Genomic DNA, 72089 nt, shown 5'->3' with positions numbered 1-72089 from the left:
AAATCTCCTTAAAATCCATTTGTTGTACTGTGATGAACCATGATAACATTTAGAGTGGCAATGAGCAAACATGACTTCATTTTGAGATGTAAAATGTCCTGTTCACTGAATAGAATATAATCATCTTAAAGTGGTGGGAAAGTATTATAGGATAAAATTAAAAAATTGACTTGAATTAGGAAATAATCTTAAATATGCATTATTCTAAATACCCCTTTATTCCATTAAATATTTAAGTTCATTATAATGTGGCACAGAGAAAGAAAATTGTATTTGATTGACAGAGAAAATGTAAACTACATAGTACAATGCTACACACAAAAAATTCCTGGCTCATTGTGGTGGCACCTGCTTATAAACTCAGGTATTCTGGAGGCCAAGGCAACCTGAATTCTAAGAGCAAAGGTAGCTGGGAGTATACACTAAGTATGAGACCAGTTTGGGTTACCTAAGGGATACACTGTCAAAAACAAATCAGATACAAATGTTGAGGAAAAGCTATCTATTCCCAAACCAAAAGATTCCAGTTGTTCTTTCAGCCTAACATTTTTAACAATATATCATGGTATCACTGCATGCCAACAGTAAAGGACTAGAGCAAAAACTGGAACAAATAGGGAAAACTTTAGGAAATACAAGTAAGATAAAATAAATACAGAAGAAAATTAAATCCCATTTCTTCTTGATTTATTTCATATAAAAATATTAGTTAAAATAGATACTCGAGCCTATACACTCTAGAATAAAATGTGAGTATATGGAGTTACCTAGAGAAAGTCTCGTTTGGGTTCTCAGAACTGTATGTTACTGTGATCACTAGCCAATGCCAAACATCACTGTTTTCTGTTTCCATGAATGGATGGAAAGTTCTGCATTCAGTTTATTTAGAGAAAGGATCTTTCTAAATGATTATTTTGGGAGTTGGAGGTGTAGACATTGGGGCTAATTGTCCTGATATTGTCAGAGATTTTAATCTGCACAGTTGTAAACACTAAGCTACTAAAATTTCCATTATGGTCTGCTTACGACATTTGAAAGATGATTCTTTCCTTTTGTATGCCAGCTTCTCATGACAATTTTAATGGTAAATTTGTACTATATTATCTTTATGTAGCAGCTAGTAATGATAATAAATACTCTTATAATTATTTGAGATTTACCAGGAATTTTTTTGTATAAGTTATACATATTCTTCTATAATAAACTGTGCAACAATTTTAAAACATTTTAAAATTTGTGATATTAAAATTAATAATCACAGTATGAATTAAACATATCTTCACAGAAAATTATTTTTACAACCAACTACAGATATAAAAAGTTAAGTCAGATGCATTTCTAAGCCAGCTGAAGGTATTTTATCCTATGAATTATGTACTAAATTTAACTTTCTTCATAAAATTTTTCGGAAGTCTATGAGCTTTATTTTTGATGTTCTACTTTCCATTTGTTTTTTTTCTCAAATTTAAAATTATCCCAACTTATTCAAATTCTATAAAATAAGTACATTAGCTTGTAGGATTTGTAAATATTTTTGAGCTTTTAATGTCTTATATTTGTTTTTTAACTCAATTTTGCTGAATATTCAGATAAGTCAAACTTTACACTTTTCTAAATCATTGAAGATAATCATCTGGGTATACTTTCAATAACAAAAATTCTAATACTGTTAATGGATGCATTTCCATTTTTTTACATGTAGATATCCTGTTAGACCAGCACTATTTGTTGATTATGCTATCTTTTTTTTCCATTGTATGATTTTGGTATCTAAAATCAGGTGTTCAGAGTTGTGTGGATTTATTTGTGAATCCTCTATTCAATTCCATTGATTCACCAGTCTGTTTCACAGCCTGCACTATGCAGGTTTTATTGCTGTTGTTCTATAGGACAGCTTGAAATCAGGGATGAAGATATCTCCAGAAGATCTTTTGTTGCAGAGCAGAGGATTATTCTAGCTATTCTGTTTTTTTGTTTGTTTTGTTTGTTTGTTTGTTTGTTTGTTTTTTGTTTTTGTTTTTTCCTATTCTTTATGAAGTTGAGAATTTTCCTTTTAAGTTTTGTAAAGAATTCTGTTGTTATTTTGAAGGGAATTTCATTGAATGTGTAGATTGCTTTTGGTAAGATGGTCATTTTTACTGTTTATCCTGCCAAGCCATGAGCATGGGAGATCTTTCCATCTTCTAATAACTTCTTCTGTTTCTTTCCTAAAGACTTGAAGTGTTTTTCATACAAGTCTTTGACTCGATTGGTTGGAGTTACACAAAGGTACTGTTTGTTATTTGTGGCTATTGTGAAAGGCGTTGCTTCCCTAATTTCTTTCTCAGTCCATTTGTCGTATGTATGCAGGAGGGTTACTGTACTTTTATTTCGAGTTAATTTTGTATCCAAACACTTTGCTGAATGTGTTTATCAGCTGTAGGAGTTCCCTGGTAGAATCTCTGGGGACACTCATGTATACTTTCATATCATCTGCAAAGAATGATACTTTGACTTCTTCCTTTCTGTATTGAATCCCCTTAATCTCTTTTAATTATCTTATTGCTCTAGCAAGGATTTCATGAACTATGTTGGAAATATGAAGAGAGAGGGCAGCTCTCTGTTGTCCCTGATTTCAGTTGGAATGATTTAAGTTACTCTCCATTTAGTTTTATATTTGTTATAAGCTTGCTGTATATTGTCTTTACTGTGTTTAGGTAAGTGTCTTGTATCCCTGATCTCTCCAGACTTTAAACAGAAATGGGTGTTAGATTTATCAAATGCTTTTTCAGTATTGAAGGAGATGATCTTGTGTTTTTTTTTTTTTTCTTTCGTTTTTTATATGGTAGATTACATTGATGGATTTCCATTTATTGAATCATCCCTGCATGCCTGAGATGAAGCTTACTTGGTCATAATTGATGATATCTTTGATGTGTTCTTAGATTCAGGCTGCAAGGATTTTGTTGAGTATTTTTTGTATCAGTGTTCACAAGAGAAACTGGCCTAAAATTCTCTTTCTCTCTCCAGTTTTTTTAAGGTTTAAATTTCAAGGTGACTATGGCTTCAAAGAATGAGATGGTAACATTTTTTCTGATTCTCTTTTGTGGATTACTTTGAAGAGTATTGGTGTTAGCTCTTCTTCAAAGGTCTGGTAAAATTCTGTGCTGAAACCATCTGGCCTTGGGCTTTCGTTTTGCATGGGAGACTTTTGATGAAAAGTTCTATTTCCTTAGGGGATGTATGATTATTTAGTTTATTTATGTGAACTTGATTCATCTTTTGTAAGTGGAATCACTCAAGAAAATTGTCCATTTAATTGAGATTTTTTCACTTTGTGGGATATAGGCTTTTGAAGAAAGACCTAGTGATTGTTTGGATTTCTTCCATGTCCGTTGATATGTCCCCTTTTCATTTCAGATTTTGTTGATTTGGATAGTGTCTCTCTGTCCTTTTGTTAGTTTATATAAAGGTTTGTCTATCTTGTTGATTTTCTCAAGGAAATAGCTCTTGGTTTCCTTGATTGTTTGAATTGTTCTCTTTGTTTGTAGTTTATTGATTTCCTTGGTTGAGTTTGATTATTATCAGCTGTCTACTCCTCTTGGGTGTGTCTGTTTCTTTGTTCCTAGAACTTTCAGGTGAGCCATTAAGTTGCTTCTATGGGATGCTTCAAATTTCTTCTTGAAGGCACTTAGTGCTATGACCTTTCCTCTTAGTACTGTTTTCATCATATCCTATAAGTTTGGGTATGTTATATCTTCATTTTCATTACATTCCAGGAAGACTTTTATTTCTTTCTTTGTTTCTTCCCTGACCCAGCTGTCATTGAGTAGCGAGTTGTTCAGTTTCCATGTGTTTGTAGGCTTTTTGCTATTTCTGTTGTTGGTGAGATCCAGCTTTAGTTCATGGTAGTCTGATAGGAGACAAGGGATTATTTCAATCTTCCTGTATCTGTTGAGGTTTTCTTTGTGCCCAATTATATGGTCTATTTTGGAGAAGGTTCCATGAGGTGCTGAGGAGGTAATTCTTTTTGTGATAGGGTGAAAAGCTCTGTAGATGATAGGTCCATTTGATTCATGGCATCTATTTGAGTCATCGTTTCTTTGTTTAATTTCGGTTTGTTCACCTGTCCTTTGTTGAGAGTGGAGTGTTGAAGTCTCCCACTATTAATGTGTGTGGATCTATGTGTGGTTTCAGTGTTATTAATCTTTCTTTTACTATTGTGGGTGCTCTCCTATTTGGAGCATAAATGTTCAGAATTGTGATGTCTTCTTGGTCGATTTTTTTTTTTTGATGAGTATTAAGTAACTTTCCCGGTCTCTTATGTTTAATTTTGGTTGAATATCTATTTTATTAGATACTGGAATGACAACTGCAGCTTGCTTCTTGGGTCCATTTGCTTGGAAAACCATCTTCTAACCCTTTATTCTCAGTTAATATCTATCTTTGTGGCTTAAGTGTGTTTCTTGTATGCATCAAATTTTTGGGTCTTGCTTGCACATCCATTCTCTTTTAGTTTGTGAGTTCATTGATGTTAAGAGAGATTAATAACTAGTAGCTGTTAGATCCTTTGATTTTGCTGCTGGTTGTGGTTTGTGTGCTTAGCTACTTTTAGTTTTGCTGCACTGAGGTTATTTATTTCCTGTGTTTTCCTAATGTTGTTATTTTTCTTCGGCTGTATTTTTCCTTCTAATGTTTTCTGTAATGCTGTATTTGTGTCTAGGTATTGTTTAAATTTGTTTTTGTCGTTGAATATCTTGTTTCCTCCATCTATGATGATTGAGAGTTTTGCTGTGTAAAGTAGCCTGGGCTGATATCTATGTTCTCTTAGGGTTTGTACTATAGCCATCCAGGCCCTTCTGGCTTTCATAGCTTCTGTTGAGTAGTCAGATGTGATTCTGATAGTTTGCCATTATGTGTTACTTGATACTTGGCCTTTTTCCTTTGCTGCTTTTAGTATTTTTTCTTTGTTCTGTTTTGAATATTATGTGGCAGGAGGATTTTTTTTTCTGGTTTAATTTATTAGGTGTTCTGTAGGTCTGTTGTATATTTATAGGCCTCTTTTTTAAGTTGGGAGATTTTCTTCTATTATTTTTTGAAAATATTTTCTGGGCATTGTAGACAGGAATCTTCTTTTTTCTCTATTCCTATTACTCAGTTTTTTTTAATTTTATTTTTTTCTTATCAGTTACATTTTATTAACCCTGTATCCCAGCCGTATCCTGCTCCCTCATTCCCTCCCAATCCCAGCCTCCTTCCCTCATCTCCACCATGCCCCTTTCCAAGTCCACTGATAGGGGGACCTCATCCCCATTCATCTGATCATGTTTTAACAGGTATCTTCAGGACTGGCTGCAAAGCCCTCCTCTGTGCCCTAACAGGACTGCTTCTCCCTTGGGGGGTGGGGAGGTCAAAGAGCCAGTCATTGAGTTCCTGTTAGAAATAGTCCTTTTTTCCCTCACTATGGGAAACTACTTGGTTACTGAGCTAACACAGGGTACATCTGAGTAGAGGTTCTAGGTTATATCTATACATGGTCCTTCATTAAATATCAGTCTCAGAAAAGACCCTGTGCCCAGATATATTTTGTCCTTGTGGAGCTCCTATCCTTTCCCATCATACTAACTCCCCTTTTTTCATATGATTCCCTCTACTCTGCCGAAGGTTTGGTCATGAGTCTTTGTATCTGCTTTGAAAACACTGCTTGTTAGAGTCTTTCACATGCCCTCAGTAGACTCCTATCAGACATTCAATGCACATCCCATCTGTCTTTCTAAGTGAGGATTGATCGTCTTACCCCATGTCCACTCTCTTGATTATCTTTTTTAGGTGTATAGAATTCATTCTGTTTATCATATCTTATAGGTCTATATAAGTGAATATATACCATGTTTGACTTTCTCCTTCTGGGATATTTCACTCAGAATGATCTTTTCTAGATCCCACCATTTGCCTGCAAATTTCATGATTTCCTCCTTTTTGATTGCTGAGTAGTATTCCATTGTGTAAAAATACCACAACTTCTGTACCCAATCCTCTATTGATGGACATCTGGGTTGTTTCCAGGTTCTGCCTATTACAAATAAAGCTGCTATAGACATGGTTGAACAATATCCCTTTTGTGTACTTGAGCAAAGTTTGGGTATATACCTAGCAGTGGTATAGCTGGGTCTTGAGGAAGCGCTATTCCTAATTGTCTGAGAAAGCGCCAGATAGTTTTCCAGAGTGGTTGTACCAGTTTACATTCCCACCAGCAGTGGAGGAGGGTTCCCCTTTCTCCACAACCTCTCCATCATGTGTTGTCACTTGAGTTTTTCATCTTGGCCATTCTGATGGGTGTAAGGTGAAATCTCAGGGTCGTTTTGATTTGCATTTCTCTGATGGCTAATGAGGTTGAGCATTTCTTTAAGTGTTTCTCTGCCATTCGATATTCCTCTGTCAAGAATTCTCTGTTGCGCTCTGTTCCCCATTTTTTAATTGGATTAATTGGTTTGCTGCTTTTCAGCTTCTTTAGTTCTTTGTATATACTGGATATTAGTCCTCTGTCAGATAATGGGATAGTGAATATTCCTTCCCAATCTGTAGGCAGTCATTTTGTTTTGATGACGGTGTCCTTTGCTTTACAGAAGCTTTTTTTGTTTCATGAGGTCCCATTTACTGATTGTTGCTCTTAGAGCCTGTGCTGTTGGTGTTTATGAAGTTGTCTCCTGTGCCAATGAGTTCTAGGCTGTTCCCCACTTTTTCTTCTAAGAGATTTAGAGTATCTGGTTTTATGTTGAGGTCTTTGATCCACTTGGGCTTTAGTTTTGTGCAGGGTGATAAATATGGATCTATTGTCATTTTTCTGCATGTAGACATCCATTTGGTTCAGCACCATTTGTTGAAGATGCTTTCTTTTTTCCATTGAATGGTTTTGGCTTCTTTGTAAAAAGTCAAGTATTCATAGGTGTATGCGTTTATTTCTGGGTCTTCTGTGCAGTTCCTTTGATCCTCCTTTCTGTTTTTATGCCAATACCATGCAGTTTTTATTACTATTGCTCTGTAGTACAAATTGAGATCAGGGATGGAGATACCTCCACATGATCTGTTGCTGCACAGGATTGTTCTGGAGATTCCTGTTTTTTTGTTTCTTTGTATGAAGCTGAGAATTTTCTTTTCAAGGTCTGTAAAATATTGAGTTGGTATTTTGATGGGAATTGCATTGAATCTGTTGATTACTTTTGACAGGGTGGCCATTTTCACAATGTTAATCCTACCAATCCATGATCACGGGAGATCTTTCCATCTTCTGATGTCTTATTCAATTTCTTTCTTCAGAGACTTGAAGTTTTTCTCAAACAGGTCTTTCACTTGCTTGGTTAGTGTGTTTCTTGGATGCAACAGAAGGTTGGATCCTGTTTCCACAACTATTCTGTTAGTCTGTGTCTTTTTATTGGGGAGTTGAGTCAGTTGATGTTGATAGATACTAGTGACCAACAATTGTTGCTTACTTTTGATATGGGGTTGGTGGTGTCACTGAGTTTCATTGCTTGTATTCTTTTTTTTGTGTGTGTGTTGTGTGTGTGTAGTTATCTATTTCCTCTGTTTCCTTAGATGTAGTTGTTTTCTTTGGTTTGGAGTTTCCCTTCTAGTACCTTCTGTAGAGCTGGGTTACTATGTAGATATTGTTTAAATTTGGTTTTGTCATGGAATATTCTGAATTTCTGTCTATGTTGATTGAAAGTTTTGCTGGGTATAGTAGTCTGGGTTGGAATCTGTGGTCCCTTAAGGACAGTATGATTTCTGTCCAGGCTCTTCTGGCCTTCATAGTTTCATAGTTTCTGTTGAGAAATCTTGTGTGATTCTGATAGGTCTACCTTCATATGTTACTTGGCCTTTTTTCCATGCTGCTTTTAGAATTTTTTCTTTGTTCTGTAGGTTCAGTGTTTTGACTATGATGTGACGTGAAGAATTTCTTTTCTGGTCTAGTCTACTTGGTGTTCTGTAGGCATCTTGTATGTTTATGGCCATCTCCTTCTTTAAGTTGGGAAAGTTTTCTTCTATAATTTTCTTGAAAATATTTTCCGGACCTTTGAGCCTGATGTCTTCTTTTCCTTCTACTCTTATTATTCTTAGGTTTTGTCTTTTCATGGTGTCCTTGAGTTCTTGGATGTTTTGTGTTTGGAACTTTTCTGATTTTATTTTTTCTTTGAGAGACGTGTCAATTCCTGGAAGTGTATCTTCGGCGCCTGAGATTCTTTCTTCCATCTCTTGTATTCTGTTGGTGATGCTTACCTTTGGAGTTCCCGATCTTTTCTCTATGTTCTACAGCTCCTAGTTTTTCTCTATTTGTATTTTCTTTTTTTTAATTTTAATTCTGTTTTCATGACTTGCACCATTTCCTTCATCTGTTTGAATGTGGAGTCCTGCTTTTCAATGACAGCTTCTATTGTTTTTTTCCATTTCTTCTCTATGCATCACTAATTGTGCCTCTATTTCTTTGGGTATAATTGCCTGTATTTCTATGAGAGTTTGTTTATTTCTTCTTCATTTGCCTTCATTTGTGTGGACGTTTCTTTGAAAGCTTTGTTCATTTCTTCTTTGTTTGCCTCAATATTCATGGTCATTTCTCTGAGAGCTCAATTTGTTTCCTCTTGATTCATCTCGATTTCTTTGGCTATTTCTCTGAGGGCTTTGTTCATTTCACCTATATGGGCTCTAATAGCTGGAGAAACATAGTTTTGAGGTTGTTTTCTTGTATATCTAGTGAATTGAAGTGTCCATTTTTTTGTGGGGTTGCTGGTGAGGTCATTATGTCCTGATTTGTGTTGGGTGTGTTCTTAAGTCTGCCTCTAGCCATCTGGTTATTTATAACCCTCACTGTTTGTTCCTCGAGTTTGTAGTTCAGACAATGATCATCTCTTCCTGTTTTCTGGACGTTTTTTTCAGGAAGATGAGAGAGGTTCACTGGTTTGGGAGTGTGCCTTGTGGTTTCAGTTTTGCCTAAGTAAGGAATGTGACGCTGGCACTATTTGCATGCACTTTTAGCAGGCGTAGTGTACATGTGGGGATTCTGTGACTATTGCAGTGGCCTGCAGGCCACTATTATGAAGTATTATGTCTGAGATCCAGGGACTGTTTGCCTGGATTAAACTGGTGGACCCACAAGGCAGAGGCTTCAACGTTGGGGTCGCTATCCCAAGAATCCCTATGATGCCCACATTAGGGGTCTGGGTGGCAGGGATCTCATCTGGTTGCTTCTGTGGAGAGGCCCTGGGTCTGGGGCAAACTCTCCCTAGAAGGCTCACTCACTCTCTTGCAGGACCACTTGGAATGCACTGGGGTTTCCCTTGCTCTCTACTCTCTGATTTGGTCCTGCTGCGGGAAATGTGCGAGTAGGCTAACAGTCAACTCTGTGACACTGTGGCCGCAGGACACGATTTCCAACTCTCCTGTGTGCTGCCTCTCTGTCCTTTCCCTCTGCCAGGAGGGGTTATGTTGATTTGTCCTGGGGTAACTCGGGAAAGAGTTAGGTTGAGTGTTCTCAATATCCTGGGCCCAGAACTCTCTGCCAGAAGCAGCCTGGTGGTAGAACCTATGTTTGCTGATCCTGAGAGAGTACCAGGTAGGGTTGAGTGTCCTCAGATCCAGAGCTTGGGTTTCTCTGCCAGGGGCCACTGGGTGAGCTGGAGAGGGGGTACTGTGTCCTGTGGCAGGCTGCCTCTCTGTCCTTCCCCTCTGATCTTCCCCTCCGCTAGGGCAAGCTTATGGCAGTGTTCTCAGGGGAGTGCCAGAAGGGGTTGGGACTTCTCAGTCCAGATTCTGAGCCGGGTTTTCTCTGCCAGGAGTCGGGGGGGGGTCGCCAGTGATAGGACTTGGTGATAGACCTTATTGTGCTGGAACTGGGAGCGTCTCAGGACGTGTTGAATGATCACAGTCCCAGATCCTGAGCTGAAGTTTATTTGCAAGGAGCAGCGGCCAGCACGGTGAAGCCCCTGTGCGCCTCTTTGTCCTTCTGCTCCACTGCGGCAGGGTTATGGCAGCGTTTGGGGGAGTGCCCGAAAGGATTGGGTTTTCTCAGCTCCGATCTCAGGTTGGGGTACAGACAATGTGGTCTGTGGCAGATTCTGCTAGACACCACCTGCCTCCTCTGAAGAGGGAGTAGGGATTTTGAGCTGGGCTCGCAGCTGCTCTCTGAGCATGGCTGGAGCTCAGTTGTGATGGAGGCGGGTACCCGCAGTCAGCGAGAACTTCCAGGGAAAGACTGGGTGACCCATAATCAGCCTCGCAACTTTGCTTCCCCGTGGGGTTTTCTTGCGAATGGGACTCCCTTTGTGCCCACCAATCAGCCTGGGAAAGTGATCGGTACGTGCAGGTGTGCAGCTCCAGCACAGAGACCCAAAGCCCATGTTACCAGGGATCTCTTCCGGGTTCTGGCTGGCCGCCTCAGAGTGGACCTGACTGATTCCCATGCTGTGGGAGCCTCCCCTCACCTGGGAAACACGCTTTAGTTTTAGGGCCCAGAGTTCAGTCTCCTGGTCGCTGCACGGAGAGTGTTTTCCCACTTCTCAGACACAGTATTCTCCCAGTGCTGCCATCTTGGCCCCTCCACCCTTAAGTCTACTCTTAGGTTTTGTCTTTTCATGTTTTCTTGGATTTCATGGATGGTTTGTGTCAGGAATTTTTGGGATTTAGTATTTTCTTTAACGGCTACATGCATTTATTTCATTGTATCTTCCATATCTGAGATTCTTTCTTCCATCTATTGTAGTCTGTTGGTTATGGTTACCTCTGTAGTTCCTGTGTTCTTTTCTTTGTTATTTCTCAGCATGGTTTCCTCTGTTTGTGTTTTCTTTAATTTTTCCAATTCTATTTTCAGATCCTGAACCATTTTTTTATTTCCTTTACCTGTCTGACTGTATCTTCCTTCAATTCCTTCACCTGTTTGTTTGAACATTCCTCTGTTTCTTTTATTTCTTTCAGTGATTTAATCATTTTCTTTCTGAAAGCAACAAGCTGTTTTACTACAGTTTCCTGCATTTCTTTACTGATGGTCGTAATCTGTTTGACTTTATCTCCCTCTAAATCTTCAAACATTTTATTTGTTTCCTCCATTATTTTCTTCTTAAGCATTGATGTAAAGTCATCTTCTTAAATTCTACTTATGTTAGGATGTCCAGGGCTGGTTGTCCCTGGATAATTGGGTTCTGGGAATAGCATATTGCTTTGCCTTTTGTTGGTTGTGCTTTAACAGTAGCCTCTACCCATCTTGGTGTCTCAGGTATGGGCTGTTAATTTCTGGTACCTGCTGGAATCCTGGGGTGGAGGGAATCCCCTTGGTAGGGTTCTGAAGGGAGCGTCCTCAGCTCTTTGAGTGTGATCAATGGATTGGTGGTGCTTTTCCAAAATTGGCACAATTCAACCCAGTTGAAGGACCTGTGTGGTAACTATGGTTCTTGGTAGTCAGGAAGGCTCTCCTCTTTCCAAGAGAAGTCCTGGAGACAGCTGCCTCTCTGTGTTTCTTGCTTAGAACACATTGAGCTGCTACCTTTGCTCCTTTATTTTGTTTTCTGAGCATAGTCCACTTGAAGAACCAGGAAGTGCAGTGGTTTCTTCAGTTTAGCTAGAGATAACTGGTTGCACTTTGGAGCAGTATCTGGGGGCTGATCCAATGGTCTCAGGCTTCTGTAGGTCTGAGGTTGGAGCTGTGTGCCCCAGTACCTTAGTGGTAAAACATGGCAGTTGAGTACAGTGCTCATGTGGGCAGCCAGAGGCCAGAGCTTGGAGCCTGTGGGAACCCAGCAAGAACCCAGCAGGACCTCAGCAAGAACCCAGAAAGAACCCAGGGGGAACCCAGCGGGAACCCAGAAACTCTTCTGGAAGTGGTTTTCCTGAGGTCGGTCCAGTTGTATCTACCACTGTGTGTTCCTCCCAACAAAAAGACCTAGTGTGCAGTGTTTTGGCATCCACAGTTTCATCTGGGATGGCAAGTAGAGTGCAGGCAGAGTGACTCTGCCTTGTTATGGACTGGGCTCCCAGAGGAACCTGGCTGGGTTGGGGGTGGGTGGATGGGAGTTGTGGTGCCCTGAGTTTGGGCCTGCTCTTTCCCACACTGTCGGTTTTCCTTCTGACAGAAAATGACAGTCTCTGTTGCCCTGGGGCCCACATTTCTGTCTGGGACAGAATTCTGTCTGGGACAATGAGTCAGGTGCACAGCAGTTCTCTAGGCTGGCAGCTGATTATCAGCTGGACCCCAGTACCTTTTGCAAGGGTTGTCTGAGTGTCCTGGGGTTGGTTCCTGATCGCTTCCTTCACCGTGGGGTTTTCTCCAGACTGGAAATCCCAGTCTCAGGTGTTGTGGGGCCCACAGTTCAGGCATGCAGGCATGCGCCTCTGGGCTGGTGACCAAGTGCCAGCTGGGACTGGGTACTCTTCCAGGAGTTTAGCTGGGTGAACTGAACCAAATTGATTCCCACAACATGGGCTTTCCTCTCAGCTGGCAAGCACAATTTTGGTGTGTTAAGGCCAAGAGTTCTGTGTGTTGGTCACTCTCTGTCCCTGCTGTGCTGCTGGTCAGAAACAGTGTCCTCCTGGTGCTGTTATCTTGGATGCTCATTATGACTATTTTAATAATTCTCATTAAAATCTTTGCCAATATTAATTTTACTTTGTTTATTAAAATATTTAAGCTAATTTTCTACTGCTCTGCACATGTTTTCCTCCTACTCTTGTAACTAATTAATGAAGATACTTTTATGATAATGGGCTAATAAGTCCTAAGAATGAATGCATAGATAGGAAATCTGTGTATGTGAGGTTCTTTGTCATGGTTACCAAACCATTTAATAAATAGTTAAGCTTTTAAAGCACAAGATTCATTTATCCAGTGTTATGGATTAGAATCATTGTCTAACTTTCTGAATACATTTTAGTATGATTAATATTACATAGTTTCTGTCTTCATGCTTTTACATTCTTATACATATTCACTGATGGAAATCTACTGTTGGTACAGGAATAGAGTCCCTCCCTATCTTGGAGCTTATCATAGAGCTTGCCAAGAGGAACAAGATGGCTGAGGAGGAGAAGGAAAAATGGACAAATAGAAACTGAAAATTTGTTTACATGACTTGCTTTATTACAAAGCCCTTGGATATTCTATTAGTTCCTTGTTTCACTGATGTGACAAAATAACTAATAAGAGCAACTTAATGTGAGGACAGTAAATTCTGGTTCACAGTTTGAAGGGAGCTAATGCATCATGGCCAAGAGGAGGTTGGGGGAAAAGCATGCTCAGCCTGTTTTCGAGCTTTAGTATATCTAGAACCTCAACCCATGTAATGAAGCCAACCATTGCTAAAGTGCTACACTTAGACTATTTCAGAAGTTTTTCCATCTCAGTTGATCTAATTGAGGCTCATCCCATAGGCATCTGGTGAGGTTTATCTTTTGGAGATTCTAGATCATATCAAGTGGGCAGACAATTTAAACCAATTCACAGGGTAAGCAGTGCAATCTCATGAAAGCAGTAGCTCATTCTCAAGAGATAATGAGTTTCTCCTAAGAACTCTTAAGTTTCTCCTAAGAGTTCATCCTAAAATACCTGTTTAAGCTTTTCTTACATGTTACCATGTTTTCACTCTTCAAAGCGAGTTAGAAGAGGACAAAACATAATCTACCAGTGTAATTTATATCTGTTTAAATTCTCTTATCAGAACCTTCTCTAAATATCATTGTCTTTATGTAATTTTAAAATAATGTTCATAAACAATCCAAGTGACAAATTGATTTCTCTGTTTTCTTTTTATTCTTAGACTAGATTTTTCTTCACCTTTAGAATAACATGTATTGATTTTCATCAATGGTATTTGATGGTACTTATTCATTTGTATTTATTATATTTCTTTTTATACAATGACAATTATATGTGTAGTCTAATTTGTATTCTCTCTCACTAGATTTAACCTTTTTCCTGAAAATATTTTTATTTAATATAATTTTAAATGTGCAAATGTGTTTTACATAAATTAGAAATATTTATATAACAATCCTCCTATCAGAAATTTATTTTCTCTGCTAGAAAAAATAGAGTCTTTCAGAGACCCTTTATGGTAGGCTCCTGTCGTGTTTCTTTTTTTCTCCTACTTCCAATGTCTATCCCATTTGTCTTTCTAGATGAGGACTGATTATCTTACCCTGGGTCCTGCTTCTTGCTTAGCTTCTTTAAGTATATAGGTTTTAGTATGTAGATCCTATCTTTTAGGTCTAGTATCCACTTATATGTGAATATATACCATGTGTTTCTTTCTGCTTCTGGGATACCCTATTTATGATGATCTTTTCTAGACCACACCATTTGCCTGCAAATTTCATGATTTCCTTGTTTTTAATTGCTGAGTAGTATTCCATTGTGTAAATGTACCACAATTTCTGTAACCATTTCTCCATAGAGGGCCATACAAGGTTGTTTCCAGGTTCCAGCTATTACAAGTACAAAGCAGATGCTGACATTCATAACCAAACCTTGGGCAGAGTACAGGAAATCATATGAAAGAAGGGTGAGTTAGTAAGACCTGGAGAGGAAAGGAGCTCCACAAGGATCAAACATATCTGGGCACAGAAGTCTTTTCTAAAAATGATTCTCTAACAAGGGATCATGCATGGATGTAACCTAAAACCCCTGCTCAGACATAGCCCAAGGCAGCTCAGTATCTAAGTTGGATACCCCAGTAAGTTAAACAGGGATTGAAACTGATATGAACTCAGTGGCTGGACCTTTAACCTCCCCCCAACCCCAAGGGAGGAGCAGCCTTGATAGGCCACAGAGGAGGCCATTGCAGCTAGTCCTGAGGAGACCTGATAAGCTAGGGTCAGAGGAAGGGGAGGAGGAACTCTCTATCAGTGGACTTAGAGAAGGGCAGGGAGGAAATGAGGAAGGAACAGTAGGATTGGGAGGGAATGTGGGAGGGGGCTACAGCTGGGATACAATGTAAATAAACTGTAATTAATATAAAAAACAAAAACTTAATTAAAAATTTTATTGTCTTTTTGTTTTAACTAATTAAGTAATAAAGGATCTACTTAAAATTTAGTTTGTTTCTAATGAATGAACATATTAAATTCCTGTATGAAATTCCATTGAATTTTAAATTGTTGTAAATTATTTATGCTTATTGAGTAATTTATAACTTTTTCATTCTGAATTACTTTTAGATATGTCAAATATTTCAGGTAATTTAATTATATTTGTGTTATTTTTATATTATAATTTTCAGGCTGTTTTGTTTTGGAAAATATTTTTTACTCCCAAATTGATTCTTATGTACTTTGCAATATGCTCCTTTTCTTTTGTTTGTTTTTACCAAAATACTGAGGAATACACAATCAAAGTTATCCACTGGAAGAAGCTCCAGGTTTTATGAAGGAAGGGTTCTATGAAACCACTGTCACATCCAGACAGCCTCTTGCTGAATAAAGGCTCGCAGAAGTATGTCCTTGGAGAGAATGTGATTTTAACTCCTAACTAGCAACTGCTGGTATCTCTTCGTGGGCTAAACACTACATGACTGTGCTACGCAGGGTCTCCTTCATGATTATGGTATAACATAACCATGGTGCTCATGCCCTTTGTCTTGTTTTCCTGAAGGGAAACTGATTGCCATTTTATGATTTCTGAGTAAAACTGTAATTAACTTCTTACTTCTTGACTCTGTTCTAAAAGTCTTCCGTCCTCATTTGTGACCTTGGTAGACATTATTGACTTCTCTCATGCTATAAACCAAACATTCACTTTGGTTTATGTAAAGTAGATTAATCTCAAACCATGTGTGTTATCTTTTCTCATTGACATTTGCAATGAACCAACTGAAGGAAGAAATTACGTAAATGAATCACTCAGAATTCTAATTTCTGTTCTGTTTTCACTGAATCACTATACCCATGATCATGCCTTCTATTTCTAATTGGTGTACATGGACACAGTGTCCCCTTGGAATAACCTCTTGTAAATGTCTATCCTTAGTGATTGGGTTCATGATCTCCAGTACTTCAAGAAGCACGCCTGAGAACAGAGAGAATGAAAAATCTTCTATAGTATGTGTAGGATACCTCTTATTTCAAATTCTATCTGAGTGGTTTGTGGTTGGAGTCATGATCTCCAGTTCTGTGAGAGCACAGAAAATAAAAAAAAAAAAATCTTATAGATATGTGTAGGACACCCCTATTTCCAATTTTTGTTCCTGGTATTCACAAGGAATAATATAATATAATATATAATATATTATATATTATATATTATATAATAATATTTTTATATAATATATTATATAATAATATAATATATAATACAATAACTAAGATACACTATGTCATAGACACTCCTTTCTCTGAAGCTTTATTTCTAAAACAAATTTTTAATAATTTTTTATTAAATTGATTACAGTTTATTCAATTGTATCCCAGGTGTAGCCACCAATTTTTAGTTTTTATATTAATTATAGTTTTGAAGATCAGTACTCACGTCAGCTACAAAGTTTGTATCTTAGTTGCTTTAGATATTGAGCCACCTTTTCAGGCCATTGTGCACATTCTTACAATTGGAATCTACTTTTAACTTTGTCATGTGTGATGCTTAATTTTGATTGTTAATGGTATTTTATCTGGAACCATCTATGATACAGTTCCCTAAGCACAACTCTGCAGGATTATTTCAATTATGTTACCTTCTGTCCATGCTTCTGAGCAATTAATTGGATTAGGTAATCACGGTGAGAAAACTATATCAACTATTATTGGGCTGTGAAATTACAAACATGATTTCCAGAATGCATAAACAGGAGAAAGCTCAGTGAGTATGAGCCGTCATTGTCCTCTGCTTCTTTGTTATTATTTATTTTTTCTTTATTTCACTTTATTCACTTTGTATCCTCCCATAAACACTTCCCTCCTTCCCTTCTAATCCCACCTTCCCTCCCCCTTCTTCATGTATGCCCATCCACAAGTCCACTGATAGGGGAGGTCTCCCTCTCCTTCCTTCTGAAATTAGTCTATCAGATCTCATCAGGAGTGGCTGCATTGTCATCTTCTGCGTCCTCTGTTTCTTAACTAAGTCAGCCACTTCACTTGCTGTGACCTCCTGACATCAGTCCTGCCCTATAGCGCTACCATAAGCCTACAAACACTGAGCCAAATGTATTTCTAATGTAAATAATATCCTAAAGCTCTTTTTCACACCAAGAGGGAAATAACTTACAAATAAAAATGTTCTTATAATGCCCAGGTTGAGTCAGGTTTTGTGGTATACCCCCTTAGTTGATTCTTTGCCTTTGGGACTTTTTGGCGGCTAGAGTCTGAAAGAATTTGGTCAGAGAAATGTCCCGTTTTCATTTTTTAAGCAGAACTTAACATGTCTTTCTGATGGGAGTTTGTAATATTTAATAAATTGATTCTTGTGGCTCTATCACATGAAAGCAGCTTCCTAAGTAACTGAGAGGGAGGAGAAGACTGCCAAATGGCATTTTACAAAGATGACATTGATTACAACAATAAAAGTATTTAATATACAACATAAATGTAATAGAAGTGAAACATTGTAAATAATAATAAAGTAAAATAGAGAACATTAGGGATGTATTATAATGAGCTATAAAAGGAAGGAAGGATGTAGGCAAATGGAATTGTGGGATTCCATGATTCAGTTTAATAAGAAACTGAAGGGAAGTAAGGTTGCTTGGACAATCCAAAAGCTTCTTCAGTTATCATCCTCCACAGGATGATCAATTGTACTGGAGAAGAAAATTGTTCCAATATTCACTGTCAAATAAAACAAAAAAAAATCATGATAAAAAACATTCTCAGAAGACAGACTCCACTCAACTCAGACAAAATGAGTCTTTCAGTCTATTTTTATAACTCTACACAGAAAATTTCATGTGTTTACAACATATCTGATTTTGAGAGGTCCTATTATTGATTCAGATATGTTTTTCCTATTTATCATTCTTCATGTATTTGTTGTAGTTGATCCTGTGAATCCAGTAGTTACATAATGCTAAGCATTTGATAAGATTTATCTCTCATAAGAAATCCAACCAACATTACTGTTTTTGCAGGAGGATTGCACAGTTTGTTGACAGTGGCACAGGGCTTAATCTTCCAGAATATTTGAGGGGTTTTTGAATCCAAACGTTGTCTCTAAGTGATCTTTCCAAAAGTAATACTTTGGTAACCAAGATATCCTACATTGACTCAGGGACCAGGAGAAGGAAAGGTGAGAAACACAGCAGGTAATATTCTAGAATCCTTTCAGGGGCTGAATTAGGAGGACATCTGTCATACATACATGCATGCATATATGTGAGTATAAACATGCATGTGTATATGTGTTCAAGGTCAATATGTATGTATGATTATATTTATATTTTTTAATTATGCTGTTTAATTATATTTAAGTGAAAAAGACTTTTTCCATGCTAAAATATCAAGATGTGTGCCAATACTGCTGTGATGTTAATTACAGTTTTGTGAAATCAGGAGAGGATGTCATCCTTCCATTCATCTGATTGCTACTTTAAATCTTCCTGTTACCTGTCAGAAAGTCCTCCTGAGAAGGAACAGATGTAAGATTTAATTCTTCAGTATTATCATTTGGAAAGTTATTGTCACTTTGGTTATGGGCATCAGCCTTATCACAAGACTTCTCAACAGCAGTTTATAAACCAGAGGAGTTCTTGATGTCCTCCACACTCCTTTGCATGTCTTTATACAATGTAGTAGTATCCTCTTCAAAGATCTTTGGAAAATATTCTGTGAGAATTTTTATAAGAGAAACCTGTAAATCAACAGTACAGAAACTAGATTCTGTCATTTCACATTGTTTACAAATTTGATACCAGAGTCTTGAAATGACAAAAAAATTAGGAGTTACTACATGCAGGTATCAACCCACGAAAAGAGTAAGAATAGTATGGGCACATATTTAATGTATAGTCAGTAAAATAAGGAAAAGTTTCAGTAGCCTCACAACAATGACTGTTTTTGTTTAACTTTTATGTTTCTTCCCATGATACACCTCATTTTATATTTGACCAGGCTTTTAAAAATTATTCATTTATTACAATTTATTCAAATTTCCCTACTGCAGTCCACGCCCTGGTCTCCTCTTAGAACCACACACCCTCCCTCTTCTCCTTCTTTGCCCCTTCCCTAAGTCCTGTGACAGGTGAGAACCTCCTGCCAGCTCAGCAGGTAAAGTCTAGGCTCACAACCAAAAATAATTTACCAGTCTTAAACAAGGTAGCAAAGAAATAATTTTCAGGAATATCACACTTAGATGATATTCTTTTTTTTTTGTATTCTCTCTTTTTTTAATTTTTTATTTAACTTTTATTAATTACACTTTATTCCTTTTATGTCCCACCATAGGCACCTCCCTCCTCCCATCCTGGTCCCACCCTCCCCCCCTTTCTACATGCATGCCTCTCCCCAAGTCCACTGATAGGGGAGGTCCTTCTTTCTGATTTTTTTTTTGTTGTTGTTGTTGTTCTCAATGTAGTTTATTCAGGAACCTTGAACAATCTTCTGACCCTGGTTAAAGCCAGCCCACAGCTTAAAATAACCTCTTTGTAGCCAACCCCAGAGTGCCTCGTGGGCAATGCAGATAGGTCCACATACACGGAAGCAAGCCTGATCCTCAGCCTTAGCCAAATATGGAGTTGTTTGTGACAGAGAGCACTCACCATCGGGAAGGTGGAAGGCAGAAACCAGCTCCATCTTTAAGTCGTGGCATTACACAGCTCTCTACAGTTCCCCCTTTTTGTTTTAGACACATCAGGCAAGAGTAGAGGTCTGATCTCTGATATTAGGAATAAATTGGGACTTTGTACCAATGTTCCTTTAGGTGTCATCCACCCAAAGAGCATCAGACCCGTCTGATACCTTTTTCTCAGAGGCGGGACCTGGGGCATCAACCCGCATGCAATCAGACATGCTCTTCTCTGGGTCGAAAGCAGCTGACCCTGAGTGCAGTGCTTAGCTTTGCATCCTGAGCGTAACATTTTAGCTTTTTATGGTAGCCAACCATGTTTGGAGAGACTGTCCTGCTTCAATGGCTGTAAAGGCCTGAATGATCATGGCTGCATTACGCTGTTGTGAGACTCTAATCTTGCATATACACCACAGGCAAACCAAGGAGACCAACCTCAGAAGGCCTGCTAACACTCCCATGCCCGCCCATTCCTTCAGATGATTCATGGCTGCAGCAATCCATGATGATAATCCTCTGGCTAGTCCTGCGTCCACTCTGGTAGAATTTGCCGTAACAATGGCCACTCTCAGCTGCTCCACCATAGTATCGAATTTTTTAGTCCAATTACCTAAAATATAGCTAGACAATTGTTTAGACAGATTTAAAGCACGGAAAAAAAATCTTATATTGTATGCTAGTGACACAAAGTCCAGCATACTTCCATTGACAGCCAAGTTGAGCGATTTGCCATAGGGTATCAATTTGCTCCTGCATGAGGTCAATCCTCTGATTGAACACCATCAAGTATCCTTTTTTTTGAGCATTAATTTCTTTTTGTACATCTAAAGCATGAGCTACATTGGCTAAAATATTATTTAGGGTCTGAGCAGTCTGCATAGTATGACTCATGGCTAATGCAGCAGTGGTATCTCCAACAGCCGCCAATGAGATGGCAGTAACAATGGCGGCTGTAATTTTCTTGTTTCATACACAAATAGTTCAGAATAGTGATCCTTCTTTGTTTTCTTCTCTGACCGCATAAAGGAATATATATGAATAGAACTGTTTAGAAAAGAAAATCATTAATAGCACTTAAGAGTGAAAATTATATTTCATTGTTCTTTTTGTACTGAACGTGAATTTTTATTAAGACTTGGATTTTAGGTTGCCAGTTGCTTGGTAGCTGAATAGAGCCAAGAAGAGTCCTGGATGCGAGTGTCATAACTTGTGTTTAACTACTGCAATGTATCATGACTTCTGTTTTGTGCCCCTGATTCCTGAAAGGTGCTAGTTAAATATACCCCTTCCTTTCTTTTTATTTCTTTTCCTTCTTTTTTAACATATGATTTTATTGATTCTTTGTGAATTTTCCATCATGTACCCCAAACCCACAAATTTCCCAATCCTTCCATTACTGCTTACCACCCTTTAAATCCCACAAAAGAAAACAAAAAAATATTATATATATATATATATAATTTTTATTATCGTGTGTGTGTGTGTATAAATCACTAAATTATTCCATGTAAGCTGTGTTGTGCCACTGTGTGTCACACTAATATCCTTTTGCTCAAACAGCTCCGTTTGCAGATGTTCACTAAAATGAGTCAATACTCTGGTGCAGAGCCTAATGGTTTTGTGCTACACCATCAATAATAGATCCTCTCAGAGACTCTCTCAGATATTCTGGATATCCTCCTGTTGTACCTAGCCATGGATTTCCAGCAGCTTTGGGTGTTCAGGACCAGCCTCTTCACATGTTCCAAAAGTTCATAGATGGAGATGTTGGGATGGGCCAGCTCAAAGTCTTGGATCTGGGTCTTGGCTTAGTCAGCTTGCCAACTCTCCTGCAAATCATGCCACCAGGGCCAGCTCTTCTGCACCTTTTTTTTGCAAGAAGGCACCCCCCATACTTTCTTAAAAGGTTTTTGTCTCTCATTTTGAGAAAAAACACAAAAAGGGTCTTATCAGACTGCATCTGCACATTATGGCATTATATTTTTAAATTTTATTCAGTTTTAAAATTCAGTCCTATTCCTACTGAACTTTGTACCCTTTCTGTTTGCAAATCTATCATGTCCAACTTCTTAGTGGCTGCTATCCTCAGGAGACATATATGCTAATCATAAAATCTTTAAGGATTTTACTTGGGAATTATGCTTTAAGAAGTAAGCCCCACTGTGAAGCAACTGGTATGCAGCTCTGGTATTAGAGGGAATGCAGGTGTCCTATCTTTCTCTGCCTGTGTCTCAATTGGCTTTCTTCTTAACAAGTGAAAATATATTTTCTTCTTAGGAATTTTCTCGCACCACCTGAAATTTTACTCTGAGGCTTTTAATGAAAAAAATAAACTTATCAATACTAAATTTGAAACAATCAGTAAAACAATTTAAAGTAAATTCCTTGGTGAAACAAGGTTAAGGTAAACTATTATGTGAAGTGGTGTGTCAGATGTCAGAAGTTATATTCATTGGCAGCTATCTCAGAAGACTCAGCATCTGTAATTTCACAAGCATGTGTAATTTCAGTTTTATGAGATCCATTGCATTCTTCTTGTTTCCAAGGACACCACAATGCAAGCAGTGTGCAACTTCCATGCAGGCAACATATAAAATGAATAAAAGTTTCAATTGTGCTTTACATGAAATAAAATAAATATTTTGGTGTTAGATTTATGGCTCACTGATAAGTGCACTAGTTTGTACTCGAAAGCATTCAGTTGAGTTCTCAGCACATCATGGTTGCTTTGAGTATTATGTAAGTCTAATTCCATGGAGTTCAAAGATTTCTTTGGGCATGCAAGGAACTAAGAAAAGTTGTTAAATGCAAAATTACATGAAAGCAGAACGTAAGCACACACAGTTATTTAGTAAAATAAATGTTTCCTTATTATAAGCGTAGTTCTACAGATCTGTTGTTGTACAAATGAAAAGCTGCCTGACATGGGAGCTGTATTGTTTCATCTGTGCTCAATTCAAAAAGGAAGTGTGACTAAGTGAATAGAAGCTGGGAACAAGTGCCACTCCCAGGGATGAGAAAACTACTTGAGGAATATATCCAATTCTATTTTATTCTATTTCTCCGTGATGGTCCACAGTCCTAAATTTTAGTTTGTTGAACCTCATCATCTCTTTCTGTCATCTTTAGCATCTGTGCTTCAAGTTTATTTGGTTTTCAAAGGCAGTTAAAGACGGATGAGACATAACTTCTAATGACATTAAGAAGGACGATTCCCAACCTCCGTGAAATAGATCAATACCTCTTCTAAACCAAAAGAATGCAATCCTAGGGTGTCCTTAAACACCAATGACCTTTCCAACTCCACTGGTGCAGATATCAAAAGGTCACCCAGAACTTTTCATTTCAATTCTGATCCTTGGCAACTGGGTCTTGGTTTTCTTGGTTGCAAATTGATCCCTTTTTCGCTCTGGTTTATTTCTCAGTGTGCTCTCTCTTTCTCTCTCTCTCTCTCTTTCTCTCTCTCTCTCCTCTCTCTCTCTCTCTCTCTCTTACATACATACACACACACACTTGCACACATAGGCACACTTACACAGAGGCTATCAATGTCCATGCCTATGAATGACTCTCTTTCCAAACATATCTATATACACACAAATGTTTATTCATGAACATCTGTGTATACAAAGGACAGAAATGAACACAATATTCATTAGTGCTGAAGTTAACACACCTGACAGTTATCCTAAACAGTTCTCCCCCAGGCAGTTGTGTACCTTGGCATGGGCGGAGCCCTAAAGTGTGGAAAACTAACTCTGGATAGAAGATTTGTGCAAGCACTGGAGAACTAGCAATGGGAAGTGAGGTCAATGATTTTTGAGGCACAGCCACCCAGAAGAGCAGGTGAGAATTCCAGGAAATCCATCCTTCCCTTCCAATTCATGCAGGTGTGCATCAGGAAGTGGCAGGAGTGGGCATGTCTGGCAGTGAGTCCCTTGGGGAGGTGAAGGCCTAGGTGTGAGTTGAGGTGTGTGTGCTGGTCTTTCTTCCTGAAGCCTAGACCTTGAACCTTCGCCAGAGTCATTGGGTAGTGGGTGTCTGGTGGGCCGATGCAGGAGAGAGTGCTTGCTCTGGGAAGATGGCTGCAGCTTAGGCTCTCACGGGTGGGTGGAACCCGCCCAAAGGGTGTGGAGATCAGACAGAGAGGCCTCCAGAGAGTGTCTCCAGAGCTCCAAGTACGATCCCAGGTGCAAGCTCTGGAAGGCCTGGGTTTTCCGTGAGGGAAGAGTGGGTGTGTCCAGTCCCGTGCCATCCAAAGATATGCCTGAGCAGAGCGTGTCCTTCTGGGGTTCACCTGCGAGAGAACCGGTTGCGATATTCCCAGAGAGCCTTGGCCATGAGGGGGGCAGGTCTCTTCTTAGCCTGGATCTTGATGCAGAGAGCCCGCTGGGATAGGCTGTGTCCAGAGGCCTCCTGGAGGAGGTGCCTTTCAGAGGTGGTCCCCTGCGCCGGGGGTCTGGGCTCCTAATACTGGCCTGGGCTCCTGGCCTGGGGGAAAAACATGACTGTCTGAGTTCGTTCGAGGCCTTGCAGCTTCTTGGCCTGTGTCCTCCGGATGCGGGCTGTGAGGGCTTGCAGCTTCACCTCTTGGTCTGCCTCCTCCATCTACTGCTCTGTCTTGGTCTCAGTCTGACTGTGGGTCTCAGTCTGGTCCCCTGCGTGACGAGGTTCCTCCTCTTGGGCTGCTTAGGCTGTGTTGGCTTGGAAGGCGTCCTTGGCTTGGGAGATTCCTTGGAGAGCAGTTTGTTCGGCTGTATCAGCTTCATGGGCTGCAATGGTCTCCATGGCTATAGCCAAAGTTTGAGGTCTTGTTGCTGGTCTTTCTTCCTGAAGCCTAGACCTTGAACCTTTGCTAGATTCCTTGGGTATCGCCTGTCTGGTTGGACAATGCAAGATGGAGTACTTGCTCTGGAAAGATGTCTGCAGCCTAGGCTCTCACGGGTGGGGGGAACACATCCAATGGTGTTGAGATCAGGCAGAGAGGCTTCCAGATAGTTTCTCTAGAAAGGTCACCCGTGAACAGGAAGTGGAATCTCAGGTGAAATTGCTGGAAAGCCGTGTCTCCTCCATAGCTCAGGAAGCCTGTTTCAGATCTCAGAGCCAACTCTAGCTGACTCCATGGGGTTCACAGCCCTTCCTTGCCTCCAAACGTTCTCTGGTCAAATGTGTTTTTCTGTATGATCTTTTTGGTACTCTTGGGTTAACCTGCCCACATCTGTGGGTCTCCAACTTTGGAGTCATGAGAGAACCTGGTCTCTTCTTACCCTGCTTCATGCTTTTGTGGCCTTCCCTATAGGGCAGACAGGGATCCATCTGGCATGTGCTGTGTGTAGAGGCTTCATGGAGGAATTGCTTGTCAGAAGAGTCCCCACCTCTCGCCTGAGGTTCACTCTCCTCCTTCTGGATGGGTCTTTTTGCCTGTATTTGGAAAGTGACCATCTTGTTTTGTCTACATCCTTGCAGCTTCTACACTTGTGTGCTCTGTTTGAAGGCTCTCAGGGTTTGCAGCCTCAGCTCTTGTAACTACTTCATTTGCATGTGTGTTGCTCTCAATCTGGCTCTGGGTTAGTTTCCCAGGCTAGGACTCCTCTTCTGCGTGCCCAGGTTCAGGCTTATCAAACATATATATATATGTATAAATAAATATATACATATATATATATATATATATATGTGTGTGTGTGTGTGTGTGTGTGTGTGTGTGTGTGTGTGGTCATATCTGGGTGATGGGTACTGTAAAATCCACCATATTGTGACCAGCATGTGATGGCCACAATGTGATGACCAGTTTGTGGTAGTCATTGTGATGAACAGCTGTGAGTAATTCACTGAGTGATCATCATTTTGTGATGGACATAGTGTGATGGTCACTGTGCGATGGCCACCTTGGAGTGGAAAGTATGTAATGGTCTCTGTTTATCATCACTATGTGATGGCTTCTATGTAGAGGTCACTAGGAATAAACATAATGTGTTGACCAATGTTTTATATCCTCTGTGTGATGGTCAAATAGCATAACTCCTAGGGATGCCCCCTGTGCTATAGACACAATGAAATAGTCTACTCTATGATGGTGACTCTTCATGTCTTGGGTCCATGAACCAGGCAGTCAAGAATCTGTTTAAAAAACTGAATGTATTTCTAGAAAACAAATTATTGTAGTTACACTACTTCAACTAAAACAGGAGATTTGGACAAACTGATGTGGCACTGTATGACAGGATTGTTATTTTTTCTGGCTAAAAATGTACATCCTGAGAGAAAAGCTGTGAGTATTCTGTGGTGTGCTTCTCTATAGACTGCTTGTTCCTGGGGCATATAGGGCCATAAAGCAGGTTTCAGCTTTTGTTTTGGTTTGCTTTGTTTTTTTTTTGTTTGTTTGTTTGTTTGTTTTGTTTTGATTTTTGTTTTGTTTTGTTTTTTGAGACAGAGTTTCTCTGTGTTACCTTGGCTGTCCTGGACTCATTCTGTAGAGAAGGCTGGCATTGATCTCACAGAAATCCATGTGCCTCTGTCCCCTGGAGTGCTGAGATTACAGGTGTCACCACTGCCACAGCTTGGTTTCAACTTTAAAATATAAATTTTTATACTTTTATTAATTAAACCTTACTCACTTTGAATCTCCCCATAAGCCCCTCACCCATCCCTCCCAATCCCACCTTCGTTCCCCCTTCTTCACGCATGCCCCTCCCTGAGTCCACTGATAGGGGAGGTCTTCCTCTACTTCCTTTTGATCTTAGTCTATCATATCTCATCAGGAGTGGCTGCACTGTAATTTTCTGTGGCCTGGTAAGGCTGCTTCCCTCTCAGGGGGAGGTGATCAAAGAGCAGGCCAATCAGATTATGTCAGAGGTAGTCCCACTTCCCATTAGTATGTAACCCACTTGAACACTAAACTGCCATGGACTACATCAGTGCAGGGGTTCTAGGTTATCTCCATACCTGGTACTTGGTTGGAGTATGCATCTCTGGAAAGACCCCTGTGTTCAAATTTTCTGGTTCTGTTGCTCTCCTTGTGGAGTTCTTGTCCTCTCCAGATCTTACTTTTTACCACTTCTTTGATAAGATTCCATGCACTCTGCCCAACAGTTGGCCATAAGTCTCAGCATCTGCTTTCATAGCCTGCAGGGCAGAGCCTTTCAGAGACCCTTTACTGTTTTCTTCTTCTTCTGATGTCCATACTCTTTGCCTTTCAGGATGGGGATTGAGCATTTTAGTCAGGGTTGACTCCCTCTTGATTAGTTAGGACATCAACATAAAATCAGAAACATTAAGTCAGTTATAAGAAAAAGTAGGAAAGACCCTAGAACTCACTGGTACAGGAGAAAACTCCCTAAGCAGAATACGAACAACACAGGCTCTAAGAGCAACAATCAATAAATGGGACCTCATGAAACTAAAAAGCTTCTGTAAAGCAAAGGACACTGTCATCAAAACAAAATGAATGCCTACAGATTGGGAAAAAATCTTCACCAACCATTTATCTGACAGAGGGCTAATACCCAGTATTTATAAAGAACTAAAGAAACTGAAAAGCAACAAACCAAGTAATCCAATTAAAAAATGGGGAACAGAGCTAAACAGAGAATTCTCTGTAGAGGAATATCGAGTGGCAGAGAAAAACTTAAAGAAAGGCTCAAAGTCACTAGCCATTAGGGAAATGCAAATCAAAACCACCCTGAGATTTCACCTTACAACCATAGAATGGCCAAGATCAAAAACTCAAGTGACAACACATGATGGAGAGGTTGTGGAGAAAGGAGAACCCTCCTCCACTGCTTGTGGTAATGTAAACTTGTACAACCACTGTGGAAAGCAATCTGGTGCTTTCTCAGACAACTAGGAATAGTGCTTTCTCAAGATCCATCCATACCGCTCCTAGGCATATTTCAAAAAGAGGCTCAAGTACACAATAAAGACATTTGTTCAGCCATGTTTGTAGCAGCTTTATTTGTAATAGCCAGAAGCTGGAAACATCCCAGATGTCCCTCAGTGGAGGAATGGATACAGAAATTGTGGTACATCTACACAATGGAATATTACTCAGCAAAGAAAAATAAGGAAATCATGAAATTTCCAAGTAAATGGTGGGACCTGGAAAGGATCATCCTGAGTGAGCTGTCCCAGCAGCAGGAAGACACACACGGTATATTCTCACTCATATAGACATATAATATAGGATAATCCTTCTAAAATCTGTACATCTAGAATATAATTTTTGTAATTTTAATTACGTTATTTCCAAATTCATTTTTCTCCCTCACATATACTGCTCCTTGCCTTCAATTTCATGGCCTTTTGGTTAAATTATTGTTACTGGTTGAATTTTACTTAAATTTTGCTCAAGGATTTCCCAGATAGTAAGCCAAGAAATGGCTCCCTTGGACATTGAATATGAAATGAAATGTCACACAAGGACCCATGTCCTGGAACAGGAACTGCTTTGGGACATTGGAAGAATTTCTATTAAAATAGATTTTTCCAGACTAAAATCTTGTCTGCTCCAAGGGTACAAGGGCAGAGCTAGGAAGGCCTGTGCTGTCTGAGTCATTTGCTTTCTATTCACCCAGTAAGGGAAACACTATTCCCCAAACCCCACCTTGGTGGTCCTTGCTTAGGAAAGACTCTGGAAAGGCCTAGCCAACAGAAGCTCTAATCGACGTTAGCTTGCAGGTTCCTTCCTCGATTCGTCCCTGGTTCTGCTCTAGGGATCTGTGCAGGAGACCACAAGCCACACCATGGTGATTGTGGTCATTCTTTTCTTAGGTCAGGAGGAGCAGGCCCGTTGAACTGTCAGAGCAGCTGGTACTGGGATGGACTGTGAAACAGACTGTGGGTTTGTTCATGTGGTGACCTGAGCAGTGGCCCTTGGCCTCTGAGCTTCGCTGATTGTGGATTCTTTGGAAGAAGGAGGCTCTCTGCATCCATGGCTGTGGGACCCTGTGGTGCTTGTACATACATCACTACATAGTACATAAACAATCATTGCTTTTGGTGTATTATAGGAAGAAGACATTATAAAATTGAAGGTCTTTTTTATAGAAGTTCTGAATTTTTCATTCTGCTTTTAGGTTTGTGTTACAAGTTTTGTGAAGGGTTTAGAAACTGGTAGTAAATAGGTGACAGGGGTTACCCTTCAACAATACAGCAATGCTTGGTTAGAATACTATGGCTAAAGAGATGGCTAAGTGGTTAAGAGCACTTATGGATAAGACCAGAGTTAATATCCCATGATATATAGCATGTGGCTCACAACTACCTGCAACCACACCTCCAGGGGACCTTATGATCTACTCTTACTTCACTGGGTATATACACACACACACACACACACACACACACACAAATGCACACATACACAATTCTTCATATACACAAGAATTTAAAATATTTGAAAAGCTAGGTGTTGCTGACATATGCATTTCATTTCAACACTCAAGAGGCAGAGGCAGCTGGAGCTCGGAGTTCAAGACCACTCTGGTCTACACAGTCATTTCTAGGATAGCTCAAGTTGCATGCAGAAACCTTGTCTCAACAACCAAATCACAGATAAAATAAAATAAAATAAAATAAAATAAAATAAAATAAAATAAAATAAAATAAAATAAAATATAAAATAAAAATCCTTTTATGTTTCTGTGATTCAGAGAAATTCATTTCCAAGGACAAAAGGAGTTTCTGAGCTGCAGAGGTTTCCCAGGTGTTCATGGGGTTGGGTGGCTAAGGCAAATTCCACATCTTGTGACATAGATTTTGTGGCAAAAAATAGACATTAAAATATTTAATGTCATTTTGTCTGTGAGTTTCAGTGGGTCTGGGTTTGCATGAATCCACAAGGGGACATGTGGTGCTACCAATCCATGGCAGAGCTTTTGATCTTATCCATTCGAGAGAGAGCTCTAGAGCATGGTCACTCTCTCTCACTATAGGAAATATCAGTAGGTGTTGGGTCAAAACCAACAATTTAGGAGTCACTTTGAGTTAATTTTGTGGTAGTTGTGGAGTTTGTCTATAATTTTTTTCTTTATTCTTTTCTTACATATCCTGACTGAATGGTCCCCTTCCTGCTCTTTTTTTAAACCCCCAATCTTCTCAATCATGTCCATTGCTCCTCTATTTCCCTTAAGAAAAGAGCACACCTCCAGTGATATCAGCTGAACAAAGCATAACAAGATGCTATAAGAGTATGCATAAACCATCATATCAAGGCTGGACAAAGCACCAAAGTTGGAGGAAAAGAGTTCCATGAGCAGCCAAGAGTCAGAGATACTATCACCCCAACTCTTAGGAGTTCCACAAAAACACTCAAATCAAACAACCACAGGATGTACACACAGGGCCAAGCTCAGACCCATGCAGGTTCCATGATTGTTGCTTCAGTCTGTGTGAGCCCTTATGAGCCCTCCTTAGCTGACTCAGTGGTCCATGTTTTTATGGTGTCCTTGACCTTTCTGGCTTCAACAATCCTCCCTTCTCCTCTTTTCCCCGGGTTCCTGAGTTAGTCTAATGTTTGGGTGGATGACTGTGTCTGCTCCTTTCACTTCTGGGGCATCCACCTCTGATAACTATTGGGCTAGGCAGCATCTATGAATACAGCAGGATATCATAAGATACTATTTCATTGACTTTTTTATTAATGTTAGTCTTATGTGGTTCAACCCTAGGTCTTTGAGGTATCCACCTTTAGGTTCCTGGTGATACAAGAAGTGTGAGGCATGGGCTCTCTCTCTCATGGTTTGGGCCTCAAGCTAGGCCAGTTTTTTTGTGGATTTAGGCCAGCTTGTTGGTTTTTCATACCCACAAGCTATGAGTCACCACTGCTGCAGCAGATCTTGCAGAGGACAGGTTGAAGGTAGAAGGCTTTGTGGCTGAGTTGGTGTCCCAGTACCACCACTGGGAGCATAGCCTGTTTACAGAAGATAGTCTGTTCAGGTTCCATATCCTCTGTTGCTAGGAGACTTTGTTAGAGTCACCCTGATAGGTTCCCAGAAATTTCCCCTGCACCAGGATTCCATATCATCCTCTAAATGCTCAGCAACTCAAGTTGTTTCTGGTCATATTCTCTCTCTCTGCCTCTCCCTCCTCTATTTGGTTCACCCTATTCCTTTCCATTCTCTGTACCCTGCCACCTGTCTACTCCCCCCAAATTTATTTTATTTTCAATTTCCAGGGAGATCTTGCTATCCCACCTAAAACCCTTCTTTTTACTTACCTTCTCTGGTTTTGTGGATTGTAGTGTGATTATCCTACACTAAACAGCTAATGTCTTCTTGCAAGAGAGTACATACAATGTTTGCTTTTCTGGGTCTGGGTTGCAACAATCAGGAAGATTTTTTCAGTTACATACATTTGCCTGAGAATTTCAGAATTTTTTTCTAACACCTGAGTAATACTCCATCTTAAAATATACATTGTATTTATCTGTTCTTCCACTGAGTGACATCCTGGTTGTTTCCAGATTCTGGCCATTATGAACAAAGATGTTATGAATATGGTTGAGCAAGTGTCCTTGTGATAAGATGGAGTGTCTTTTGGGCATATGCCGAATAGTGGTATAGCTGGCAGTTGAGTTCTCCATTCCCAACTTTCTGAGGAACCAGCAAATTGATTTACATTGTGGCTGTAAAATTTATGCTCCCAACAAGAGCAAATTTCCTGTCACTTATTTTGTTGATCTTTTTTATTCTGACATTTGCGAGACAGAATTTCAAACTAGTTTTGATGTGCATTTCCCTGTTGGCTAAGGATATTCCACATTTCTTTAAGTGTTTCCTGGCCATTTGAGATTCACATACTGAGAATTATGTATTTCTGTGCCTCATTTTTTAATTGTTGGATTGTTTAGTTTGTGGATGACTAATTTGTTAAGTTCTTTTTTTGTTTGTTTGGCTTTTTTTAATTTTGAATGTTAACACTCTATTGGATGGGGATTTCATGAAAATCTTTTTCTTTGTTGTAGGCTGATATTTTGTCTTTTGATGATGTTTGTTATATTTCACTATGCTGAGGTCCCATTTATTAACTGTTGTTATTAGTGCCTGCATGAATCATATTCTGCTTAGGAAGTTGTCTCCTATGTCAGTGTGTTCAATAGTGTTCCCTGTTTTTCTCTTCTGTAAGGTTCAGAGTTCTATGTTGAGATCTTTGACCCACTTGAACATAAGTGTGGAGCAGGATTGTAAATATTGGTGTGTTTGCATTCTTCTGCATTCATATATCCATAGCATTTCTTTTTTTATTCAACTTCAAAATGTTTATTTTCCTAAATTTAAACATATTTAATATGCACAGGCAATTAAATCTTTAATATTATTTTTTCATAGGATGATTGTAATGAGTTTATTCTGTAGGAAAACAAATGGAAACATTACAAACCTGTTCATTTCTGTTTATATGGCCTATAAAAAAGATTTATTTTCTGGGGTTATCAATCTGGCGCTTTCTCAGACAACTAGGAATAGCGCTTCCCCAAGATCCAGCCATACCACTCCTGGGCATATATCCAAAAGAGGCTCAAATACACAAAAAGGACATTTGCTCAACCATGTTTGTAGCAGCTTTATTTGTAATAGCCAGAAGTTGGAAACAACCCAGAAGCCCCTCAACTGAAGAATGGATGTAGAAATTGTGGTACATCTACACAATGGAATATTACTGAGCAATGAAAAATAAGGAAATCATGAAATTTGCAGGTAAATGGTGGGATCTGGAAAGGATCATCCTGAGTGAGTTGTCCCAGAAGCAAAAAGACACACATGGTATATACTCACTCATATAGACATACAACATAGGACAAACCCACTAAAACCTATGGCTCTAAAGAAACTAAGCAAGAGAGAGGACCCTAACTAAAATGTCCAATCCCCATCCGGAAAGGCAAAGAGGATGGACATCAGAAGAAGAAGAAGACAGGAAACAACCTAGGAACCCACCACAGAGGGCCTCTGAAAGCCTCTGCCCTAAAGACTATCAAAGCAGATGCTGAGCCTGATGGGCAACTGTTGGGCAGATTGAATGGAATTTTATGTAAGAACTGGGAAATAGTCAGAGCTGGAGAGGACAGGGTCTCCACAAGGACAGCAACAGAACAAGAAAATTTGAACACAGGGAACTTCCCAGAGACTCATACTCCAACCAAGGACTATTCATGGAGATAACCCAGAACCCCTGCACAGATGTAGCCCAGGGCAGTTCAGAGTCCAATTGGGTTACATAGTTATGTGAAGAGGGACTGCCTCTGACATAATGTAATTGGCCTGCTCTTTGATCACCTCCCCCTGAGGGGGGGAGCAGCCTTACCAGGCCATAGTAGAGGACAATGCAGCCACTTTTGATGTGCACTGATAGACTAAGTTCAGAAAGGAGAGGAGAACCTCCCATATCATTGGACTTGGGGAGTGGCATGCATGCAGAGGGAGGAGGGAGGGTGGGATTGGGAGTGGAGGAGGGAGGGGCTTATGGGCGGATGCAGAATGAATAAAGTGTAATTGATGAAAAATTAAAAAAAAAGATTTATTTGAGGAATTGCCTTCAGAGAATTGGTGAATGAGTTTCATTTGCAGTATAATATCAGAAAGATAATAGTAATAGTTATGTTCAAAGACCTTTTCTTGGGATAAGAGAATCATAATTTTTTCCAGTTGGATCATTTTTTTTTCTTCATGAATTGGCAAAGATCTGTGGAACACTATTGTTACTGTCATATTCTGTTAACTATATACCTAAATTTCTTTTCAGCCTAGCACAACCACTCTGGAAATCAATCTGGCCCTTTAATAGACAACTAGAAATAGCATATCGTCAAGATGCAGCCATACCACTTCTAGGCATATATTGAAAAGAGGCTCAAGTACACAATAAGGACATTTGCTCAACCATGTTTGTAGAAGCTTTATTTGTAATAGCCCTAAGCTGGAAACAGCCGAAATGACCCTCAACTTAAGAATGGATGCAGAAATATCTACACAATGGTATATATCTACACAATGGAGTATTACTCTGCAATGAAAAATAAGGAAATCATGAAATTTGCAGGTAATTGGTGGGACTTGGAAAGGATCATCCTGAGTGAGCCGTCCAAGCAGCAGAAAGACATACAAGGTATATATTCACTCATATAGACTTATAACATAGGATAAACCTACTAAAATCTATACATCTAAAGAAACTAATCAAGAGAGAGGATCCTGACTAAAATGGTCAATCCACATCCCGAAAGGCAAAAAGGATGGACATCGGAAGAAGAAAACAGGAAACAACCTAGAAACCTGCTGCAGAGGGCCTCTGAAAAGCTCTGCCCTGCAGACTATCAAAGCAGACACTGAGACTCATGGCCAACTGTTGGGCAGAGTGCATGGAATCCATAGCATTTCTTAAAGAAGCATTCTTTTTTCTGTTGTGTCTTTTTACCTTCTTTATCAAAAATCAAATGGGCATAGGTGTGTGGATTTATATATGGGTCTTTGATTTGATTATAATTGTGTGGAAATTTGAGAATTGTGTTAAATCCGTAGGTTGCTTTTGGTAGGATGGCCATTTTACTATATTAATTCTATCCATGAGTGAAATCTTTCTATTTTCTGGTATCTTCTTCACTTTAATTCTCTAAACAGTCTAGAAAGACCCTAAAAAAACTTCTTTAACATTCTTGCTGTACAAGAATTTCACTTTCTTGGTTAGAATTACCCCAAGATATTTTATATGAATTGTGGCTATTGTGAACTGTGTGGTTTTTCATATCTTCCTCAGCTTGTTTGTCATTTGTATATAGGAGAGTTACTGTTTTTTTGTCTGTTTGTTTGTTTTCTTTTTTCTCTGTTTGATTTTGTTTGTTTCAAGCAACTTTGTATCCAGCTGTTTTGTGAAAGGTATTTATCAGGTGTAGGAGTTCCCTGGTAGAATTCTTGGGATCTCTCATGGATACTATGGTATCATCTGCAATTAACGATACTTTAATTATTTCTTTTCTAGTTTGTGTTTCCATGATCTTTTTCATTGCCCTCACTAGAAAGAATTTAAAGTATTCTGTTGGATAGATATGGGCAGAGGAAAGAAGCTTGTCTTCTTCCTGATTTTAGTGGAATTGCCTTGAGTTTTTCACCATTTAATTTGTTGTTGGCTGTAGGCTTGCTGTGAATTTCCCTTATTATATTTATGTATGTCTTGTATATTCCTACTCTCCACAAATGCTTTCTCATTACGGGGTGTTGGATTTTGTTAAAGCCATTTTCAGCATCTAATGATCTCATAATGTGATTTTTTTTTTCCTTTCAGTTTGTTTATATGGTAGAATACATTGACAGATTTTATATGTTATGTACTTCTGCTTTGTTGGACTATTCAGGGCTTGCTGTAGTAGGATAGCCAGTGAAATATATCGACCAGGCTGTTATAGATCGTATTCTTATTTATTTATTTAGCTGTTTATTTGTTTATTTATTTATTTGTATTTTTAATAATTTATTCACGTTACATCCCAATTGTAGCCCCCTCCCACATCTCTTCCCAGTCCCATCTTCACCTTCTTTTCCACCTTACATCCTTCCTTAATCCACTGAAAATGGAAGTCCTCCTCCACTACCATCTGACCCTAGTCTATCAAGTCTCATCAGAACTGCCTGGATCCTCTTCTTCTGTGTCCTGGCAAGGCCACATTGCCAGAAGGGAGTGATCAAAGAGCAGGCAACAAAGTTTATATCAAAGATAACACCTGCTCCACTTATTGGGAACCCTCATGGAGACTGAGTGCCTATGGGCTGCTTCCTGGTAGGAGATCTAATTCTTCTCCATGTATGGGACTTGGTTGGCCCATCTGTCTTGGCAGGGCTCCTTGGATCAGGATTTTTAACTTTTTTGGTCTCGTGTAGAGCTTCTGACCCCCTTCCATTTCCCCATTCTCCCTTAAGACTCTCTGTGCTCTGCCCAGAGTTTGGCTGTAATTCTCAGCTTCTGCTTCAATCTTCTGCTGGGTGGAGACTTTCAGAGAACATCTGTGCTAGACTCTTGTCCTGTTCTCTCCTTCATACTTCTGGTGTCTATCCTGTTTGCCCTTAGGGAATTCATCATCCTCCCTAGGGTCCTCCTTGTTCTTTACTTTCTTTAAGTCTTTGGATTTTTGTATGGTTATCCTATATTAACTGGCTAATATTTGCTTATAAGTGAGTATGTGCCATGCATATCTTTCTAGTTCTGGCTACCTCACTCAGGATGATCTTTTCTAGTCCCATCCATTTGCCTGCAAGTTTCATGACTTCCTTGTTTTTATTAGCTGCATAGTATTCTGTTGTGTAATTGTATAAGAATTTCTGTATCCATTCTTTGCTTGAGAAAAATATAGGTTGATTCCAGATTCTGAATATTATGAATAAAGCTGCTGTGAATATAGTTGAGCAAATGTCCTTTATGTATGGTAGAGCATCTTTTGGGTACATGCCCAGAAGTAATATAGCTGGATCTTGAGGTATTTATTCCGAATTATCTGAGACAGCGCCATCTTGATTGCCAAAGTGGTTGTACATGTTTACATTTCCACCAGCAACGGAGGAGGGTTTCACTTTCCCTGCATCCTTGCTAGGATGTGTTGTCACTTGAGTTATTGTTATTAGCCATTCTAATAGAATCTCAGAGTCATTTGCATTTGCATTTCCCAGAGGACTAAGGACAGTGAGCCCTTTTTAAGTCATTCCCTGACATTTAGTATTCCTCTGTTGAGAATACTCTGTTTAGCTCTGTATCCCAGTTTGGTGTTTAATTTCTTGAGTCTATATAAATTTTGCATATTAGCCTTCTGTCAAATGTAGGGTTGGTGAAGATCTGTTTTCAGTCTGTAGGCTGTCATTTTGTTCTGATGACAGTGTCCTTTGCTTTACAGAAGCTTTTCAGTTCATGAGATACCATTTATTGATTGTTGATATTAGAGCCTGTGTTTTTGGTGTTCTATTCAGGATCTTGTCTCTTGGGCCAATGAGTTCAAGGCTCTTCATTCCTTTCTCTTCTAACAGGTTCATTGTGTCTGGTTTTATGTTGAGGTCTTTGACCCACTTGAACTACAGTTTTTCTCAGAGTGATACATATGGGTCTTTTTGCATTTTTCTATATGGAGACATCAAACTAGGCCACTACCATTTGATGAAGATACTGTCTTTTTTTACACTGTTTGGTTTTGGCTTCTTTGTCAAAAATTAAATATCTGTAGGTGTCTGGGTTTATTTCTGGATTTCCCATTAATTACACTAATCCTCTATTCTGTTTCTATGAGAGTACCATGCCATTTTTATTACTGTTGTTCTGTAGTACCACTTGAGATCAGGGATGGAGATACTTCTAGAGGATCTTTGATTGTACAGGATTGTTTTAGCTATTTTTTTCCACATGAAATTGAGAATTGTTTTTTTTTTTTCTTTTTCAAAATCTTTAAAGAAGTCTGTTGGTATTTTCATGGGAATTGCATTGAATCTATATTCTTTTTGCTAGAATGGCCATTTTCACTATGTTAATCCTATTGATCCATGGGCATGGGAGATCTTTCTATCTTCTGATATCTTATTCGATTTCTTTCTTGAGAGACTTGAATTTTTTTTTTTTTCATACAAGTCTTTCACTTGCTTTGTTAGAATTATACCAAAATACATTATGGTTTTTTGTTTTGTTTTGTTTTTGTTTTTTCTGTTGTGAAGGTTCTGTTTGCCTAATTTCCTTCTTTCCCCTTTTATCTTTTGTATACAGGAGGGCTTCGGAGTTTTCTGAGTTAATTTTTTATCCAGCCACTTTGCTGAAGGTGTTTATCAGCTGTAGGGATTCTCTTGTAGAATTTTTGGGGTTACTTATGTATACTATCATATCATCTCTGAATAGTGATACTTTGACTTCTTTTCGGATTTCTATCCCCTTGATTTCCTTTATATTTCTTATTGCTCTAGCTAGGACTTCAAGTAATATTTTCAAGAGATAGGGCAAGAGTGAACAGTCTTGCCTGTTTTATTTCAGTGGAATTGATTTAAGTTTCTCTCCGTTTAGCTTGATGTTGGCTATACCTTGTTGTATATTGCTTTTTCTATGTTTAGGTATGTGCCTTGTAGCCCTGATTTCTCCAAAATTTTAAACATGAATGGGTATTGGATTTTGTCTAATGTTTTTTCAGCATCTAAGGTGATGATTATGTGTTTTTTGTCCTTCCATTTGTTTATATGCTCTATTACACAGACAGATTTACATATATTGAACCACAGTGCATGCCTGGTATGAAGCACACTTGGTCATGATGTATACCTTTGATGTGTTTTATTGTATTTGGTTTGTAAGTATTCAGCATTTTTTGCATCAGTGTTCATTAGGAAAATTATTCTATTTTGTAGAATGGTTTGAACAGTGTTGGTATTAGCTCTTCCTTGAGTGTCTGGTAGAATTTTGCACTGAAACTATCTGGTGCTGGACATTTTTTGAATAGGAGAGTTTTGAAGACTGTTTCTATTTCTTTAGGGGACACGAGACTATTAAACTTGTTTATCTGATCTTAATTCTAATTTTGTAAGTGGAATCTATCAAGAAAATTGCCCATCTCATTTAGATTTCTAAATTATGTGGTATACATCCTTTTGAATTAAGACCTAATGTTTCTTTGAATTTCCTCAGTGTCTGTCATTATGTCCTCCTTTTCTTTTCTTATTTTGTTGATTTGGATAGTGTTTCTCTGCCTTTTCATTAGTTTTGCTAAGGATTTCTCTATCTTGTTGAATTTCCAAAGATTCAGCTCTTGGTTTCATTGATTCTTTGAATTGTTTTCTTTGTTCTAATTTATTGATTTCAGTCCTGAATTTGATTATTTCCAGCTGTCTGCTCTTCTTGGGTTCACCTGCTTCCATTTTTTTCTGGTGTGACATCAAGTTGCTTGTATGAGATGTCTCTAATTTCTTTATGAATGTATTTCATGCTATGAACTTTCTTTTTATCACTGATTTCATTGTTTTCCATAAGTGTGGATATGCTGTTCCTTCATTTTCATTGATTTGTAGAAAGTCTTTAATTTCTTTCTTCTTTCTTCCCTGACCCAGCTGTCATTGAGTGGAGAGTTGTTCAGTTTCTATGCTTATGTCGACTTTTTTCTATTTCTGTTGTTGTTGAGAGTCAGCTTAGTCTATGGTGGTCTGAAAGGTACAAGGGATTATTTCAGTCTTTTTGTATATGTTGATTATGTTGGTCTTTTTGTATGTGTTGAAGCTTGCTTTGTGACCAACTGTGTGATCTATTTTGGAGAAGGTTTTATGCAGTGCTGAGAAGAAGTGATATTCTTTTGTGTTTGCGAGAAAAGTTCTGTAGATGTCTGTTACATCCATTTGTTTCATGACATTTGTTAGTGTTATTAATTCTCTGTTTAGTTTCTGTTTCCTTGACCTGTCCTTTGATGAGAGTGGGATGTTGAAGTCATCCACTATTAATGTATGGGGATTAATATGTGGTTTAAATTTTATTAATGTTTCTTTTACAAATGTGGCTGCATTTGAATTTGGGGCATAGATGTTCAAAATTGAATTTTTTCTTGGCACAATTTTTCTCTTTTGAGTATGAAGTGTCTTTCTTCATTCATTTTGATTTATTTTGGTTGAAAGTATTTTATTAGATATTAGAATGGCTACTGCAGCTTGCTTTTTGTTGTCCATTTGTTTGGGGAACATTTACTCTCAGGTAATATCTGTCTTTGGTTGAGATGTGTTTGAGTTGTGTTTCTTATATGCAGCAGAAAGCTTGGTCACTCATCCATTCTTTTAGTCTGTGTCTTTTTATTGGAGAGTTGACTTCATTGATATTTTGAGGTATTAATGACCAGTGACTGTAAGTTCCTTTCAGTTTGGTGTTGGTTGCAATAGTGTGTTTGTGTCCTTTTCTACTTTTGGTTTTGCTATAGTGAAGTTATTTATGTCCATTTTTTTGTTTTTTTTTGGTGGGGGAAGGGTATGGTTAACCTTGAGTGGTGGTTTTCCTTTTAGTATCATGTGTACGACTGGGTATTTGCATAGATATTATTTAAATTTTGTTCTGTTCTGTAATATCTTCTTTTCTCCATGTATGTTTTTTCCATATATGTTGAAAGTTTTGCTAGGTATAGTAGTATGGACCAGTATCCTTTATTTATTTTTTTTTCTGGGGGGTGGTGTTCAAGATATCTGCCCAGACACTTCTTTCATTTATGAGCTCTATAGAGAAGTCACTTGTGATTCTGATAAGTTTGCCTTTTTTAAATTTTTTTCTGGGCCCTTTTCCCTTTCAGCATTCAATTTTCATTTTCTCTTCTGTTCATTTAGTGATTTAGCTGTTATGCGGCCAGATGATTTTCTCTTCTGGCCTAATTTATTGTAGTTCTCTTGTATCCTTATAAGCATCTCTTTCTTAACTTTGGGAAATTTTTCTTTTATAATTTGTTGGAAATATTTTATGGTCCTTGGACCTGGGAATCTTTTCTTTCTTCTATTTATAATATTCTTAGGTTTTTCCTTTTCACAGTGTCCTTGATTTCTTTGATTTTTGTGTCACAGATTTCTTAGGATTTAACATTTTTGGTTTGGATAATGCATCAATTTCTTTTTCTTTTTAGATTTTTTTTTATTTTTTATTTTTTTTATCAGTTACATTTTATTAACTCTGTATCCCAGCTGTGTCCCGATCCCTCATTCCCTCCCAGTCCCTCCCTCCCTCCCTCATCTCCACCATGCCCCTTTCCAAGTCCACTGATAGGGGGGACCTCCTCCCCATTCATCTGATCCTGTTTTACCAGGTATCTTCAGGACTGGCTGCAAAGCCCTCCTCTGTGGCCTAACAGGACTGCTCCTCCCTTCGGGGGTGGGGAGACCAAAGAGCCAGTCATTGAGTTCCTGTTAGAAATAGTCCCTGTTCCCCTCACTTTGGGAGCATCAATTTCTTTCATTGTGTCTTCTACACCTGAGGTTCTTTCCTCCATCTTTTGTATTTTGTTGTTAATGCTTACCTCTGTAATTCCTGCTTTCTTCCCTAAGTTCTCCCTCTCTAGGATTTCTTAAATTTGTGCTTTCTTTAATGTTGCCATTTCCATCTTCAGCTTTTGCACAGTATTGTTAATTTCCTACACCTGTTTGTTTGTATTTTCCTGTTTTTTTTATTAGATGATCTGTCCAATATTCTTCATCTCTTTGAATTCTCCTGCTGATCTTTCAGTGATTAATTTATTTCTATCTCTAAAGGTTTCAGACTTTTTTTCTCTATCTTCCTGTATTTCTTTATGGATTTTACTTGTTCCCTTTGTTATCATCTTCATAAGCATAGATTTAAGGTTATTTTCTTCTGTTTCATTTGTATTTGGGCATTCATGGTTACTTCCCTTTGGACCACTGGGTTCTGGGGAGGCCATATTGCTTTGGCTTTTGTTGATTGTGTTTTTATACTGACCTTCAGCCAACTGGCTGACTCTGGCATTGGACATTAGATCCTGTTGCCTACTGAAGTGCTCAGGGATGTGGAAATAATCCTGGACAAGAAACTGGATATTCCTGCAGGAGCCCTTCTCAGTTTGGTGGAAATAACCTGAGACTGGTGGGTGGCTCTCAAGGAATTTCCAGTCAGAATCATCAGATGTTTGATCCTGGGGAACATGTGGACTCCTCAGGTACTCAAGGATCCTCCTCTCACAGGGAAGACCTGGAGTCAGCTACTCTACTACTGCCTTTATTTCTCTTAAGTTAGTGAGCCCAGTCACTGTGCTTAGACAATGTGCTTGCTGTATGTAGCCTTTCTAGAGAACCTGTGAGCTCAGAGGTTCTGCTGGTCTCCATAGGAAGACTGAGTGTGTCTTGGAGCAGTGTCTTAGTTTCTTCTGTGGGTCCCAAGTGTCAGAAGGCCCATGGTTGGAGCCAGGTGCTCAGAATGGTGAGAGTGGTCCCTGAGTTTGGAGCTGGGTGTCCCTGGTACTGTAAGGTATCCCATTTAAGGACACTGAGAGTAGGCACCTGAGTTTTGAGCCATAAACCAGAATACCCAGAAGGTATTTATGGGACAGTGAGAGTGTGTGTTCTGCTCTGGAGCCTCACCCAGGTACTGGAAGGAAGATATGTACTGCATGGTCAGTGAGAGTAAGCACCTGAAGTAAGAGCTGCAAACCACCAGTACCAGACAGTGAGCTATGGCAGGAAGCCTATCACTTTGGCTGTGCCAGGCAGAAGCCTGGGAACTATTCCAGGGAATAGCAGGGTGGCCTGAAGGTGGACCCTTGAGTTTCCCTGTGGGTTCTTCTCTCACCTGCAAAGAACAGATGTAAAGGTTTTGAGGGCCACAGTATTCCCTGCTGGTCACTGTGCTCTCACTCCTGAGCTGCTGTTCAGATCTCTGCATGGTTGGTGACACCATCAGCCATCATGGATCTCTTTATAGACTGTATTCTCGCATTGTTTTTTTTTTCTTTTGTATAAATGTTCCAGGTAATTATTGATTCAGGCCTTATTTCTGAGTTTGTCTTACTTGGAGAAGTGTTTTGTTCCATGGCTTCTGTTTCTTCTCATGTGTTGTGAACTGTAGTATGCATGCAATGAGCCATTTAAGGAGAAACTGGAAAATGAAAGTGTTGAGCTTAAGAAGATAGTGGTCACAGTGAGGAAGATTCAGTGGGGAAAAGAGCACATTAACAATTAGACTAGAGACCATGTGGTTGGAATGGCCCAGATCTGCTCATATATTTGAACACTCAATTTTCAGTTAGTGGAACAGATTTGGAAATATCAGTAGAAATGCTGTGTTGGAGGAGCTCTTTCAGTGAACGTGTTTTGAAACTTCAAAATCACATGCCAGGATCAGAGTTTCTTTTTCTGCATGCTGCTTGCAGATCTAGATGTACCTTTTCAGCTCCATGTTGATTTAATGATCAGAAAATCCCAGATGTTCGATTTTACCAATACAAACTCATGAGCTAGATGCTGGCTTGAGAACTTGCTGGCTCAGTGAGGAAAGAGAAAGCAACTAGCTGACCTTCAGCTTACATCTCAGATGGCAAAGCCCAAAGCCGACAGCTAAAAACAAAAAGTCGAGACACAGCATCAGCTGGTTACTTGGTCTGACTCTTGGTCTAGGGCTAACTGTATTTAATCCTGTTTACAGAAGGCTCTTGGATGAGGGGTGTGAGCTGCTCCATGGGTTAGTATTTACAGAAGAAAGAAAGCCCTAGGATTAAAGTTTGAACCATACCACAATTAGAAACAGGGGTTTATACTTTACAATATAAGGGTTCACAATGGAATCAAATATCCTGCAACAGCTCCTTGCTTGCCTACTGCCATTGTTTTTTCCCATGAGGATAATGAAGTATCCTCTGAAAGTATAAGCAAGCCTCCAATAAAAAGCTTTCTTGTAAGTGTTGCTTTGCAATGGTGTCTCCTCACAGGAGAAAAACAAAAACCAAGAAAGGTCATTTCTCTAATGTCTGTATTCTGCCTGTAATCTGTCTGTATTCTGCCCATGTCCTGAGAAACAGAAAGGCAGAATTAAAAAATAAGGAGCTGACATTTTTGAGAAAACATTGAGTCAGTGATTGTGTTGAATAGTTTTATGTCAACTTCACATAAGCTGAAGTCATCTGAGAGGAAGGACTCTTAATAAAAGGCTTCCATAACATGTAGCTTTACGCAAGCATGCAGTGCACTTTATTAATTAGTGAATGATGAGGGAGTGCCAAGCCCAATGTGGGTGATGTAACCACTTTTACATAAACCAAAATGGGAACAGCTATAAACTTTCTGGTGTGACTGAGCCATCAGGATGTTACCCCATTTCCACTAAGAAGGTGACACCAGATTTCCAGGGTGTATATATGCTGTATTTTATTTTTGGTGGTTTGCTTTCTGTGATAAACTTTCTGACTTTCACAGGTTACTAAAGAATTTTCTTAGTCATGTGCCTCCAGTGATAGATAACAATCAAAGGATGCTGAAACTTAACATGTTTTGACTAGGAAGGCTCATGGTAATTTGCATCAGCACAGAGCCAGTCTTGGGAAGCAAACATCCAACAGGAATCAAAATAATAGGTTGGTGGGTTTCAGACACTCTGTTGCCCCTGTAGCCATGACAGCTGGAGGCTGTAGCCTCAGGCAGTGCTGAGTCCTCATGTGCTGTCCCAGCCCCACCCTCCTCATGGACTCTCCTAACCTCTTTTTCTTTCAGATACTTGGGACTCCTTTGGTCCAGTTCACTGCCTACTAGTGTGTGCTGCAACAGGCCCTCCAAACCCATGCTCTTGCCTTCATCTCTAGTTGCTATGATATAAACACACTATAGAAAAAAATAACATGCTAATATCATTTCTTGCTCCATTATATTATGTTTTTTCTGTGTCCTATATCCTATGTCCTATAGGTACTTAGTCTAAGAAAGCATATGGTAAATTATACCATGCATTCCCTAACCCAGGCAGCCTGACTTATAGAAATCCATCTCTAAAATTGGGAATTTAACTTGAGTGCTGTCATACATGACTCATATCTAGATTAAAAAATGTAACAGAGATTAACAGATTATGAATTTGGAGAACCGGGTCAAGGGAATATTTGCAAGAAATATTAGAAGTTTAGCCCACCAGGGGCCCCAAACTCTTCTAAGTTAGTTATTAAAAGTTTGCTGATTGCTTTGGCATGCTGTAGAGAAATATTAATGCAGCGAGATGACTACTGTGGCAATGTCAGCATTTCATCATCCCCAGGCTATGTATTCATAAAACTTGGAGTTTGAGCTAACATCACCACTCCCTTCATTCCATTTAACATTATAGAATGTTATTTCATCTGTTTATGTCCTTTAATGAAGAACTTAGTTCTATTACATTACCTTGGGTCCTCTTTTTCCTGGAACTGTATACTTTGTACTTTTCCTTGCTCAACCTTTTTCATTATAGATCTGCATAAGACTGGCCATTAACAATGCTGCAGCACACTCAATACTAGGTTGCTTTGAAATGTCCTCTGCTAATTCTATTAATCAAATTCTTGCCCTTGGGTCTTTAGTTTAGCCTCAGGCTGAGTTTTTAGACAATGGCAAAAATCAGCCACATCTTTTGCCAGAGTATTATAACAAGGGACTCTAGGCCACATATTAATATTGTTACCCCTGAAACTGACCCTCATGGTTCACATCACCCTCAGCCCTACTGACTGCCATGTGCAAACTAGGATGGGCCATTAAGGCCCTCATAAAATGTCCAATCTTTATCTAGTCCTGTGTTCCAACATGTTCTATATTCCTCAAAACCAAAGCATATTCAGACCTGTCACAGCAATACCCCAGTTCCTGTCACCAACTTCTGAAGTCTTAGTCAGTCTTCTATTGATGTGAAGAGATACTGTGACCATTGATCTCTTGTACAAGAAAGCATTTAATTGGGGCTTGCTTACAGTTTCAGATGTTTAGTCCATTGTTTTCATGGTGGAGACCATGGTGGCACAGAGTCAGAGATGTGGTTAATAAAAGCTGAGAGTTCTACATCCAGATATACAGGCAGCAGGTAGAGCTGCACTGATGAACTATGTAAACTATAATATTTAATATATATTAAATATTTTAAGATGAATACTGATATATAATTATTTATCTTTGGCTCATGAATCCTAGAATGGCAGTCATCCATAGAAGGGGAAGTTTCCAAGCAATATGATGTCAGTACTAGTGGAACTAATGAAGAGCATTCTCAACAAGGTTGCTTTCTCATGGCCATCTAGACTTGTGAATCTCAGGTTTGCTTCTACCCTCAAGGGCACAGATTTATGGTATCTGTTGTAGAGATAATATCAGAACAAATTCTTACACAGTTTCTGTAGTTGAAAGAGGAACCATTTCACCTTCTCAACTTCGACAAGACAATTCTGTTTTGGGTATCTCAGTTACTGTGAGGAAACCACCACAATCAAGGCAACTTAAAAAGGAAGCATTAAATTGGACTTATGTTCTAGAGAGTTGAAATTTCTGATGAGGGACTAAAGGTATGGCAGCAAGAATAACTGATGGTTCAAATCCAAAGCTAAGCAGGAAGAAGAGAGTACACTTGGGATAGTGCAGTCTTTGGAAACCTCAGAGCCTACTCATGTTACACAGATCCTTAAAGACAGCCATACCTCCAATGCTTCCCCCGAATTGGAAAGAAGTATTCAAACAATTGAATCTAAGGGAGTCATTCTCTTTCAAACCACCACACATTTCTTTAATACTTTTCATCTGCACAAACCCTACCATACACTTAAGTGAGAATGTTATGCTTCCAACATACAATGCCACAGACTAAATATTGCCATTCCACAAAGAAAGAAACAAAGGTGTTCCCATTCCTGCGGCTCTGTCACTTGTAACACACAGAATGTCTTTCAGGCCAGTTCTACTGCACACCTGCTTCCTCAAAAAAAATATCTGACTACAAGTGATGTAAGGAATTAAATTATATTTTAGCTTATAACTCCAACAGAAATACTTCCTTATGTTGGGAAAGACATGAGGACAGTGTTGGGAGTATACCTCCAGAACTGGGTCTAATGCCAGGTTCACAAGCAAATAGAAATTTCCACAGGTGTAAAACCTCACATACTCCACAGTAATTCATTTCCTCCAAGGAGACTCCATTTCCTAGAGGTACTACAAACTGAAAAATAGCATCACCACCTTGGGATCCAATATTCAACAGAAATTTTCAGGAGGATTTTTTTTTTTACATTGAAAACATAACAGTTACAGGACCTAATATATGTGACCATAGTCTACCATAGTCTTGTAAGATACTATGATAACCCAAACTTCATGTTCCATATAATAGTCCCAAGAAGTTTTTTTTTTTAACTTTTTCCTTTAAACTGCAGTAACAAAAGAAAGAATGTTATGAATCAGGATATCTAAAATAAATTAGTTGATGCATTTCATAGGGGAGTTACATTAAAATTGAAAAGTATCTGTCATTGTGTTTAGATAGGACCTCATAACAATGTTAGTCTCTCCATGGGTGCCATCGATGAACACTAAGAATGGTAATATAATCCCTCTATGTGTTATATGTCACTCAGGAAAAAAAAATTAGCCAATGTCAGCATTTCATCATTAGGCATTGATTTCATCATTCCATTTGATCACTTTCCTTGGAGCATTTGTAAATGGAAAGGTCATGCTAGTGGGACAAAGAATCTATACTAGTCAACCTTGAAACATTTGCCTTGCATTTTAGAAAACAAATCTAATGCCAACATGATTTGATAATTAAGATAACATTCTAATTCGGTGGCCATAATTGTTTCTTGTTTGTATAGTGTCCGGAATATTTTCTAGAATAGGAAAGCACATTCACTTTAGTTTATTATGGTCAAATGGAGATTTTGGCAAAGTATAAAGGAAGTTTTCATGAAAATCTAAAAAAAAAAAAATGCAAAATCAAACACAAAGCAATTTAAAAGACAAAGAAAGTAGATAAGTAGATGTACTTACAGGAAGAAGATTCCCTGTGAGTATTCCTGAGGATTCTGTGGACTCTACTATATGCTCAAAAAGCTTCTAATCCACAACTTGTCATGGTGTCCCCAGATGCTTTGTGCAAACTCCTGCTACTTCATTTGGAGCAGCCTCTACAGGTCACCTCCTATCATAAACATTGAGTATCTCAAGTTTGCTTGTCTAAACTAACAGACCTCATTGTTCCTGTACTTCCAATATATGAATTCAGTTCAAAATTTGTAAAATGATAATGTGCTATTGCCACTCCTTGTGGCAGCCAACATTCTAATTCACTTATTTATTTATTTACGCTGTTTCCGATAAGGCTTAATAAAATAATAGCACATTCATATTACTGAGTAGCTCTACATCCCTTGTGTATGGATGTGGATGGGATGCTTGCATCTCTAGTAAATTTCACTGTGGAAAGAAAATTTAACACAAATGTTTTTACAACCGTACAAATTTATCCCCCTACATAACCTACAGTATTATAAAAAGAAAAAAAAAATAACTCAGTTATTGTCATTACACTAAGAACACTAATATAGTATAAAACATTTCAGCATATATTGAGTAACATTTGCTTAATGTAAAGCATTATTACAAAAATGCAAAGTTTAAGTAACCTTATTTGTGTGCCTGAACTGTGTTCTGTCCTGTACTGGTTAGTTGGTTAGGTTTTTTTTGTTGTTTGTTTGTTTGTTTGTTTTCCTTAACTTAAGCTACAAGCATGTGGAAAGAGAGAGCCCCCTTTGAGGAAGTGCTTCCACCAGATTAGTGTTTATGTAAATCTACCGGGTCATTCTCTTCAGCAATGTTTGGTGTTCATGGAATCGGCCCATTGTGTACAATGCCACCTTTGAGCAGATGGTTCTGGGAGGCATAAGGAAGAGGATGAAGTGTTTGAAAAGATTGAACACATACTATTTTTCCATAGGACCTTAGAGTAATACCTAGAACCTCATAAGGAAGCTTATAATAGAGCAGACAGTATCAGCCAATTTGTCCTAAGATACAAACTGCACATTGTGTTTCTCTGTCAAAGTCCTGCTTCAAAACCAAAGGGGTAAACTAAGTCAGAGTGTAGATCCCAAGTTGCTGCCTGGTTGGTAATCCAGCAGGCTTTTTCTGATGCTAATTTTTCAGGCTGCAACTGATGGTTACCAACCATGGCTTCCACTGACAGTGGCAAACTGAGGGGGCAGAATTAGATTACTGGTGTAGGCCAGGCCAGTGCTGGTAGCTTCGTAGCATGGTCTTACATCTACCGTGTAAGCATCGGAGATGGCTATTGGCTCTAGCATTGGTGCTCCACTGAAAGTGGCAAAGCATCGTCTTAAAAAAGAAAAGGAAGGAGAGAAAAGACCACACACACATACACACACACACACACACATTTACACCTGATGAAGTAAGACAGACTCCAGCAGGTAGGTTTCAACAAGCTTTTCTAGCTTTTCTTTCTCCCAGTTTATACACCCAAGAAAATTCTTTTAAACAAAATAAAAATTACAATTTGATTACATGTTATTTTTCTTTAAGTGAATTACAATGAGTATATGTAAGAAAAATATATTCCCCAATACCTTCACATGATCAAGGTTTTACATATTCTGGGTGAAAAACCAAAAAGCAAAACAAGTTATTTTCAAGAATCCATATACATTTGTAACTAAACAACTTGTTATAAATTAACAAGGTGAGCAAACAAGGTAATTTCTTAGCTACTTTTCTCTACTAGCAGGCTGCAATTTACAGTTACAAAGAAAGAATTAACTTACAAAGTAATCTCTCACAAAAATCTTAAAAGAATCACAAATCTAAACTTTTATATAATAAAAACCAACCAGCCATCTCTACTTTAAATCTTTAAGGTGTGCATCTACACATTAATAATTTTGTTTTAATTCACTATCAGGAAGCTGAGAGCAAAAGCAAGTATAAGGAAGTCAATTGTTTTGTTGAGAATGTCACCTCAGCCAGTGCTATCTTGGGCTATTGTTCTCACTCACCAACCTTTAAAAGTCCCTGGCTTTACTATTAAGGTGTACTTTCCTGAACTTCAGAATGTTCTCTAAGATAATTTACATCACAGCCATTAACAAAAATATCTTTACTTAACCTTGCTAAACACTCTGTTTTTTCCTAAAATTTTCTACATCATATCCACTGGCAAAAGCATCTTTTCCTAACCTTGCTAAATAAATCTATTTTTCCAAACTCATTGTAAAGTTAATGGCCATTGCTAACAATCTGCATCTGAAGGTTCTCCTCAAAGGTGGTAGTTAAAATTAAATCATTAATGTCTCCAACAACCTTGTCTAAAAGAGATCAAGCATTCTTAATTTTAAGTGCCAGATACGCTGCATAGTCAGGGGCTGGAATTTCCATTAGTTTTCATATGATTCGTATATTAGGAGGATTATAAGGCTACAAGGGTAATAAGCAGAGCTATAGCTCCATAACAGCATGAAAGACCTAGAAATTGTACTTCCTTGTACTTCTGAGCCCTGCCACAAACTGAGACAAACCATCATGGCTCTGCTAACTGGTTGATTGCATTCCATGCATTCTAGAGCTGTTTGCTATTCCTTTGGCACACACTCCAGCAATTGTCCTCTTGTCTTACGTTTTGTATACTCAAAATTGTCTCCATATTCCATAGTTCTTTGTAAATTCTCAATTCCCCCCAGACTTCGAGTTCAGCCTCAACAACCTCTGCCAAACTCAATGTCTTCTGGAATCAGCACTATACTCAGGACTCTTAACTAAGGGTTTTGTAGGTAGCAGGGAAGCAGATTTCTGCTTCTGTCAGACAAGTCAGCCTGCAAATTGCTTTTCCTCCATTACAGGAGGAATAAACTCTAGATTCATTCACCTTATCTGCCTGTGTCCTTGTGGCTCACCAACAGGGTTTTTCTTCCCATGAACTGGTTCACATAACAAAAAGCAGGCAGGAAGGCTTGAAATCAGAGAATCAACCCTTTTCAGCTTGTGATATAATTTGTGAATATTTAGTAACTGCCACTTTGATTGAGAAATATGTCACTAGGGGATGGGCTTTGAGTTTAAATCCTGACACCACTTCTAGTGACTAGTTGTCTGGCCTGAAGATGTGAGCTTTGAACTGCTTTAGCTGCTTTAGCTGATGCCTGTTTGATGGTGATTCCATGTCCTTCTGGAACCATAAAACAAATTAAACTCTTTGATAAGGTGCCCTAGATATTTTATTTTATCACATCAATGGAAAAGGCATTAATATACATCCTGGGTGAGTTATTGCATATAAAAATAAAAGAAATGTGAAATCAGAATGAACTACCTCATCATGTAAATTTACAATGTTTTATCCACATGAGTTTGTAGGTACACATGAAGTAAAAATGGACATAGGCTTGAACAGATTACTGACACTTGTCAGATTCTTTTAAATACAGAATAAATAATCCCAAGTAACTAAAACAAGTGTGTTGGCTAACAATCTTAACTAAATATTTTGTAGTCATAGATTCCCTTCAGTATGCATTATTTTATATAACATGGAAAGGCTTTAATACATTGATTACATTCATAGGGTTGCACTCCAGTTTGATTTTTTTTCACAATTTGGAAGAGTATTCTGATGTATAAAAATCTTTACCGTATTGACTATATTCATAGGATTTTTCTCCAGTCTGAATTCTTTCATGACTTTGTAGATGGCTGTGAAGTGCAGAGTTTTTATCGCATTGGTTACATTCATAGGGTTTCTCTCCAAATGGATTCTTTTATGTTTTTGAAGAAAGGTGTGACATACAAAGGCTTTACCACATTGATAACATTTCAAGGATTTCTCTCTGGTATGAATTCTTTTATGAGTTTGAAGACTTGTATGATGTGCAAAGGCTTTACCATATCGACTACATTCATAGTGTTTCTCTCCAGTATGAATTCTTTCATGACATTGAAGATTACTATTAATGCTGAATGCTTTACCACATTGTTTACATTCATAGGGTCTCTCTCCCATATGAACTCTTTCATGTCTTTGAAGATGAGAGCGATGTGCCAAGGCTTTGCCACATTGACTGCATTCATAGGGTTTCTCTCCAGAATGAATTATTTCATGACTCTGAAGTTTACCATTACTAAAGAAGGCTTTACCACATTGACTACATTCATAGGGTTTCTTTCCAGAATGAATTATTTCGTGCCTGGAAAGATAAATAGAATGTGTAAACTTTTACCACATTGCTTAGACTGATGAATCTGTCTAACTGTGTAATTTCACAATTTTGTCTAATTGTAGAAAAGAAACAGACCTTAAGATTTTGTTACATTGTTTCATTTATGAAGTACCTACTTATTAGGTGTCTTTTTTTATGAAAATAAATTTGTGAAGAGTAGAGCGTTTTGTATGTGGTTCACATATACAGCATCCATTTTCCAAGCAGGTATTTTCACATCTTTGAAGAGAACTGGAAGAACTCACAGCTTTACCACAGTGATTGCATTCATAATGTTTTCCTATAATACGACTCAGACTATATTTGTATTTGGAACAACACAAATGGAAGAATTTTCATAATTTAATAACAGGGTTTTACTGCAGTGTGAGCTTGTTAATGTATTCCCAATAAAGTCTGAAACACGATTAATTTTATACATTTACAAAATCTTTCAGAGTGGTGACAATGTCATATCTTCTAATTGTTCTGGGAGAGAGAGTGGAATCTTGCCTTTCTCCATATCCCTAATGTTCATGTTGCTTGTATCTAATGTGACCTGTGATATACATATTAAACAAGAATAACAAATAAGTGCTATCCACATTGGATTAATACAGTTTAACTTATTACTCATCACAGACATATAATATAAAGATTAAAGTTTCTCCACAAAAACATTTTTGCATCTCATAAACTGCCCATCTCAGTAAACTTTCATAAGCCACTACAAGTACATGAGTACTTGGGACTCAGCATAAACTAATTGAGCACTAGAAGGTTTTGTACATGTAATTTTTGTGTAGGTCTACTGCAATATCTGAGTAGCATCAAACTAAATGAATTGGCAGTTCTACAGAGTAGATCTTATGTTGTGATGATTACAATGTTGATAGCTCTTAAATCATTGATTCCTTGTCTTGTTCCTTGCAAACATGAATCAGCTACTTGACCCTGAGGTATATGAAATATTTACTACTCATCAATGTACTTAAAGCTGTGCTCCTTTACACTGTTGCTTTTCCTTAAAATTTCCAGAACACATTAAAATATCTTTATAAGCACATTTATGTCATCTTGCACATGAAACTCACCTTCCATGTATTTTAGAATTCTGACAGTGTTCTTCAATATCTTAGTCTTTCCATTTGTAACCTGAAATAAATTACCAGAAAATGAACACGACTGATAATTACATAAAATTTAAGTTACTATCCTCAGTGATCCTTAGAACTATGCCTGTTTTATTTACCACATTCTGCTTTTTTCACAATCAAAATTATAGAAGAGCATTGATAATCAAGAAAACCTTTCCCCCATATTTAAAAAGTAGAAGAAAATCAAAGTCTTACCTATAGCAGTGAGGTTCCTGTAGGTCTCTAGCATTATATTTACATAGACACTCTTCTGGAAGGATTCAGCAAAGCCCAGTCTTCCAGAGTGAAGTTTATGTGCACATCATTATAGGTCATTACATCCTAAAATATCCCAAAGATATGTCCAACAGAAAGCATAATTCAGACAATATTGTGAATATATACATCTTTTACAACTAAGTTTAAATGATTCAGGTGATTTCCATACTTATTCTATGACATGAAATAGAAGAGGTGGTTCACTCCTGTCATTTCTGTGCTCTTTGAATAGGATAGAGCTTTGCAAGGGAAGTTCCTCTTAACAGACATATAGACATAGAAAAAGAAAAACAAACCAACAGATCAATCATAATGAGTACACATCAGAGAAGTTGTATGAACAATTACTAACTACAAAAAAGCAAAACAAACAAAAAACATGGGCAAGCAGGTTATTTGGGCACATGCCTTTATCTCTAGCACTCAGGAGTTAGAGGCAGATGTATCTCATTGAGTTGGAGGAAGGCCTAAGCTATGGAATGAGTTCAAGGACAACCTGAGGTGTATGTTAAGACCTTGTCCCTACTCATCCCCACCAAATAAACAAACAAACTAAGGAACAAACAAAAATTAACCAATCAACCAACTAAATAAATGAAAATGTTAGAGAAAAAATTAAAAAATTTGAAGGTCTCACTGAAGTCATTAAAAAAGTTATGCATTCACTCTAGTTCCGCTTTTATCTCCCAGAAATATGAATACTCACAGTTTAAACTATTAATAAGATACTACTAAAAGAGAATGCATGTTTAACCAGTTTGAAATGGATAGATGAAAATAAAGCAATGTATATGTAGATCATGAAAAAAAAAACATAAGAGAACCAAAGATATGTCTTGAGAATCAAACGTACTTTTTGGACTTCTAAAGCAGGTGAGTTCAATTGGCAGTACTTATAAGGCACTGAAGAAACTATGGAACAAATACATGTGTTGGTCTAAGAAAATGTTAAATCTAAAAAATTCCAATGACAAAAAATCCAGAAAATCTTAGATATCATGCAAAGACTATATCTAAGAATAATAGGAATACAGAAAGGAGAAGAATAGAAGCTCATTGGCACCGAAATGATTTTAACAAAATCATAGAAGAAAATTTTCATAACTAAAAAAAGAAATATATAAATATACAAGAAGATATACAGATCACCAATTAGATTGAACCAGAAAGCAAAGTCTCCTCACAACCTAATAATCAAAATGTAGAAAGAACATTAAAACATGCAAGAGAAAAAAAACTAACATCTGGAGACAGGCCTATGAAAATTACACCTAACTTCTCAACTGAAACAGTAACAGGCAGAAAGCCTTGGGCAAGATGTACTAAAGAATAAAGAGTCCACAGATACCGGCCAAGATTACTATACCCAGCAAAACTTTCAATCACTAGAGATGGAGAAAATAAGATCTTCCACAATTAGAACAACATCTATCTACAAATCCAGCCCTACAGAAAGTGTCAGAAGAAAAACTCTAAACAAAGGAGGTTAACTATACATACAAAAAGACAGGAAATAAATAATCTCACACCAGCAAAACGTAAATAAGGAAAACACACAAACACATGCACACACACACACACACACGCGCCTCAACTACTACCAGCAACAACAAAACTACAGATATTAACAACCATTGGTCACAGATATCTCTCAATATAAAAGGCATCGATTCCCTAATAAAAACTTCAGACTATCAGAATGCATGTGAAAACAGGATCCATCCTTCTGGTGCATACAAGAAACACACGTCAATATCAAAAAGGGATTGGAAAAAAGATTTTCCAACCAAGTGGACCTGAGAATTAAGTTGGTGTAACTTTACTAATATCTAACACAATACTCTTTAAACCAAAATTAACCAAAAGGAATTGGAAAATACATTTCATATTCATCAAAGGAAAAATACAGCAAGCAGGTATCTCAGTTCTGAACATCTATGCTGCAAATGCAAGGATACCCATATCTGAAAACAAAAACAAAAACAAAATTATGACTTACCCTTAAACCATACATGTATCCTTACATACTGGTAGTGGAAGACTTTATCACCCTAACTTCACCAACCAACACTCGAGCTAACATATATTAAAAACCAAATGGAGTTCCATAGAACATTGCACCCAAACACCAAAGAATATACCTTCTTCTCAGTACCTTGTGGAACTTCATTCAAAACTAACCACATATGCATTTGCTTAAGAAGTTTCCACGGATAAAGGAAAATTGAAATATCCTCCAGTATCCAATTAGTCACCACATATTAAAGCTAGATTTCAACAACAACAAAACAACAAAAGGCCTACAAACTCATGGGAACTGAACCACTCACTTCTTAATGAATATTGGGTCAACATTGAAATAAAGAAAGAAATTAAAGGTTTCCTAGAATATAAAAATGACTGCACGACATACCCTACTTATAGGACCCAATGAAAGTAGTACAAAAAAGAAACTTAATATCATTAAGTGACTATGTAAAAAAAAAAAAAACAGCTCATCTGAAAAGTATAGAACTAAAGAAGCAAGCATACCCAAAGGAATAGGAAAAAGAGAACATTATTTTTAAGAAAATCAAGGTAACAAGAACCTGGCTCTTTGAAAAAAAATCAAGAAGATGGACAAACCCTTATCCAAACTAACTAAAAGACAAAGGGAGAATATACAAATTAACAAAATCAAAAATGAAAAGACATAACAGACACTGAAGAAATCCATAAAATAATCAGATCATACTTTAAAAAATTGTATACCATAAAATTGAAAAAATAAAAGAAATGGATAGATTTCCCAATAGATGCCATTTACCAAAGCTACGTCTCAATCAGACATACACACACACACACACACACACACACATGCACACACACGCACACACACAAAATTTAAATAGATCTATAATCTGTAACAGAGGCAGTCATTAAAATCTGTACCCTTTGATTTTCCAAAACCCTAGTTTATTTAAGGTTTTTAAATTCTTCTACCTACCTTCTATCCCACTGATCATAGGAAGGGGAGAAAGAAAGTTCTTAGAATAAAGGATTTTGTGGACCTTTTTTAGCAGTATTTCCTTGGGGCAAATACACTCTATGCTTTCCAGATACCAGCATTCCTATCCAATAGACAACACCCAACAACAACATGAATTGGCACAATTCAGCAAAGAAAACAAGACTCCCAAAAAAAACAGAGTCAGCAAAAGCTGCAAGACTCAGCTGGATTGCTACAAGAAGTTGTCTGCTCTGCAGTGTTTCTCTTTGAAAAGTTTAGAAAAATGAAGACCAGCAATGAGTAGCAATACAAATGCATGTCTCCCTGTCTGTGGGCTTCTGTTTATCATAGCCCACACAAAGCTGTTTTACAACCTGAACATGCCATGCCCCTTGCACAGGACAGCTTCTAGCAAAACATCACTGGCTCTCTCATGTGTCGGTTTTCAGCTGGCCAAGATGATGTGTCCCTTCATGAGTTTGTTTTTAACTGAGGATAAACTACAAACATTTCAACACAAAAAATTTCCAAATCCAGAGACTTGCACATTCACATGGTTTTAGTGCAGAATTTTATTAGACATTCAAAGAAGAGCCAATACCAACACTTCTCAAATTATTCCAAAATATTACAAATGTATATTTCCAAATTCTTTTATGAGGCCAGAGTCATCCTGATATTCAAACCACAAAGATTACACGAAGATTCCATAAAGATTACATAAAGACAGAGGATTATAAAAAAACTTCCCTTATAAATATACATAAAATATACTCAATAAAATAATTTCAAATCAATTTTACAAACACATCAAAAAAGATTATTCACCATATTCAAGTAGGCTTCATCCCAGAAATTCAGGGGTGGTACAAAATATAAAATCTGTCAGTGCAATCTACCATGTAAATATATTGAAAGAAAAAAGTACATTATCAAATCATTATATGCTGAAAAAGGCTTTGAGAAAGTCCAATGCCCCTTCATGATAAAAGTCTTGTGGAGAGTAGAAATACACAGAGTATACATAAACATAATTAGGGAAATTTACAGCAAGCCTATAGCCAACAGCAAATTAAATGGTGAGAAACTCAAAGCAATTCCTCTAAAATCAGGAACAAGACAAGTTTGTCTCCTCTGTCCATATCTATTTAATATTGTACTTGTAGTTCTAGCTTGGACAGTAAGAAAACTGCAAGAGATCAAAGAAATACAAATTGGAAAAATAGTAGTCAAAATATCAATAATTGCAAAAGATATGATAATATATATGAGAGATTCCAAAAATTCTGTCAGGGAACTCCTACAGTTGATAAATACCTTCTGCAAAATGGCTGGGTACAAAATTACCTAAAAACAAACAAAACAAAAACCAGTAGCTCTCCTATAAACAAATGAAAAATAGGCTGAGGAATATATCAGGAAAACAACACAGTTGTTCACAATAGCCACAATTAATATAAAATATCTTGGGGTAACTCTAACTAAGCAAGCAAAATACTTCTATGACAAAAATGTTACAGAACTTTTCTTTATCTTTAGCAAATGAAATTTAAAGAAATATCAGAAGACAGAAAGATCTCTCATGCTCATGAATGGATAGGATTAACCTAGTAAAAATGGCCATCCTTCTAAAAGCAATCTATAGATTCAACATAGTTCCTATCAAAACTTCAACACAATTCTTTTCAAAACTTGGAAGGTCAATACTTAATTTCATATGGAAAAGCAAAAAACAAAACAAAACAAAACAAACAAAAAAAACAGGATAGCTAAATGCATTCCTGAGGAATATTAGAATTTATGGAGTTATTGCCCTCCCTGATTTCAAATTGCACAACAAAGTCATAGTCATAAAAATCTCATGGCATTTGCATAAAAACAGACATGTCAATTAAATAAAATTAAATCATCGACCCACACATAAATCCACACACCTAAGGACAGTTGCTTTTTTATTATGAAGCTAGAAAGAAACAATGAGAAAAGAAAGCATCTTCAAGAAATTTTGCTGATATAACTGGATATATATATATATATATATATATATATATATATATGTAGAAGAATTCAAAGAGATCAATATTTGCACAAACTTATGTCCAAGTGGAACAAAATCTCAACATATAAACAGACACATTGAACCTGACAGAAGAGCAAATACGGAACAGCCTTGAACACATTGACACAGGAGACAACTTCTTAAACAGAATACTGATCAGGCAGGCACTAAGATCAACAATTAATAAATGGTACCTAGACTACTGAAATGCAAAGGACACCATCAATTAGAAAACATGGCAGCCTACAAAAGATTTTCATCAAATGTGCATGCAATGAAGGGCTAATATACAAATTTTAAAAAAGAACTCAATAAATTAGACAACCAGTAACTAAACAATCCAATTAAAAATGGGGCAAAGAAATAAACAGGGAATTCTCAGAAGAGAAATCTAAATGGACAAGAAACATCCTTAGCCTTCAGGGAAATGCCAATCAAAACTAGTTGAAATTCCATCTTGCACCTGTCAGAACAGCCAAGATCAACAAAACAAGTGACAGGCAAGGATGTAGAAAAAGGCAAACACCTATTCATTTTTGTTGGGAAAGCAAACTTTACAACCACTATGTAAATCAATTTGGTGGTTCCTTAGAAATTTTGGTAATTGAGACCTCAAGATACAGCTATACCACTATTGGGCATATAGCCAAAAGACACTCCATCTTACCACAGGGACACTTGCTCAACCATATTCATAATGGCTTTAATTCATAATAGCCAGAATCTGGAAACATCCTAGATATTCCTCAATGGAAGAACGGATAAAGAAAATGTGGTATATTTTAAAAATGGAGTATTACTCAGGTTTTAGAAAAAAAATAGGATCATGAAATAGGCAGGAAAATGTATGGAACTGAAAAAAATCTTCCTGAGTTATGAATTATATAAAGTTCATGGGCTGCTTGATCTTTCTGTGGGTTCTCTAGCAACTAGAGGTGGGGCATTTCTAAATTGGGCTCTGTTGCCTGCCTTTGAATCCTTTTCCCCTAGCAGGGCCTTGTCTTGCATCAAGGGAAGAGGAGGCACTTAGTCCTGATGAGACTTGATGTGCCAATGCAGATTGGTATGCTGTGCAGGGAGACTCCATTCTCTGAGTAAGAAGGGGGAGGGGGATAGTGAAAGTGGATGGGGGGGTTGGAATGGGGAAGAGGTAGTAGACCTGCAATTGTGATGTACAATGAACAAATAAATTAGTGGAATAAAATAAGGACCATGAAATTCACACACAAATGAATTAAACTAGGAAAAAAATTATCCTGAATGTGGTAACCAATACACAGAAAGACAAACATGATATGTATTTAGAAGAAGATATTAGCTGTCAAGTGTAGGATAATCACACTGCAATCCACACAATAAGAGAAGCTGAGTAAAAGGAAGCGTTCTAGGTTGGATAGCATGGATATCTTTGGAAAGTGGAAATAAAGTAAATATTGAGGGTAGACAGGTAATGGGGCGCATGGTGGGGATAGAAACAGAAAGTGAGAAAGAGGCAGAGGGAGAGAGTATAATGAGAGACAACTTGAGTCTCTGAACATTTAGGCGGTAACATAGAATCCTGGTGCAATGGGATCTTCTGGGAACCTATGAGGGTGAACCTAAAAAACCCTCCTAGTAATAGAGTATATAGAACCTGAACATAAACAGGTAAACAGGTTAAGTTCCCACTTGTGGGACTGGGACACTAACTCAGCCACAAAACCTTCTAGCCACAACCTATTCTCTGTAAGATGTGCTGCAGCAGTGGTGGCAGAGTTTGTGGTTATGGGTAACCAATGACTGGCCTAACTTGAGGACCAAGCCATAAGAGAGTGCCCATGCCTGAAACTTCCTGGATGACCAGGAACCCAAAGGTAGATGCCTCAAAGATCTAGTGTTAAACTATGTAATACTGATTTTTTAAAAAAAGTCAATGAGGTGTCCCGGAGTCCCAGATTCATGCAGCGGCTGCACCATCCTCCCAGGGCGCGAATCTGCTAGACACCATACTAGCTCCGCAGGATCGCCATCACTGACGGTACTGCCCGCCTAATCCCACAGTGACAGAGAATACACTATATACTCACCAAAACCAGGCAGAAACATCATACAACCTGGACACACCAGGCGCTGGGCCTCCCAGTCTTGGAGAGCACAGTGAAGAGACCCCAGGACTTCCCAGAAAGCATTGGGACTAGCGACCTAGTCTCCAGTTACAGCAGGACTTGGCAGTGCAGCAGCACTGAACTGGAGGGGCGTCAGAACCCTCCAGATTAAGACTAACCAGGGCCAAACCAGAGAACAGAGAGCCTGGGTACCCCATCCCTGCTGAAGTGACCACCCTGAAATCTCCAGCTGCAGCAAGACCTCAGAACCTGGCAGTGACAGCAGCACAGAACTGGCAGAGAACATCAAAGAAGCAGGGCCAAACCAGAGAGCAGAGAGCCCAGGATACCAGGATCTCTGCCAAGAGACCTGCCTGTAAGTGAGTGCACCCTTGAGAATCTGCAGTTCCCCAGATCCTGGGTCCTTCTAAATCAGAAGCCAGGCATCGAACCCCCCTCCCACCCACATACCCACTTTGGGAAACAGAGGGGCACTAGGGACATTGAAGTTCCTGCCCTGTGGGCCTGATTGAGGAGTTAAGGCAGTTAATGCCAGAAATTGTGCCACTATCATCTTTAGCACCTGCGACATATACAGTGCAGAGCCCCTCCCTCACACTCAAGGGTTCAACAATAGCCATCATTCTGTCCCTCGAGAAACACTTCCACGCACACTTACACACACAGACACACACACACGCGCGTGCACACACGCTTGCATTTGCCCCGTTTGTGCCTGCGTACTTTCCTCCCACAGGTACAACGAGTTCTCAGCACACGCTGAGAGTGCTCAGCTTCCTGAAGAACTCTCCAGACACCAGAGAGAGACAGCACCAGTCTGATCTGCAGAATCCAAAAACAAACAGGGAAGGTTTCAGATAAGCCAATGGCCAGGGGTAGGCAAAGAACACTTCCAACACAAATCAGGACATCATGACTTCACCAGCAAACCCCCAAATCGATGGATACTCCAATTCGGCAGAAGCACAGGAAAGTGATTTTAAAGCCATGCTTGCCCAATTATTTGAGGCTCATAAGGAGGAAATGAACAAGTCTTTCAAAGAGATGGCCAGTCAATTGGAGGCAAAGAAAGAAGAAATAGACAATATCCTTAAAGAAACACAGGCAAACATAGCCAAACAAATAGATACACAAGTAGAGGAAAAATTAGTGGCATATAAGAAGGAAATGAAAAAAGAAATAGAGGCCATCGTAGAGAGACAGGATTCCAAATTCAAACACATGAAAGAAATGGTGCAAGGCATGAAAACAGAATTAGAATCAATAAAGAAAACACAAAATGAGAAAACCCCTCAGCTGGAGAACTTGGAGAAAAGATCAGGAAGCACAAAAGTAAGCATCACCAACAGAATACAAGAGATGGAAGAGAGAATCTCTGGAGGTGAAGACACACTTGCAGAAATGGATACTTCTCTCAAAGAAAAAGTAAAATCAGAAAAGTTCCAATCACAAAATATCCAAGAAATCAAGGATGCTATGAAAAGACAAAATCTAAGAATAATAGGAATTCATGAAAAAGAAGACTCCAGACTCCAAGGTCCAGAAAATATTTTCAAGAAAATCATAGACGAAAATTTTCCCAACTTAAAGAAAGAGATGTCTATAAATATACAAGACGCCTACAGAACTCCAAATAGACTAGACCAGAAAAGAAACACATCACGTCACATCATAGTCAAAACACTAAATCTACAGAACAAAGAAAAGATATTAAAAGCAGCAAGGGAAAAAGGCCAAGTAACATATGAAGGTAGACCTATCAGAATCACACCAGACTTCTCAACAGAAACTGTGAAAGCCAGAAGGGCCTGGGCAAGTATCATGGAGACTCTAAGAGATCACAAATGTCAACCCAGACTACTATACCCTGCAAAGCTTTCAATCAACATAGATGGAGAAAACAAAATATTCCATGACAAAACTAAATTTACACAATATCTACACAGCAAATCATCCCTACAGAAGATACTAGAAAGAAAACTCCAATCCAATGAAAACAAATTCACCCAAGAAAACAGGGCATACAGATAATATCCCAACAAAAATGAAAAGAAAACAAGCAATGAAACAGGGTTAGATCACTGACTCCTTTACAAAAGGAACTAACATGCATTGGTCACTATTATCTATCAATAGCAGTGGACTCAACTCACCAATAAAAAGACACAGGCTAACAGAATGGTTAAGGAAACAGGATCCAACATTCTGTTGCATCCAAGAAACACACCTATGCAACAAAGACAAACACTACCTCAGAGTAAAGGGCTGGAAAACTGTTTTTCAAGCAAATGGTTCCAGAAAACAAGCTGGAGTAGCCATCCTAATATCTAATAAAATAGACTTTCAACCCAAGTTAATCAAAAAAGATAAGGAGGTTCACTATATTCTCATCAAAGGAAAAATCCACCAAGAGGACATCACAATCTTGAATATCTATTACCCAAATACAAGAGCACCGACATTCGTAAATGAAACATTATTAAAGCTTAAATCATACATTGATCCTAATACCTTAATAGTGGGAGACTGCAACACTCCACTCTCACCAAGGGACAGATCAACTAGACAGACACCAAATAGGGTAATAAAAGCACTCACAGAATCCCTAAATCAAATGGACCTAATAGACGTCTACAGATCGTTTCACCCAAACTCAAAAGAGTACACCTTCTTTTCAACACCGCATGGAACCTTTTCCAAAATAGACCATATAGTGGGTCACAACCTCAACAGATACAAAAGGATTGAAATAATCCCTTGTATACTATCTGACCACCATGGACTAAAGCTAGACATCAACAACAAGAGAAACAACAAAAAGCCGACACGCACATGGAAACTGAACAACTTACTACTCAATGACAGCTGGGTTAAGGAAGAAATAAAGAAAGAAATTAAAGACTTCCTAGAATTTAATGAAAAGGAAGGCACAACATACCCAAATTTATGGGACACATTGAAAGCAGTGCTCAGAGGAAAATTTATAGCACTAAGTGCCTGCAAGAAGAAATTCGTAACAACATACAAACAACTTAATGGCCCAACTGAAAACCCTAGAAAAAAAAAGAAGCAGATACACCCAAGAGGAGCAGACGGCTGGAAATAATCAAACTAAGGGATGAAATCAATCAACTAGAAACAAATAAAACTATCCAAAGAATCAATGAAACAAAAAGCTGGTTCTTTGAGAAAATCAACAAGATAGACAAACCCTTAGCCAAACTAACTAAAAAGCAGAAACTATCCAGATCAGCAAAATCAGAAATGAAAATGGGGACATAACCACAGACACTGAGGAAATCCAAACAATTATTAGGTCATACTACAAAAGCTTATATGCCACAAAATTTGAAAATCTAAATGAAATGGATAATTTTCTTGAAAGATTCCATCTACCAAAACTAAGTCAGGTAGAAAGACTGAATAGTCCTATATCTCCCAAGGAAATCGAAGCAGTCATTAACAGTCTCCCCTCCAAAAAAAGCCCTGGACCAGACGGCTTCAGCGCAGAATTCTACAAGACCTTCAAAGAAGTGCTAACTCCAATTCTCCTCAAGCTATTCCACAAAATAGAAATAGAAGGAACACTACCAAAATCATTCTATGAAGGCACAGTCACCTTAATACCTAAACCACACAAAGACCCAACAAAAAAAGAGAACTCCGGGCCTATCTCTATAATGAACATTGACGCAAAAATACTCAATAAAATACTTGCAAACCGAATCCAAGAACATATCAAAGATATCATCCACCATGACCAAGTAGGCTTCATCCCAGGCATGCAAGGGTGGTTCAACATACGGAAATCCATCAATGTAATCCACTACATAAATAAACTGAAGGAGAAAAAACTCATAATCATCTCCTTTGATGTCGAAAAAGCATTTGAAAAACTCCAACACCCATTCATGTTTAAAGTCTTGGAGAGATCAGCGATACAAGGCACATACCTAAACATAGTAAAGGCAATATACAGCAAGCCTCTAGTCAACATCAAACTCAATGGAGAGAAAATTAAATCAATCCCACTGAAATCAGGGACAAGACAAGGCTGTCCATTTTCCCCATATCTCTTCAACATAGTACTTGAAATCCTAGCCAGAGCAATAAGACGACTAAAGGAGATCAAGGGGATACAAATCAGAAAGGAAGAGGGCAAAGTGTCACTATTTGCAGATGATAGGATAGTATACATGAGCGACCCCAATAATTCAACGAGAGAACTCCTTCAGCTGATAAACACCTTCAGCAAAGTGGCAGGATACAAAATCAACTCAAAAAAATCAGAAGCCCTCCTATATACCAAAGAAAAAAAGGCTGAGGAAGAAATTTGGGAAACAACACCCTTCACAATAGCCACTAATAACATAAAGTACCTTGGTGTGACTGTAACCAAACAAGTGAAAGACCTGTTTGAGAAAATCTTCAAGTCTCTGAAGAAGAAATTGAAGAAGATATCAGAAGATGGAAAGATCTCCCGTGCTCATGGATTGGTAGGATTAACATTGTGAAAATGGCCATACTGCCAAAAGCAGTCTACAGATTCAATGCAATTCCCATCAAAATACCAACTCAATTCTTTACAGACCTTGAAAAAAAGATTCTCAGCTTCATATGGAGAAATAAAAAACCCAGAATCTCCAAAAAGATCCTGTACAACAACAGATCATCTGGAGGTATCTCCATCCCTGATCTCAAGCTGTACTACAGGGCAACAGTAATAAAAAGTGCATGGTATTGGCGTAGAAACAGAAAGGAGGATCAATGGAACCACATAGAAGACCCAGAAATCAATCCACATACATATGAATACTCGATATTTGACAAAGAAGCCAAATCCATTCAATGGAAAAAAGACAGCATCTTCAACAAATGGTGCTGGACCAACTGGATGTCTACATGCAGAAAAATGAAAATAGATCCATATTTATCACCCTGCAGAAAACCAAAGTTAAAGTGGATCAAAGACCTCAACATAAAACCAGATACCCTAAATCAAGTGGAAATAAAAGTGGGGAACAGCCTAGAACTCATTGGCACAGGAGACAACTTCCTGAACAGAACACCAACAGCACAGGCTCTATGAGCAACAATCAATAAATGGGACCTTATGAAACTGAAAAGTTTCTGTAAAGCAAAGGATACTGTCATCAAAACAAAATGACTGCCTACAGATTGGGCAAAAATCTTCACTAACCCTGTATCTGACCGAGGACTAATATCCAGTATATACAAAGAACTAAAGAAGCTGAAAAGCAGCAAACCAAGTAATCCACTTAAAAAATGGGGAACAGAGCTAAATAGAGAATTCTCGACAGAGGAATATCGAATGGCAGAAAAACACTTAAAGAAATGCTCATCCTCATTAGTCATCAGGGAAATGCAAATCAAAACAACCCTGAGATATCACCTTACACCCATCACAATGGCCAACATGAAAAACTCAAGCGATAACACATGCTGGAGTGGTTGTGGAGAAAGGGGAACCCTCCTCCACTGCTGGTGGGAATGTAAACTGTTACAACCACTCTGGAAAGCTATCTGGCACTTTCTAAGACAATTAGGAATAGTGCTTCCTCAAGACCCAGCTATACCACTGCTAGGTATATACCCAAAGTTTGTTCAAATATACAAAAGGGATGCTTGCTCAACCATGTTTATAGCAGCTTTATTTGTAATAGCCAGAACCTGGAAACAACCCAAATGTCCATCAACGGAGGAATGGGTACAGAAATTGTGGTATTTTTACACAATGGAATACTACTCAGCAATCAAAAAGGAGGAAATCATGAAATTTGCAGGCAAATGGTGGGATCTAGAAAAGATCATTCTGAGTGAAATATCCCAGAAGAAGAAAGACAAACATGGGATATACTCACTCATCTAGACCTATAAGATATGATAAACATAATGAAATCTATACACCTAAAAAAGATAATCAATTGAGCAGACATGGGGTAAGATGATCAATCCTCATTTAGAAAGACAGATGGGATGTGCATTGAATGTATGACAGGAGTCTACTGAGCGCATCTGAAAGACTCTAACTAGCAGTGTTTTCAAAGCAAAGACTCATGACCAAACCTTTGGCAGAGTACAGGGAATCATAAGAAAGAAGGGGAGTTAGTCTGATGGGGAAAGGATAGGAGCTCCACAAGGACCAAATATATCTGGGCACAGGGTCTTTTCTGAGACTGACATTCAACCAAGGACCATGTATGGATATAATCCAGAACCTCCACTCAGATGTAGCCTGTGGTAGCTCAGTAACCAATTGGTTTCCCAAAGTGAGGGGAACAAGGACTATTTCTAACAGGAACTCAATGACGGGGTCTTTGGTCTCCCCACCCCCGAAGAGAGGAGCAGTCCTGTTAGGCCACAGAGGAGGGCTTTGCAGCCAGTCCTGAAGATACCTGATAAAACAGGATCAGATGAATGGGGAGGAGGTCCCCCCTATCAGTGGACTTGGAAAGGGGCACCATGGAGATGAGAGAGGGAGGGAGGGACTGGGAGGGAATGAGGGATCAGGACACGGCTGGGATACGGAGTTAATAAAATGTAACTGATAAAAAAATAATAATAAAATAAAAAAGTCAATGAAATGATAGCTTACAATATTCTGCTATATTCATAGATGCTGCCTAGTTCAATAGTGATCAGAGGGGGAGCCCCCATAGTGAAGGGAGCAAATACAGTAATCTACATTCAAACATTAGGGTTAACTCAGGGAGCCGGGAGAAAGAGGAGGAGGACGGAGGATTGTTGGAGCCAAAAAGTTCAAGGACACCACGAGAACATGGCCTAATTAGTCAACTAAGGAGAATTCATAAGGAGGGCAATGAAATACTCCAAAAGACACAGACTGAAGTGTTGTATAAATTTACTAATATTTATTATGGGTTTAACTTCTGGTATTGCTGCTGTTAATCCTCAGCAGCTGTAAAACCAAATCACCACAGAGACTGGGTTTTTAGTTAACCTAGAACACACTGCTGGGCAATATTTACTCCCTCCTAAACCTCCATGCCCTCAGTTTCCTAACATTTAGATTTCCCACATTATACTTGCTTTTTGTGAAATCTTAGGTCTGGTTCATGCTCCAAGTCCTCCAAGCTCTCCTCCCGCTCTGCTCTCCTAGTGCACCCCTCTCCTCGAGCTCCTCCTCGTTCTCTAGCTCCTCCTCGTTCTCTAGCTCCTCCCATCTTTCCTGTCCTCTGGCTCCTCCCATTGCACAACATTGTATCCAGATGCTTTATTTGTGTCCTGTTTACACAAGAGCTGGGACAGGATGCTTATAGTGAGTATCACAATGCAATATCCAAATTGAAACCAGAGAGTTGTGGGTGGGGAAATCAGCATTTGAATTAACAAGGGTAAGGCATATACATTTTAAAAGAACATTATACCAACATTTCCCCCTTTAAGTCCAATAAAGGCTCTTTTTCTTTCAATACAACAATAATTATGAAATTATGAAAACTGTTAGGTAAGATCTACACATGCAATGTCTAGTCCATGTGTATTTAGCACATGGAGAGGGTATCTTAGGAGAAAGTGTCTGATTATCCTATCTATCTTGATAAGTTTAAAATTCTATACTTAAAATAACTTTTATCCTTATTGGTATTAAATATATATAAAGATTTCTTAATTTCTAAACAACTTAAGCTTAAATGTGGTACTGTAATTATTTGTTCTTCAACCCCATCAGAGACTTGAGACGGAATAAAATTAGTTATGAGAGTAAATAGGAAGTGCATGTTAGCAGCTTCCAAAAAATAAAAAATTGACAGAGACAGTTTGCTGCTGAACAGTTAGTCACCCATAACTCTCTATAACATTGGAGCATCATCTTCAGCCTTCTGGCTCAGAATATTTTGACAGACATATACGTGAAGCAGGAACTTTTTAGGACTTGCTTACCCTGTCTTGGCAGAGTTTGGCAGTTGACTTGTCCTGCATTTAAGCTTGCCCATTTTAGGCAGAATTTGTCTGTTGTGAAGCGAGGGTATTTTCTTTACCCGAGTGGCTTGTTTACCACATTTGAAGCCATCTCCATATGGAGGTTCTTCGATGCTCATTATCTTCTTTCAGGTAGGTGGGGTGCTGCCAGGAAATGACTTGTCTCATTGTCAAAGAATCTTTAAAATAATAAGAACATTTTAAATGCCATATTCTGTAGGTCTCCGAAGTTTTTGAAGACTACCTATCTTTATGTAATCGCTTTGTATACAAAATCATATTTATCTGTCAAACCTACAAGATATACTCCTGTGACAAATTAAACTAGTGTCTGACATGACTTTGAGTTGAATAACTAACAATTAACTTGTATACCTAATATCCTAACCACCTTTTTATAGTAGTTTAAAAATATTGGAAGTAACCTTGACTTTTTATCAATATACTAAAGCTTATACCAATGTATTAAAAATACTTATTTTTGCATCAATATGCAAAATCCTATACCAGAGTTAAAATTAACCTTATTTGTGAATAACAAATAAAACCTTAAGTTGAGTAGATTCAATAATCTACCCTTTTTCTATTTCTATAAAATATCCCTGTATATTCCTTGTTTCACTTGGAATAAGACCATTAATAATAAACATCTCCCGATGACAATAAAATTTTGTAGCCATATCAAACAACCAAAAACATACCCAACCCCCTTTAAAGGAAATTGGACGCCATTCTCATGAGTTTCTTCTAGCTGACATTGTGGACATGTAGAAATCCTATAGGGGGCCCAAATAAAAATCTTTAATTAAGCAAGTAATAACATTTGTGGTCCAATAACATTTGAATGTTGAGAAATTTCAGGCTTAATAAAAGTCTTTTTTGGAACAGTCCAAAATGCTGGACCAGTTAAAATTAGTGGCTTTCTTCAAAGTTCTTTTGGGAGCAGGCTTTGATGTGAAACGGCAGTTGAAGAAGTTGAGGCAGGTACAAACAGAATGCTGGAATGTGCAAGATGCTGGAACAGACGTGTCAGTTTCTCAACATGCTGAAGAATGATTCTGTTAGGTTTGCTCTAGCATCTCTGTTGTCTAGTTATTTTGTTCTGCAAACATATAATTTCTCACAAGCATTATAGAGTTCTAAAATTATAAATGTATGAGAGGTGCAGGATGAAACTAAAATGTAAGCCAATTTTATCTATGCAAAAAGGTTAGCATAATACATTTTGAGGATATTATAGCCAAGAATTATTGGCCAAGTATTGATGGAGTTCTGACTGGAGACATTTTTTATGTCTGTCAGTTTCAGAGGTATTTCCAGGTAAAGGGATTATCAATTTATGTTACCTGTTCTGTTTGATCTTGATTTCTCTCCTCTTCTGAGTGGCTAAGGTCTTCCGGTGGTCTTCCACTGTCATTTCTGATTTTTATTAGTTTTGAAGGAACCCATAATTTTTCTTCTCCTGCATGAACATAAGCAAAACCTCTTCCCCAGCGTAACACATTCCCCACTCTCCACTGTGAAGTTAGGGTATCTTTGAAATATATAGGCTGACATAATTCAGCAGTTTTTCTATAACCCAGTGTCTCTCCGCAGCTGTTGTTTGTTGTTCATTAACATTTAAGAAATTTAAGGTCAAAAAGCATTATGTAATCTGTCTCTGGGGGTTTTTAATACCCCTCTCTGTTTGTTAAGCATGTCCCTTAAAGTACGATTGGATCTTTCAATAACTGCTTGACCAGTAGGATTGTGAGGTATACCTGTGACATGCTTCATCTTGTAATATGTAAAAAAATCCTTCCATTTTATTAGAGACATACGCTGTAGCATTATCAGTCTTAATTTGTTTAGGTATGCCCATAATTGCCATCACTTCTAATAAATGGGTAATAACTGAATCAGCCTTTTCAGAGCTTAAGGCTGTTGCCCACTGAAACCCTGAATATGTGTCTATAGTATGGTGCACATATTTCAATTTACCAAACTCTGTAAAATAAAGCACGTCCATGTGCCAAATTTCATTTCTTTGGTTACCTTTAGGGTTACTTCCTGCAGGGAGTGGAGTTTGGCTATATAAAGAACAAGCTGGGCATTTTCTCACAATGTCTTTGGCTTGTTGCCAAGTGATAGAAAACTCTCTTTTTAAACCTTTGCTGTTAACATGGTGTTTTTTATGAAATTCTGAGGCCTCTAACACGCTTCCTATCAATAGTTCATCAATTTCATCATTGCCTTGTGCTAGAGGACCTGGTAAACCTGTATGAGATCTGACATGTGTTATATACAATTGATTATTTCTATTTCTGATTACTGGTTGTAATTGAAGGAAGAGTGAAGTTAAGTCTGAATTATCCTGAATTAGATCAGCAGTTTCTATATGCAGAACAACTCTTTCTGCATATTGAGAGTCAGTGACTATATTAAGAGAGTCCTGAAAATCTGATAACACCAAGAGAATTGCATATCATTCTGATTTTTGAACTGAATCATATGGACTCTCCACCACTTTACTCAGATTTTCTGACTTATAACCTGCCTTTTTTGATTTATTGGCATCTGTATAAAATGTGGGAGCTCCAGAAATTGGAGTTCCTTTTACTATATGAGGGAGAATCCAATTGGTTTTTTTATAAACTGAAGTCGCTTGCTTTTTGGGTATTTGTTGTTGATTTCTCCCAAAAATTCACACCAAGCTCTTTGCCAATATTCGTTGTCTGCCCATAATGACAAAATCTCAGCATTGGTAAAGGGCACCACAATTTCAGCTGGATCTATTCCAGCCAGTTGACGAAGTCTCATTTTTCCTTTTAGGATCAATTCAGAAACCTTTTCTATATAGGTTTTTAGTTTGTTGTTTTGTTTGTGTGCCAAAAATATCCATTCTAAAATATAGTCCTCCCTCTGCATAAGAATTCCTGTGGGAGAATGAGTGGAGGGCAAAATAACCAAAATACAGGCCCTCTTTGGATCAATACGGTCTATACATGCATCTTGTAATTTCCTTTCTACCAGAGCCAATTCCTTTTCAGCTTCAGCCGGTAACGTTCTTGGACTATTTAAGTCCTTATCACCCTGTAAGGTTTGAAATAAGTTACTTAGCTCTTGAGTAGCTAAAGCAAGGGTAGGCCGTAGCCAGTTCATATCTCCCAGCAATTTTTGAAAATCATTAAGAGTTCTTAGCTGTTTTTTTCTAATTTGTACTTTTTGTGGTCGAATTTTCTGTAGACCTATTTTATATCCTAGGTAATTAATAGGATCTCCTCTTTGTATTTTTTCGGGAACAATCTGTAATCCCCAACAAGGCAAAGTTCTATTTATTTTATCAAAAATATTTTCTAAGGTTTTCATATCTGAATCAGCTAATAAGATATCATCCATATAGTGGTAAATTATGGATTGAGGAAACTGCTTACGAATTACCTCCAACGGTTGTTGTACAAAATATTGGCACAAAGCAGGACTGTTTAACATCCCCTGTGGTAAGACCCTCCAGTGATACCTCTTTATTGGACATCTTCTATTCAAAGTGGGTACTGAGAAAGCAAACCTTTCCCTATCATGTTCATGTAAAGGAATTGTGAAAAAGCAATTCTTTAAATCAATCACTATAATAGGCCATTCTTTAGGTAACAAGGAAGGCAGTGGGATTCCAGATTGTAACGATCCCATTGGCTGAATAATTTTGTTAATTGCTCTTAGATCTGTTAACATCCTTCATTTGTCAGATTTCTTTTTGATGACAAATACCGGAGAATTACAAGGGCTGTTGGACTCCTCTATATGTTGAGCCTCCAGCTGTTCCAGGACTAGCTGTTCTAGTGCCAGTAATTTTTCTTTACTCATAGACCATTGTTCAATCCAAATAGGTTGGTCAGCCAACCACCTTAGTGGTAAGGCTGTGGGAATTTTATTAGCAGTGGCTTCCCAACAGGCAGTTGAAGAGACAGCCTCTGCTGTATTTTGTTTATGGACAGCCTGGACAGTCTGAAACTGTTTTTGATGACATTTTTTAAATAATTTTAGCTTCTTTATCAGGAGTATTACCTCTTTTTTGGCTTGTCTCAGAACTTGGGGGGATGTTAATCTGGGTCTTCCATTGTTGTCACAGATCTCTTCCCCATAAGTTTATGGCTATCTCAGCCACGTATGGTTTTAGTT

This window comes from Meriones unguiculatus, chromosome 5, assembly GCF_030254825.1.
Source record: "Meriones unguiculatus strain TT.TT164.6M chromosome 5, Bangor_MerUng_6.1, whole genome shotgun sequence".
In the NCBI taxonomy this organism is placed as follows: domain Eukaryota; kingdom Metazoa; phylum Chordata; class Mammalia; order Rodentia; family Muridae; genus Meriones; species Meriones unguiculatus.
The sequence above is the reverse complement of the archived record's forward strand: the minus strand, read 5'-3'. Positions refer to the sequence as shown.